Raw genomic sequence first — 72089 nt, 5'->3', positions numbered from 1 at the left:
AGGCAGGAGGATGGACTCGATGACCTTTTGGGGTCCCTTCCAGTTCTATGAGATAGGTATATCTCCATATATTATTATACCTCCCCATCTCATAGAATAAGAGATTCCCAACTACATTAAGTCCTGTAAAGTACAGACACTAGTTGGTCCCTGAGAGAAGATTGTTAAAGGAGGGAAGACTAATTATGCACCCTCCATCCTCAGTCCTTGGTGGTGTATATATTCTTCTGTTCAGTAGTATCTCCTGTTTTTGTCTCCAAATGCAGATTTCATCCCATGATGACTGAGGCATGGGCTCCTGCGGACAGGTCTCTGTCCTTTGGAAACTTCTGCACTAAGGTTCTATCTAGCCAGAGCGTAATTGCAACTTGAACACCCAATACAAACTTTCCCTCCGCTTGCACTGGATTTTTGTATGGAAGCATAGAACTCTAAACTAAGCATAAAACACCACCCACAAAACCAGACTGTATGCAGCTAATACCTAGTCATCCCCTCTCACCTGTATTTCTGTGTTATTATCTGAACTATTGTGCATTGGACAATTGGTATGTCTGAACTGATGTCAGGTGTCCCACAACAGGGTAAAGAAATACAGTTTGAGGTTCAAGCTGTTCAAATTACACGAGAGCTGAGCCAAAAGTAACATTAATGGTATATGAAATGTTCAAAGAGAGTCTGGAACAATGGCTCGTGTTTGTCCACTTGTGCTTTATTTTTTCGGCCATTATTGTGGGTCGCCCAGTAGCTGAGCAAAACAGTACAAGGTACCGAAAGATGCAAATCCATACAATGGGGACACTGCCACGTTATCTGTGGGGTGACAATGGAATAAAGTCTAATACTATTGCTACTGCTTCTGCCTTTGGCACAATATTGAAGTCTTCCTCCCAGTTTCATTATATACATGACTGTCATTGGACTGTGGTGTCAAGTATCAGGGGGTAGCCATGTTAGTCTGTATCTACAAAAACAACAAGGAGTCTGGTGGCACCTTAAAGACTAACAGATTTATTTGGGCATAAGCTTTCGTGGGTAAAAACCTCACTTCTTCGGATTCCATGGACGATGGAATCACCTTTGCAGAGGAATGGTGGAAGCCCAGGTGCCTAGTCTAGTTTTATACATATCAAGCAAAGTACTAGAAAATAGAGCATTTGTGCATAATAAGGGATGGCCTAGAGAACCTCCTTGGCCTTCTCCATATCTGCCTTCTAGGCGTATAGTAACAGTTTCCATTGTATCACATCAAATACTGCATAGCCATAGGCCCCAATTTTATCAATAGGATACTAGAGGTATTTGTTAGTGTCTGACATTCTAATTGTACAGGCCATAATTGTTCATATTCATACCAAATTTATATTGATACTAGTAATGCAACGTCTTAATGGTAATTGTTTGTTATTTTATATTGTACCAGCTTGTATTGGTCCCAGACCCGAGCTACATTGTAACTGCTTTCAAATAATTGCTCCTGAACCTGAGTTACCGACACAAAGACGAGCAAGTTCTGTGAATAAAATGCCACTGGCGTTAGAAAATCTGGACCGACTTTTCTTGCATCGCTTCTACAAAAAAGCTTAGATACAAAAAAAAAGGAGCAAAACACACACATTACCATGCACCTAATGTGTGTGCACATTTCCTCTAATTATTGGCACACTGGATAACTGTACACAAATGGCTAGTGATGGTAATGTGCATACACAATCACACATTTTCATTTGCAATACTGCTAGCTGTGCACAGCTAACCCGCTTGAAATTCTAGTCCCATAATTATCCAACATTTAGGAACCATGTTGCTAGGCCCCTTAGAAATACCCAAGATAGATAAAGAAGTCCTCTCTGCAAAGATATGGCTCAGATGCAGTAACTACCATATATACTCATTCACTAGCCCGTTCGTTTATAAGCTGATCTCCCCCCCCCCCCCCAAGATAGGTAAAATTGCAAAAACAGTATGACCCTTTCATAAACCGACCCTATATTTCAGGGGTTGGCAAACTTCGGCTCCTGGCCCATCAGGGTAAGCCACTGGTGGGTCAGGACGTTTTGTTTACCTGGTGCATCCACAGGCATGGAGCCCCTCAGCTCCCAGTGGCCGCGGTTTGCCATTCCCAGCCAAACCCAACCCCCGAGCCCTCTCCCGTCGACTCCTGTACTCCAGCACTGCAAGAAGCACAGGCAGAGTCGACGGGGGAATGGCAGCAGTCAACTCACCACAGTGAAGTCACCGCAGTAAGTCGAGCTAAATACGACAACTTCAGCTGCGTTATTCATGTAGCTGAAGTTGCGTAACTTAGATCGATTCCCCCACCCCCACCTCCACCCAGTGTAGACCAGGCCAAAGTGTCGTTAGGGCACGATCCCCAGGCAGCAGAAAAGGGAGAGAGCAGAGGGACAAATATAAAATGTGAATTTGATGTTTAAAGTAAATGTACTTAAGGGAATGGACATACTGGCCAGAAGTTGTTGAACTCTGAATGTTTTGATTTGTAAAGGCCAAAGAGCTATTCTGTATTTTCCCCATTCCTTAAAGTGGAAACATTTCCAAAATCTACAGAACCTACATGAATTCAAATATGGAATGCTGCTGTATGTATGTATTGTACGTTAAACCTCTTGCTATCAGAGACAATAAAGGCACAATGGAGTGGGGGGTGGGAGTATGTGATAGGCAGGTGAAGAGGTAAAAGGTGTTTTCTTTGCACATTTAAAAAATTCTGAATTATGCCCATTAGAACGTTCGTATGCTGGGGCAAGCAACAAACTGTGCATTTGTGCAGATAAAGGCCCTGATTGTTTTTTTTTAAACAAATGACAACCTCGACCCCACTTTTTGCACTTGCAGTTTTAGAAGTGCAAATAATTTAAGGCACAATCTTTTTTTTTTTTTTTAGATCCACCATTTGAGGATGTAATTAATGTCACTTAGATGGCTAGCAACCTGATTTTGGATACAATCAGTTAGCTAGATCTCTGACATTTTTGTCCATGGATAATTGCAGTACAGGGGTCAGCTTTTAAAAATCTAGCCCCACATGGCTTATTGCCGATGCGAAGAAAAACCTGCACCCAGAAGTTATGCATTTGAGAGTGCAAATGGGTAACTCCTTGGTGAAAAGATCTGTTTACCCAGTCGTGCATATGTGGCAGGTTTAACTCAGGCTCCTTTGGTAAAAATAACATTTGGAATTTGCTTATGTTTATCCTGGGTGAAAAACATAACAGGACCCAATTCAGCAAACTTACAACCCACTCGGACATTGTGGATTCAAAATTTAGCCGTGGAATGGAACTTTGAAGGGTTTGTGTTCTGCTTACAGAGAGACAAGTCATCACTGGCATTGAACATGGGAAGAAACTCCTCAGTCACTTGGAATTGCTTGTTAGGCAGCTAAAAGTAACTCACACTGGAGTTTTTGTGCCCCCGTATGACAGTATGTGTGAGACTATTCAGATTGGCCAGGGCCAGGCTGCATCAGTCACTGTCATTACCTGCATAAAAGCCTAATATTACAGGTATTGTGATAGTAAAAAACGCCCATCAGTGTGGTGCCTGCAGTCCTCACCCTCAGTAGCATTTCTCCTGCCTAAACTGAAAAACCCACCACCACTGGCAGGTGCAGTTGGTTGAATTTTCTAAGTTTTCTGGGTTCGGGGTCAGTCCAAAAGCATCAGTCCCACTAGGGCTTCCCCTCACCAGCGGGATGTGTTAGCTAAGGAAGCATATGCTGGTCACATCAGTAAAGCAATTGTGCCCAGATCCACAAAGGTGCTTAGGCGGGATCAGTGGAAGTTTATGCACCTAAATACCTTTGGTGGAGTTGACAGCATTCACCAGGGACAGTCGCACTTGAGTCCTGGCTTTCTCTAGAGTCCAGTGGTCAGTGTGAGCGGCTCAGAACTACTGGCCAAGCCATGATCTATTTGTAAGCAGCTTGAGAGAGGTAGGGGTGTGGGGGAGGAAATTCCTTCCACAGGAGGAAACATTGGGACTTTCTAAAGCAAGAGATAGGAATGAGGAAGGAACAAGGTCCTACAGCTTTCAGCCCCTCAGGCTGAGTGGTTTCCTATTGGGCATGCCATGTTCACAGTTATAATGGAGGAGCGTGACAGACTGGGAAGCTATAGGTGATGCCAGCGCCAGCTGGTTAAGACCATGGCACGACTCAAACAGCTGATAGAAGCAGTAACTAACTATAGAAAGAGGACTCATACATAGATGTAATTACTGCTCCTGGGGATGTCCATCAGCAACAGAATTTCAGCCATCCGTAGATGATGGCTGCTGAACAAATCACAAACTTAACCTTCCACATGACAGCGGTGGCAGGGAGTGGGGAAGGGAAGGGAGCTCAATTAGTGGTTATTTCTCCAGCATGCTGTATTCAGATAAACCATTCTTCAAAAATACTTTTCTATACTGTGGGCCTGTAGCAGGGCCGGCTCCAGCATTTCTACCGCCCCAAGCAAAAAAAAAAAAAAAGCCGTGATTGGCAGCAGCAGGTTCTTCGCTCCTAGAGGGAGTGAGGGACCTGCTGCCCCTCTCCCTTGGCCGCCCCAAGTACCTGCTTGTTAAGCTGGTGCCTGGAGCCGGCCCTGGCCAGTAGCACAAGTCAGATGCCCCCCAGGGAGAACAGGGAGATTTTTTTTTGGCTCTGTTTGTACAGTGTCTAGCACAGCAGGATGCTGGTCCAGGACTGGGGCTCCAGAGTGCTACAATAATACACAAATAATAATGGCAACACATCGATTTCTGTTAATTAGAAGCCAGATTCTAATGCACTTACAAGTGAACAGTCCCTTATACCACAAGCAGTCGCAGTGAAGTCAGTGGGGCTATTGGAGGAGGAAGGCATTACACTCCGCGTATAGGAGGGTGGGAAATTGTTTTTCCGTCCCATGACAACTTTTGAGATTTTGGAATTTTTTTGCTCTGAAGTGGGACAAAATTGGGACCTTCAAAGTTTTTCAAGAAATCCTCCCCTAGCCTAAACAGTAGCCTAGTGATGTGGGAAACCCAACTTCAAGTCCCTACTCTGCCTGAATTGCAGCAGTAAGGTGGTATACTTTGTAAGAAGAACAGGGTAGGAAATAGTTCTTGTATTGTATTGGCTATTCTGTGGTCAGGGGGTGTCTCTCTGGTTTGGACTAGAAATTCCATCCTGGACTAGAGAAATCTTCCTAATGCGGATTTCATCAAACCAGATTCTTTCCTGCAAAATGTTTATTTTCCAATGGAAAAAAAAACACATTTACTCAAGAAATTCCTGACCAGCTCTAAGTGTGAGTATTCCAAGTCAGTTCTAATTTGTAAACGTTATTAACTGGCCAATTACTAGGTTTCTCTAGCTGTGGACACACAGCATTTCTTTATGACTGACCTGTCTTATTACACACTGAATCTCTACGTGTCCTGATTTCCTACACAATAAAACAACTTTATTTGGTATATTTTCCATGGAAGGGGGATCACACAGTTATACAACTAATAACTGCAGGTCAGGAGAGAGAATAAGAGGGATGGGCAAGGGAGACAAAGGTATTCCAGTGAGATTAGAAACTTTGATGAGATAGCTAAAACTGTTCCAGATAGTAGGAGCTGCAGAGGAGAAGGCTCTCAAACCAACAGTGGCAAAATGATGGAGAGAGAGAGAGAGAGGCGTTCAGAGGAGCAGAGGGGAGCAGTGATGTAGACAAGGGAAAGCGTTAAAAACAGAAACCCATCCACGATTTTGCTTAGTTACTTTTAGATGTTAATGAAAATAGATGCTACTCACTCATGAATATTAACTATTCCTTCTCTCTTTGGTGAGCAGAACCAATCATTTCCCCTGCTGGACTTTCCTTTAGTATGCCTTGTACTTTTCTGGCCTAGTTTGTCATTTTTAAAGTAAGCAGCTGTTAAAAATAATCCCATGTTTTACAAGTGCAAAGCTGAAAACTTCCCTAGCGAGCTTTTCCAGTAGGGACCTCATCCTGAAAAGCTTTAATCAGAACTAATCCTTTCTCAGGCAAGCAGCTCCACTGAACGAGATCAAACAGTGAATTTGACAGGCGATTTTATTGTATAGCTCACTCAAAGCCTAGGTTTCACAGCAGAGTGTGACTATAGCCTGATCTCATTTGGAGAATGCTGAAAGGTGTCCTGTGGGGACAATCTCTTGTCCTTGTGTATGGGAAAGTTTTAATTACCACTTCATTCAAATGGAAGAAGAAGGAAAAAAAAAAAAGACTTGCTAGCTTGCTGGGTCCTCATGGTCTTCCCATGCACAGAGCCATTTTTTGCTAAACCCCATCTTTCTAGCTGCATGATAGATGCTAAGCAAATGCAGTTTCCCTGTGGTCAGCATTTTGAGATCACATCTTTACATTCGCTCTCCTCCAAGCTAACGGGGCATTTGGGTTGTGATGTTTCATTTGTGATTTTAGGCATAGTTTGATTCTGCATGGGCAGTTAGACGCTGGCTAGAACCGAGATGCTTTTAAAAAAATATTTAGTTGGCTTAATTTTTTTTCATTGCTTCTCCCCCCAGTTGTTGGAAAGACTAACTCTGCTGTTCTCACTAATTCCACCTCCAAACCAGCCCTGTTCGCTACTCCATGCTGTTGTTAGTGCCACATGCTACCTTTAATAAATGATTTTCCCCCATGGCATCTCAGTGAGAGTAAATTAGACTGCATAAAAAAGGGATTTCAAGGAGCTAGAGGCAAACAGCACTTTGGCAATTCCCACAACCCCACTTAACTGGGCAAAAATAGCCCACTTTTACTCCACACCCATAGGTCACAACAAAAAAATCCTGGCATGTGTGAGGATTTGCAGTCTGTTTAGGAAAGAAAAGAGGAAAATTTAAATTGGAGCAGAGGAAATGAAATGAAAGGACCACAAAGCACTCACCAGCTAGAAGGAAGATATTGCAAGCAGCCATTAATTATAAAATGGCTATCTTAAGGTCTGTGTTGGCTAGCTCTGCCCAATTTAAAGGCCCAGAAGCAGAAAGGCATGCTGGGGAAGGGGAGGGAAGAGAAGAGGAGGGGAGGGGGAGTTCCTATAAGAGGGCAGCACTGAAATGGGGGTGGAGTCAAAAGGAGCTAGGTAATTAGAGAGGAAGGTCTGTTAACTGGGTCTTTGCTCAGAGTGGTCCCTTATCATTATATTACATCGTCTATGTACTTCCTACCAGAGGCATGTCTGTCTATGTAGTACTCTCTTAGGGTAGTTCCAAGGTGTTTTATCTAATACCCTTTAGAGAAAGAGTATGGAAAAGGAATTGATGAAAGCTACATTAATTGGGACACTGGACAATGTGTGCGTGTGGCTGGGGGAGGGGGTGATGTGGCAAATAATTGCCAGATGGTATGCAAATTAAAGTAGTAATTCAGGAGGTCACAAGCAGACTAGATTTCCAGGACCTGATTCATTCTTACCTTTTTTGTAAATTAGGAGTAAGTCCACTGGAGTCGATGGAGCTGCACTAGTTTAAAAGTGAGTGAGAGGCAAAACCCTAGATATCTGTTTGACTGATCACAAACTCCTTAACACAGGTAGTGACCTGCTCTCTCTTATGAAGCTATAGCACAAAACATTGAGACCTATTTTGGAGACAGAGGAGGTAGCGTGTGTGACATATCAGTGTTTCTTCTGAGTACAATAGGTTTAGCCACACCCTACACACTGGCCATTTTGCCTTGAGAAAGATTCAAAGTAGTGTGTAGTGCTACCACTAAGTTACCATCCTGGATTCCTATATATTTTTTTTTTCTTAAATTAATTTGCCCAGCCAACATGAATCAGTTCCAAGCAGGGCCATTAAAAATATTAATAGGATGGCTGGATTCATCTCCTGAGTTTTTCATATGCTAAAAATCTCTCTTTATATTTCATCTCATCCATTACTAGGCAGAGGGGTTAGAATAACTCATTATTCTATAGTTATATTCTGGCTGATGTCCCAGTTTTATTCCGGTCAAACTCTTTAGGAAAGTTCTGAATGTCTCACATTACTGCTCTGGATAAAGCAAGAAAACCGTAACAACCTATGCAGTGTGATGAGGTGCACAGGAAATCCCGTGGTTGGAGTTAAATCCTACTAGCTACCTCTTTGGTTTTACCAGGACACGTCAGCACAAGTCAATGATTTTTTGAATTTAAGGATTTTTGGGGAAGGATGTACAGACTCAGGATTTTCCCCTTTCCCTGCACTAAAGACTTTGATACAACGTATCCTACATTTTCAATAAATTGCCTGAAGCAGATAGTGCCAATTACAAAGCCGAGAGGTAGGATGGAGAAAGGCTTTTGTGTGAAATGCATTCCTCATGGGCACTCTGCAGGGCTTGATAGAATCATGTTATTCTGAGTCCCAGCAAAGATGTGACCACAATCCTAAGGAATTTACGCCCTATGTAAAGAAATGGAGTTCCCACTACTTGAAGAGTCTTATGATACCAGCAAAATGGGGGAGAGACAGTGACCTGCATTACAAAACCCCTGGGGTGTCTGCAAAGGCACCTGAATTTCTCCCAAATGTATAAGCAATATGTTTGTAACAAGTTAAAGCTGTTTCATTTTCCACGTTTTGTTTTTTTGTTTTTTTGTTTTTTTTGCCACCTTCTTGAGCCCGAAGTGCTGATTCCTAAGGGGTACTCAGATGTCCTAGTGGCACTGGCTGATGTGTTGATGTGAGTCAAAATGTTTGTTTTATTCTGCACTGCAGGACATTTCTGTGTCTGAGGTTAATTGCAGTTTTGTGTTCCTGCCAGTCACTCCCAATTCAATTTGCTGTAATAGCGGCATGATCCCCGTGAGACACCAGGATTTCAGCTGTGTGCACTAGGCAAAGTCACACTATCAGCCACTTTCGAAGTGCACTTAACCAAATGATAGTCTAGGAGAGCTGAGAGAGTTTGGGAATTCCCACCTGGTGAGCAAAGGGACCCCAAAGCTCAGAGGCATTAGTTCCTGAATCTTTGCAGTGATCCTCTTGTCTGTAACTGGACTATAGTTCCCTTAGGGAGGCTTCATGGTCTGGTATGGTACCCTGGCCTCCTAGGCTGAATGGACAGGATTGAAGTTCATGCATGCCAGCAAAGCCCCATGATCCTCCCTGTTGAAATTCAAAAGGTGCCCCCTTTATCCTTTTTTAAATCCCTCCTTTAAAGCTACCTCCAGTGTGATCCCTACAACTCACTCCAGCCTGGCTTCGGTTGAGAAAGTGCCTTCTATTTTTCTGCTGCGCTCCTTTTGTTACCTGCCAACCCCATTTGTCTGGTTTGTCCTCCTGTTGCATCCCGTCTGACACCTAGTCTGTATGCTGTCTGGGGCGGGGGCCGTCATCTTTGTTGTCAAGGAGAATGGGGCCTTGATCGGAATCCCCAGTCACTACGGCAACACAAATACCACATCATTCCTACCAGTAGGCCTGCAGGCCACTACTCCTAGGAGAAATGTGAAAGCCCCTTGGAACGGCTGTGAATTTTGGAGTAGTTAATATTCCTTGGAGGAAATACTCATATAGGAATGACGATGGAAGCTGATAAAACTGCTCCCAGACCATGCTACTTCTGCTGCCTAGAATAAGCCTGAAGTCTGGCACTCCATGGACAAAGCCAGACTTGTGATTGACTGCCAGGCGTTTCCTTCCTATGCCCTCTGGGAAGCTAGAGGAATATAGTTTTCTGGGGAGAGAGGGAAATGTACACAGATGTACTAAGAACAACCAGTGCTGTTCTTAAACATTTTCATTATGCTACGTTGCCTTGAGTGGAGGTGCACCCATTTGAATGGTCTCGTGGGTAGCTTTTCTATGCAGAGTCTGCCTGAAGCAAACTGTCTGATGGCTAATTAGATATGGGGAAATTATTAGCAGAGATAGCGACTTCTTGCATCTGTTTTCCGGAGGGGGTTATGGAAGCAGAGTGGGTGGGTGCACTGGTCTATTACAAGTTCATGATGTGAAACATATGACTTTAAAATCACCACAGATCGTAGGATTAAAATTCATTGAATTCAGAGAGGAAAGAGATCTAAGGATTTAAATTTTCAACCACCTTCAGTGTGATCTCTGATTTTGTGCATCCAGTTTTGAACATGCAACTGATAGTGCCCCTAAAAAAAGTGTGTCTGGCCCCAGATTGCTCAGTAAAATTTGTGTGCAACAATCAGGGAGCTGCATTACACTGAAGCTGTAGCCTGTGAATTGTGCAAAACTGGGTTGCAAAACAGATGATGGAGGGGATGAAAAATATGGCTTCTTGGCCAATCTAACCCTTTGTGGGGGAAGCCCTAAGATAAAATGTTAATGGACCAGCCTAAAAATAATAGAGAATTATATCCCCTCTCTAGGACGATCCAAAAAACTGATAGAAAGGATCCCATTCTCCTTCAAATGCTGCTTGTTTTTAGAGTAGTTACTATGGAACACGATGAAAATTCTGCATGGTCCTCCTGGTTTAATCTCTATTGAATTCCATAAGCATTTTCTTGATAGAATCCATCCACCCACCAGTGGTCCCCTACCGTGTGTTTTCTGAAGCTTTGCCAGTGGTGACGCTTGCCGATGGGCTTGATAGTGGAAGTCTGCAGACAGAAACGCTCTGTGCTGATACTGGCTCTCTGGAAGCTCTCTGGCTGCCAGGCTGATATGTAACTCGTAATCTCGCCAGGTCCCTGAAGACTCCTGTATTTTTAGATTGGCTCCTTCGCTCGCACGCTACGGTAACTGTTTACATGCCTGTGTGCAGTGAAGTTCCTTGGTGAAGGCAGAGGGCGTAATCTGACCTGGGTCATGCTATGCTGTAACCACCTGGCTCCATGCGATCTAGGACAGAATGGTGACTAAGGGCACTGGGTAGAGATGTGGTGATGCACCCACTCCCGAGGGGGAAATTAATTCCTGGCCCATGTCCTCTACCCTCTGCCGGTGATGCAAAGCAGCAGTAACACCAGCTTAACTGGCCAGTGGAGGATGCTGTCAAGGTGACTTGGATGCAGCTGGGGAGAGGGATTCTGCAGAAAAGCAGGGTGTCCAGGGCTACCTCAACTCCAGCAATGCCCAGCTGCTGAAGCGGTTCCTGGATGAGGGGGTGTGCGTGTGTGTAATGTTGGGTTACAGCCATTTTGTGGTCACCCCATGGCCTATCCTCACCCTCTCTCCAAAACAGCCCAGGATTGGGCACACATTCCTGAGTGCTCTGCCATTAGTCTGGAGCTGGCCCGTGTTCAAGGCCTCCTCTCCCCGATGTACCATCCAGATTCACTAAGGACCATCAGCAGAAACCTCCCACCAACAAGGTCTCTAGCTGAATGTCAGCACTGCAACCATCATTTCATAGACTGCCCTACCTTTTAATATAAGGAGCAACCGTGAGGGAAAACACATTCCAAATGATAGTTCTTTGGGCTCATTGAATTACTATTTTGTAATTGTATTAGTTAAGCATGGTGCAGCTTCATACAAAGGGTCTATTGAATTGGAAGTATTTAAGGGCTTAGGTTCTAATACTGCCAATGAGGCTTAACCATGGGGCATCTTTTTCCCACCACCTTACATAGTGTGAGAAACCCAAGGGAAAGGAGAGCGAGACCTTCTCTCTTTTGACATGGACAGCATGAGTCCTGTGCACTACTTAAGTCCCACTCAAAAACTATTAAGTCTGTGGGATTTGGGTTTGTGGACTTGGTGTTTCCAAGCCCACACTTGAGTATCCACACTGCATTGTAAACCTGGGTTTACAATTGCTGGGCCTGGGTCTCCCAGCCGTGCTAATGTATCCACGCTGCACTGCGCAGACCTTCTGTGGCTTGACCTGTGTCCACACTGCAAAATGACAGAACTTGGACCCGAGTCACAGCAGCACTCTGGCTCTGAACCACACCCCTCGCAGCATCTTAGAACCCGGGTCCTGAGTTCTTGCTGACCCAAGTCAGACTGATTTATGTGCGATGGAAGCGGAACTTGGGCTCAGACCTGAGTCTGAGCCTGAGCTTAGTATGCAGTGTAAACATACCCTACACTAAGTATCGGACATGCATTGTGGCTCTTCCCCTTAGTGAATTTCACCCTCTTGGTAGCATGAACTAGGGAATTGCAGAAGCAAGGTCTGATTCTCGGTCAGTTAATTTGTACCGCCCAATCCTGGATAATTTTTCAGCTCACGGGTCTGAGAACACACTGAATGACTTGCATCTGAGTTGTGAGTGTGATTTGCTGGTGGAAAAAACATGAAAGGCTCTCTCTGCATTCAGCCTCTGTATCTTTCTTTGAGTACAGTTTTCTCTGAGGTACAAACGGCAAAAAAATAAAGTCCATCCTTTTATTGAATTGAAAGTATTTAAGGGCTTAGGTTCTAATGCTGTCAATGAGGCTTATCCATGGGGCACCTTTTTTCCCACCACCTTATATAGTGTGAGAAACCCAAGGGAAAGGAGAGTGAGACCTTCTCACAGCAAAATGTGCTCCTCATCCCATTACTCAATCCCTCATTGAGTAATGGTCTCAAGTTGCAGTGGGGGAGGTTTAGGTTGGATATTGTGAAAAAGTTTTTCACTAGGAGGGTGGTGAAGCACTGGAATGGGTTACCTAGGGAGGTGGTGGAATCGCCTTCCTTAGAGGTTTTTAAGGTCAGGCTTGACAAAGCCCCGGCTGGGATGATTTAGTTTGGGATTGGTCCTGCTTTGAGCAGGGGGTTGGACTAGATGACCTCCTGAGGTCCCTTCCAACCCTGATATTCTATGATTCTATGATCCCCTGTAGTAATGAATATTCTGAAAACTTCCTAGCAATGAACTGGAAAACATAGAGGTGACCAGTTTTATCTGGGATGTGAATATATTTGCACCTTTCCAATTCCATCTCTCTCTGTCCGGTCACAGATTTTACTAAGGGATAGAAAGAAAGCAAAGAGAACTTGGAAATATCTTATTTCAGGCCTTTTAGGAAGCTTCATCATTTGCTTTTTATGAAGGAATATTGGCTAAGAGTCCTAGGGAATATTGGGAACCCTGTGGAGAAGTCACTATTGGAATGTAGCCTCTAGATGCACCCTCCACTTCATCCTTCCATCCCCCTCTTTCATACAGAAAGTATTGGGGTACATTGAAAGCAAGGGGATTAGACATCTGTCTTGGACCAGGTGAGGTTCAGGCAGATACAGTGCAGCACCAATCTCTGCCAATGGATACCCAGCCTGAATTATAACATCCCCATCTCGCCACTGATGAAGTGGGGCTCCCAACAGTAGTGATCTGATCATGTGGACAAATGGGGACTTGTGTTAGACCACAACATTCATTTCAAATGTGACATAAGCCCCAGGTCTCCAGTGGTGAAAAGGTAACCACTGTGGCAACTCATCCACTTCATTAACTGGCTTCACTGTCAAATTACTGATCCATCCAGTCTTCACTGATCCTCCTACGCATTCAAAATGTAGAAACGATCAGGTCAAAATGAGGCCATTGGCTCTGTTTACACCAATGAAAGTCAACATGACTCCTCGATAATGTTGCCTTTGAAGATTGACGTGGGCCTTCTGACAGTTTGATCATAGCACTGACCAGTATCTGTGCCTGATACTTCTGTAAATAGACCCATCTTCAGAAGATGCTTCTGCTGAAATTGACATTCAAAAATGGTGGGTTTTGAGCTTTATCAAATGTTGATGTTTGTGCCAGATGCAATAAAATGCATGCTCCCTCCCTACCTCTATTGCGGCTATTCAAATAAATGCTGTATTTAAGTGCTGATAACCCACTAGGACTTGAAACTGCTGATATTGCCAGCATGCACTATAAAGGTATATTTTTTAAACTACCTTCAACTTGAAACTTTGCAGGCATCCTGGTGACACCCATAACCATCCAAGACACCATCATGTCAGATTTTCTCAAGTCTTGAAGGTTGTTAAAGTGAAGTGCATGTAGAAAGATAACCTTAATACACAGAGGAAACAGTCACCCTCCTGTATAACACAGGCCTTCAATAACATTGACTCCGGCCAGATGGACATTTACTTCTGCACAGAGGCCAAACTTGTCAGAGGTGACTAATGTTTATGGGTATCCAATGTCTCAATTGGGGCATCCAGAATGGCTTTTGAGAATTTAGTCCATAATGCCTTCTTTAGCTGGCTAAATGCCAATCCAAATGTGGGATCTAGGTATCCTATTCAAGTGTCTGCATTTAACAACTGGCCACTATGTATTGACTGCATCCCCTTCTCTCATTTAATACTAAAAGCATTACTGTACATGCGCCAAGCATTTCACGCTTTGCTGACAGAGACAGAGTCCGGCTTATAGGCCTTAGGCAGCAGCTGAAGTCTGTGGTCGAGCAGATTTCCATTCAGAAAAGCAAATCAAGCCAAAGGCGAATGTGGATGGATCAAAACATGCTTTGAGCCAAATCGTGAGGTCCTTGCTTAGGTTTTTTGCAGTCCTTGCTCAAGCCAAAATCTTACTCCTGCAGTTTTGCATGAGTGAAGACTTCAACGCTTGGCCCGTACACTTTGAGAAGGATGCTGCTGGGACTTTGGTCGGGGTAAACCGTCTCCAGAGACTCGGAAGGGGCTGGGTTGATGCAGAACCTTTGTGGTCTGGCCATCTGTGACTCCAGCTGGACCCCCCCAGATGCACAGACAGTCTCTTGCCCAGGAATCCAAATTTGAAACTTTATTTATTAAACGGCTCTTACAGGGACACACAGTCCTGGACCGTTCCATCCTGACGGCATGACCCTACTACATGGGACACACTGAAACCCCTCAAGACTAATGGGCCTAACTTGCCAGGGGCAGGTCTGTAAATAATGCTTCAGTTAGTACTGCTTTAGGGACCATGCCTGCATTCTTACATTGTAGCGTATGTCAACGAATGCCATCATGCTATGTATAAATTTTAATAATAATTTCCCCCTTAAAATAGATATAGAAGATGAGGATGGCTTGGCAAATAATGTAAACTTGGAAGGTGTCCCCAGTGCGCTCTGAACAATTCATGCGCAGATACATAGTAAATTATTCATAGAGACTGTCTCCAGCTTTATCGTCTTGTCTCCTTCCAGGTGGACTAAAATCCATAGAATGGGATGCACTTTGTTCTTTCCACAGCTATTCTTAGATCATCCCTGCCAGCCAAGGGGGAAGGAAGAGACCAACGGTGCCCAGTAAGCAGACTATGATGAACATCCAAAGGAAGATTCTGTCGATCACCATTGCAACGTACTTCCAGTCTTCCTTCACCTGGGAACACAGAGAGGCAAGGGATGTTACTACGGCTCTTATGGTGAAAGGACAATGTCTCTCTTTTACCTAGCCTGAGAGAGCATCTGTTTTCCATTCAAGCACCTTGTACAATGGCAGGAATTAATTCTATTAAATATGACCAAGGGATGGATTTTCAGACAGTTCTGATATGCCTAATTTGCACATGTAATTACAACAATTGTGCACACACTGCATATGCAAATAGCTCATTAGGCTTATTTGCACATGCAATAACCCATTTTCCATGGGCCACAACTGTAGGCTCAAATTAGGCAGAGGTTCAAATGTGGGGGGGGTATTTCTCCCCCCTGCTTAAACATCTTCACTGAGGAGTTAACACACCCTAACCCACTCCAGGAAGCCTTTGCTGAGTCACAAGTGAAAATGAGCCAGCAGGTAAGAGAAATACCTATACCTATCTATCTCATAGAGCTGGAAGGGACCCCGAGAGGTCATTGAGTCCAGCCCCCTGCCTTCACTAGCAGGACCAAGTACTGATTTTCCCCAGATCCCTAAGTGGCCCCCTCAAGGATTGAACTCACAACCCTGGGTTTAGCAGGCCAATGCTCAAACCACTGAGCTATCCCTCCCCCTCTGATCATGCCTGTTTCCTTTCGCCCCACTCTCATGTTGCTGTGGAAGGGTTTACCCAACATCTTCTCTCTGGGGAGGCCGAATAGATTTCTGTACGGCAGAGGAGGAGTTAATGTTCCTAACTGAACATTTCTTGGAATAAAGACCCACATGCACATCACAACCTTGTCTACTATACTGCAGCCACGATTCCCCCCCCCCCCCCGAAAAAAAGAGGTCTGAACAGACTGTAAAGTCTTGATTTATATGGATGTGCCCATAACATTTCCTATAATGTTCTGCTTGCTGTGTGATAGTCTCACCACATCGCAGGACTCAGGGCTGAAATTTGGCCATTTAGCTTGTTGTTTGCTGTCAGTTGTAGCGCTGGTGACAGGTTCAACCGTGAATAAGACATTAACACTGCGCTGCTTCTCATCCATCGATCTCAATGCACTTTGCAAAGTGCATTAAGTGTAGATATGCCCCTTTCATGGATACAGAAACTGAGGCCTATTGAGATTAAGTGATCTGCTGAAGGGAATGCAGCAGTGTCCTAAGTCCCAGCCCTCACCCCCTCCACTGTTCCAAATCTTTGAAGAGTTAAAATCATACTGCAGCATTATTTAAAAAGGGGAACAGAGTATATTTTTGATACTAAAATACTCTCTGGGAGCCCTTTCCATAAGCCCCCATCAGAATTAATATATTTTCAAAAAGGAAAACATTTAACATTGGTTTTTGAGTTGAAATGCTGAGTTGAGTTGAGTGCTTTGGAAAATTCCTCCCTTGGATTACCAGTGCTTTATCCAGCTAGTCAGAGCCTCATGTCAGGCAAGAGGTGTAACACAGTGGTTCTCAAACTAGGGCCGCCGCTTGTTCAGGGAAAGCCCCGGCCGGGCCGGTTTGTTTACCTGCTGCATCCACAGGTTCAGCTGATCAGAACTCCCAGTGACCGCGGTTCGCTGCTCCAGGCCAATGGGGGCTGCGGGAAGCAGCAGCCAATACGTTCCTCAGTCCGCGCCGTTTCCTGCAGCTCCCATTGGCCTGGAGTGGTGAACCGTGGCCACTGGGAGCTGCGATCGGCCGAACCTTCGGACGTGGCAGGTAAACAAACCGGCCCGGTTCACCAGGGGCTTTCCCTGAACACACGGCAGCCCGAGTTTGCGAACCAATGGTATAACAGATACCTTCATGATCCTATAAAGGGGACAGGAGATCTTACTTTGATTAACTTCTGTATTTACTACTTCATGGAACTAAACTATGGGGAAAATAGCTGTGGTTTTAACCCAAGGTAAATCAGTAACAATCCTATGTACATGACACTGTTTTAAAATAAATGCTTTTGCAAGTTGCTGTCAGCAATTCTTAGTACAATTGAAACAAAAAGTGATTGGTAGGAGACCTTAAACGAGGTTGCTCAAAGTTAAGGGATTCCTAAATTTGCTGGAAATGCTCTTAAGCAAGTTTAAGGTAAAGGAAGCTATTCAAGTGTCAATGAATCTGTCATTTCAGCTGAGCAAGGATCACGGTTTCACAGATTTAGTGGCATCATGAATATCATTCTAGTTACCATCCAACACAATGTTATGATCTGACATACAGTCAAACAAAACAGCTCCCATGAATGCAATGGAGTCACTATGTTAAAACATCTCTCTCACCTTTTCTTTCTACATTAGCCATGGTTTCATAACCGAGTTTTAGCTTGTCATAAGCCACAAAGTTTGCAGAGAAATCATGACATGTCATAGACTGAATGAAAGTTTAAGTTCGGTGTGGAATACATTGCGATGTTTGTAGAGCTGGTAGAATTATTCATTTTAAATAAGTTACCTGCATTTAGCTCTTGTTTTGGCTCACAAATCCTTTGCAAACTAATCGCGAATCTTCAGGTGTGTTTATAATTAATAAATGTTCACTGAATGGCTTCTGCAAACAAATTTCAGCCTATGGCACACTCGTAAGCTATTCACATCTTTGATTATTTGCTATTCCTATTACTTGCTTTTGTTGCCCAAATCATCCAGTATTACTTCTGCTATCTGAATGGACAACCAGCTTTTTACATAGGAGAATAACAAATGATGAGAAGCGAATACGAAATAACACACGTTTCTTACATTGTTCTTTGTACTAAGATTCATTAAACTTCAGGGATTCATAAACGTTCACACAAATGGTCACTGGAATATTTCCAAACAATGGTTAATTTCATCCCATTGTTAACACCAGATAGAACTCATCACATTTATTCACAAAGATGTTCATAAATCACTTTGTGTCCTCTTTGCCCAGTTCCAATATTTTGTGACATCAGATGGTACAACTCTGCAATGAGATCATGGCATGTAATTCTCCAACTTGAGTCATTTGAGAGGAGCTCTTTTGTTTCCTTGTGATGGATGATCTCCCTCAAACAACTTTGAGTGCCCCCCTTTAAAATTAGCCAAAATACAGGTCAAAATCTGAGTGCTAGTGATGCACAGTTGAGTGCATGTTACTGATGATCCAGCCACTACAACAAAACACACAAAAATAACTTGTATCACCACTGCCTACACTTTCCTAGATCTCAGATCCCTTAAAAGGAGTAAAATACTGTGCATGGAATCTAACATATATTTCAGTGACTATATATATATTCATTCCCCAGGAGTCCAATTAAATTGATATCAAGCAGTCTGTGAATAAATTCCATTGGGCAATTAAAATCCTTGCTCGTACTCACTACTGAAATCAGTTCCAAGGGGAGAAAACAGAATATTTACATTTCATGAGGCGGTGCGATCTGAACCCAATCCAGACATTATATAGGCCGGTTTTAACCCCAGCCCAGACTAATGGGCGTCTGACTCAGTGGCGTAGCTAGGAGTGGAAATTTGGGTGGGCTCCAACTTTCGGGTGGACGGGCAATGACAGACTGTGTGTGTTCAGCTACCCCTGTGACACCACACCGTCTTCCCCACCCTGGTGTCCCCAGCCACAGGGCTTCACCTGCCGAGCTGGGCATGGGCATGAGCGGCTCCGAAAATGGCAAGACAGAGCTGCTGGAGTGTAGCTTTCTGAAGGACTGGCGCATAGCTCCGTCCTGGATTTCAGGTGCCCAAGTGATGCTCCAGGCTGCTGGAGCAGCACTAAACCCCTCTCAGATTTGGGTGGGCCTGGAGGTTAGGTGGATGGGTCATGGCCCACCCAGGCCCACCCGTTGCTACGCTCCTAACCTGACTAGAGGCAGATTACAGAATGTAACCTCAAGAAGCAATGATTACTGAGAGGAGACGGGGCCTCTAAAGCTATATAACTCTCCTACTGTGCATCCACCAGACAAGTACCTCATACACTATGCTGACAAATGAACATGATTGACTAGTGTGCTCTACGCACTGCGGTGGGAGGTCTGTTTAAAATGACATGCCAGTGATATGTAAGGGAGAAGGATGCAGCAGTAAAGGGGCGAAGCACCCCAACTGAATTTGGTACAAATTATTGATCAGAGGAATGGTTGCAACTAATTATACCCTTCCTACTCGTCAATGGGTGAGTGGGTGTCAAGATAGCAGTAGCTATCCCCCCACCCCACCCTCGCCCTCATCCCTGCCATTAAACCGGCCCATTTGGAGCTCAATCCTGCCAGGTATTGAATGCTCTGGCTCTGATTCAGCAAAACCTCTTAAGTATGGGAGCTGTCCTATTCCCTTCAATGGCAGTAGTCATATGATTTAAGCTAAACATGTGCTTAAATGCTTTGTTGGACTGGGACCAAACTGCTCAGCACGTTGCACAATTGAGCTCTTACTGGCAGTATGATGGCTGTTTAATGCTCAGAATCACTTTCAAATACAAAATGGAGTGAATAAGTCTTGATCCTGCAACTATTGGAAGCCAGGGCAAAATTCCCACTGAGTTTGGGATCAGGATGACAATTCAGAGAGGATAATTTAGACTATGAATTTCATTTCCTTCCCACCATTCATCAGTTGTCCACGAGCAACTCATGAGATTCTCTGATTTATTCATCATTTGATGAGAGCCAATGTTGGACTGTGAATTGGATTGTGACTCTCAGTTTGATATTTAACATTTGTCCGATGTGGAAGAGCTAGATACGTTCTGGGGGATTGTTTCAGTTTCACAATTTGGTGTGTTAGGTATGTAACCAACAAAGCACAGATTTTGAACTTCACCATCCAATGCACAATTGGAAAATTACTTTTAGCAAATATTCCAGCATCCAAGGTAAAAATGAGCTTAATGTATTTGTGCTAGTAAAATGTTAGGTGCTTGAATTGTTCCAGGAAAGGAAACATGAGGGGGTTGTAAGCAGTCTAATTGAAATTTGCTTCTAAATTTGATTGTATTTTCACTGAATACTCAGCTCTTCTCGAAAATGGATTTGCATCAAATGTTGGTTAATTGGCATTCAGCACCACAGACAGCACATGAGAGAAAGGATGAGAGGACATGAAAAAAGAATAGGAAGAAAGGGAAATTAGATGTTTTTAACCGTGCTATAGTCTTTCCCTCTGATTGACATTCCCCTTCAGATTGCCCTCTATACAGCAATTCCCATGCAGTGCAATCTATAGAGACATCACCAGCAACTTGCTTACAGATGTCAATACCTGGCACAGAACCACTGATCTGGATTTTACCTAGGTTTAAGAGGCTCACCCAAGGTTGTTTGAGGGAAAGGATAAGGGGATATAAAGTAGCCAGATCTCCCCATCTAAGACTCCCTCCAGGTAAGAGGGAGTTCGCAGGTGAACCTACCTAGCCAGTTCCTATGCCAGCTCCATTCAGCCCCTGGCATATGGGATTGGTGTGGGGAGGAGGGATGGCTGGAATGTTGATGTGCTACAGGGATCTCTAGCTGGCAGATGGGCCATTGACTGTGGCATAAGTTAGAGCAGTCCCAAGAGTGTCTGCTATACACTGTTAGAAATAAAGCTGGGGGGAAATTCTGCAACCCTCTTCCGCACCAAATAATCATTCCAATTTTATTTTTAAATCACTTCATATCACACCTCCCTTGAATTTGCTTTCCACCGTTAACCTAGAAATGAGTTGCCTGGCAATGGTGCCAAAATAGTGACTTTTAAGCAAATATTGCACAACATACGCAGGAAGCAAATATCCAATGCAGAAGTGGGAGTATTTGTGCAGGAACGCTGATTCTAAGAGTCAGGATCACCCAGTTAGGATGGGAGAACACAAACAATGCCACGGGACGTACAAGTCACTCAGAACAGCTCAAATTTAGTGTATTGAATCCTTATCATGGAGAGCTGTGAAAAACCTGTAGGGCAAGAACTACTGGAGACTTTAATGGGCAAAGGATTCTACATGTGAATACATTTTGAGAAAAAGAAGGGTTTCTGCAGACAATGTAGCCCTGATTCAGCTAGGCACCCGATTATAAGCATGTGAGTGTTCCTATTGACTTCAGTGGGAATACTCGTGTGTAAAGTTAGTCATGATGAGTTTAATTACCTTGGTGGATCATGGCCTTCATGAACAGAAGCTGGTGCAAAACGTGTTGAATACAGTTTTGGTTACAAATTATTCACTCATTTCCAACTGAAAATTCACCTCCCTACCCTTTATGTTCTTTAAAGCAATCGTATACATGTATTTGGGTTGGGGGGTTCTGAATATTTAAATGGACTGGACCATTAACTATTCCATGTTGCACAAACCAACCTATCATTTCCAAAGAAGAGGAACAGTATTAGAATCTTCAGCCAATGGACAGATCTGGTGGTTTGAACATGAAGGTTCTTTGTCTGACCGTTTTTGTTTTACTATAATGCAGAGGATGATTTTCCTGTCACAATATAATGCTACCTTCCAAGACACTTCAAACATTTGTTCCTGAAACAAGTATCCTAAATAGTAGGCAAAGAGCAAGTAAATGCAGGCTACCAGCAGCGCACCATTTTGGGATACTAATTACTGGTAAAACCTTCATTTGTTCAGAGGAAATTGTGTATTTCTCAAGATAAATGGATATCACTGTGATAACATGAGTGTCTGTGTTTCCAGACCATGCTGTTAATGCATAGGTGGTAATGAAAAGGCAAGCTGGTTATTCTAGCTCAGGTTTGACATACAGCTTGTCTTGCTCGTCACAGTCTGTAAGAAATCTGACGGCATTTCTATTATATACTGGAGGTATTCAATTTTCAGTCATTTCCCTAAGTGTGACTATGTGCCTGGATTTGCATGCAGACACGTTTTGTAACAGATTGCTGCTTCCTGCTTTCCCATTCTTCTTTGGATTCCAACACTTAATTAAATGAACTATTTACTTTTAATTTAGAAATATGCCCCTGGTGGTGATGATACTAAACAAATAACAGTCAGGAGCTTCAAGAGAAACTCTTTCTCCATTGCAATGCCTGTGTAGGTCTCTACAAATACTCAAGCATAGGTGCACCGTCTCTGAAGTTGTAGATAGGCTTGGGGCAGCTGGTGCAATGTTTTGGAAATGGTCATTTCATGACAAATTTCAATGCTTTTGATTTTTCATCCCAAGTCAGGATGAAAGTAAACGTTGAAATATTGGCAGCTCCGATAGAATCCTCATTTTCCCGTCAGCTCTATTCCTAAGAATTAATCTTCAGTTCACATTTGTAATATCTCTTTCTGCTATTTCCTTTCTGGATTCAGAACAAGAGCAAACCACAACATCTATTGGGGAAGTGCAGAAAGTCAGTGGTGATAGCCCAGCTGCTCCACACTGCAAAAAACACTGGGGTACAGGTTTTCTCCACTAGTCCTTTCTCTTCTATTTTCTGAGGGAATTGCAAGAGTCGCTATGGGGCTAAACTCCGGTGAAACACGCTTATTTATGTAGCAGGGAATAGAGAAAAAAATAAAGCAACTTAACATAGTAGATTTGGCACCTATTCCCAGGGAAAGCTCAAGAATCAGTGATCCCTAGGGTCGTAGTTTTCCAATTTGTTTGAGTTCTCACGCTGGATATTTTCTAACCACTAACCCATTAGACTGGTGTGGTGGAATGTTCAGTTACAGAAGACAAAGCTGTTCTTTTCTCTTGTACATTGACAGTCATGATGAGGGCAGCTCTCCCCTGAAGATATCGGACCATTTCACAAGGGGAAAGTGTCACATGGCATCAGAGGAGAAGGCACGCACTAGTGCTTTTCATCACACACTGTCTATAATGCAAATGAAAAGGATGGATTACAAAGAATCCAATATAATCATTTATTCAATACTATATTTATATGGACAAGCTTATAAAGAGATTAACATGAAATGGAAGGTACCATTGTTTTGGTAAAGAGTGGGGAAATGATGTCTCTTTTATTAAATCATGGGAAATATATGGGGTAAATTCTATTGATGTCAGTAGAAATACTTCTGATTCACATTGGAATACATAAAAGCAGGATTTGATTCATATCGTTTTAACTCATTGTGACACAACTGTGGTCCAGAAGAGAAGAGGGATGGTCCAGAGGCTTATCTGTAAAGTAAAATGTGGTCAAGTTCCCAACAAATGAGCAGCAGAAACTGGCTTTGGGTTCTCCTTTTTGCTTTTTAGCTGATGCTTGCAGTGGTACAAGCTTTCCCTTCCCAGATCATAGCTTTAGGGATGGGTTATTATGTTCTGCAACAGTTGGGGCCTGTTCCTGTGACGTGCTGAGCACCTTCATCTCCCACTGAAGTCAATGGGATTTACATCTGAACACACGGCCATAGCGGTTCAGAACAATGGTCCATCTAACCCAGTAGTTTGCCTTCTGACAGTGGCCAGTGCCAGATGTTTCAGAGGGCATGAACAGAACAGGTCAATTTCAAGTGATCCATCCCCTGTTGTCCCGTCCCAGTTTCTGGCAGTCTGAGGTTTAGGGACACCAGAGCATGGGGTTGCGTCCCTGACCATCTTGGCTAATAGTCATTGATGGACCTATCCTCCGTGAACTTATCTAATTCTCTTCTCAATCCAGTTATACTTTTGACCCTTACAACATCCTCTGGCAATGAATTCCATAAGCGACTGTGTTTTGTATGAAGAAGTACTATCTTATGTATGTTCTTAAACTGCCGCCTATTTATTTAATCAGGTGACCTCCTAGATCAGGGTTTCTCAAACAGGGGTCACCGCTTGGGTAGGGAAAGCCCCTGGCGGGCCAGGCCGGTGTGTTTACTTGCCCCATCCACAGGTCTGGCCGATCGCGGCTCCCACTGGCCGCGGATCGCTGCTCCGGGCCAATGGGAGCTGCTGGAAGCTGCGCGGGCCGAGGGACTTACTAGCCACCGCTTCCAGCAGCTCCCACTGGCCCAGAGCAGCGATCCGCGGTCAGTGGGAGCCGCGATTGGCCAGACCTGCGGACAGGGCAGGTAAACAAACCAGCCCGGCCCACCTGGGGCTTTCCCTACACAAGCGGCGACCCCTGTTTGAGAAACCCTGTCCTAGAACTTGTGTTATGTGAGGGGGTAAATAACACTTTCACTTTCTCCACTAGTCATGATTTTATAACTCTCCTATCAAACCTCCACTTACGGTGCTCATCCTCTCATGGGAGGTGTTTAACAACTTGCAGGACCATAGGTCAGGTGTGTAGAGCTCAGCTGAGTTCTGTCCGGTATGATTTGCTTTCACTAAGTATTCTGGTTCTTTGCTGTAAGATTATAAAATGGTGTCCAGATCTCTTATTTATAGGCAAGTGAAGCTACAATTCTGAGCTGCAGTATGCTAAGCTTAGAAACAATGGTTATTTTAACAAGACCCAGTGCCAGAGGAATAGCACAGTGCATTCCTAAACAAAGCCAAACTGTTGAAAGCTACGTAGTGGCTGCCAAGGTTAAAAGAGGAATGACAGATGTGGTTCTCAACACTAAGCTACAAGCATCTCCTGTACGGGTAGATCATGAAATAGGCAGCAGCAACAGGGAAGCACTGCTAACCTGAGCCCCAACCCTGCAAGACACTGCAGGCCCTCAATGCTCATTGACTGGATCCTAGCCAAGGGTATAACTCAAGCTGATTGAGATGTTTCAAAATTTGAAAAGTTTTCCATAAAAATGTGGACATTACAAAGGAGTGGAAGGGATTGTTTGACCTGCTTTTCAGCCAGTCCTAGTTACATGACTTGTTTTGTTTGACAATCACAATGGGTGACAGGCAGCCACTTGTACTTACTGAGAAATCCGCATCCTCGGCTCTCAAGTGGTCTGCGATGTAATGGACCCCCTCCACTGCCAGCTTCAAGGCAGGGGACATCAGCAAAACGTGTGGCTCTTTGGTGCTGAGAGTTTTGGTTCCTTGCTCCGAAGAGCTGGTTGCCGCATTCTTTTTACACTTGCATTTACACTGGGAGGCTTTGCTTTGGGGCTGCTTCTCGTTTAGACGGTACCGCTGAGCTGCCGGAGAGCCACTGGTCTGGCCGTTGGTCTGGGAGGACTCCTCTTGCAGGTAGCAGTACTGGATGCTCCTGGATCTGCAGCGGATGTTCCCATCCTCTACTTTATTTGGGCTGTACATCTGCTGGACACTTAATGATCTGCTCTTGGAGATGGACGTGGGCTGGGTGTCACTCAGCGGATGGCAGGGGGGCTGCAGGGAGGAGCAGCTAGCCTGTGCTGGCTCTTGGTGTAGCACAGAGTACTGGAGAGAAGGTGACTTGCCGACAGTCTGGGGTTTGACTTGCTCCTCAAGATGGGCACAGAAGGAAGAGGTGGGTGATGGTTCTTTGCTCTGAGGGCTGTTTGAAGAGGAGGTAGTAAACTTAGGCTCCACTTCGGTCTCGGACCAAAGCTGTGGAGAGGAGGCTATTTTGTGCATGGACTCAATCAGCTTCTTGCAATTGTCCTTCACCACCGAGGGCCGTTGCATGAAGAGGAGGCGTGGGACAACGTCGAGAAAGATCCGCTTCACCCAGTCGGGCATGGTGTGGGTCCGGGGGGAGCGGTGGTGCACGTTGAGCACAAAGACAGTGATGATGATGGACAAGGTGACAAATATCATGGTGAAAAGCAGATACTCTCCAATCAAGGGGATGACCAAGGAGGTGGAAGGGATGATCTCCGTAATGAGCAGCAGGAACACGGTCAGTGACAGCAGCACTGAGATACAAAGGGTGATCTTCTCACCACACTCCGAAGGCAGGTAGAAGACTAAGACAGTCAGGAAGGAGATAAGGAGGCAGGGGATGATCAGATTAATTGTGTAGAACAAGGGCAGCCTCCTGATAATAAAGAAGTAGGTGATATCAGGGTAGATCTCTGCACAGCACTCATATTTCTTGATATTGTAATTGCCCACGGCATCGATGATGACCCATTCTCCACTCTCCCAGTAGTCCAATTGGTCCACATGGCTGTGCATGCTCACTAAGTCTATCTTGGCTTTGTCATACGTCCAGGAGCCAAACTTCATGGTGCAGTTTTGCTGGTCAAATGGGAAGAAGGTGACATCAATACTACAGGAGCTTTTGTAGATAGCAGGGGGCATCCACTTGATTCTTCCATCATAAAAAAGGTGGGCTTTGGTCAGGTGAGTGACTGCAAAGTCCCCATCTGCACTAAGGGGAAAATAAGATAAAAAGGAAATTAGAATCCATTGCTTTAAAATTAGTTCATACCTTGCAAAATATGGCTCACGCTTTCAAAATTTCTGGGATGCTGTTAAATCCCCAACTCCTGCCAAATGTGCAAAGGGATATTAGTGAGTTCCAAGGCACTTTTTTTTTGCATTGGCACATACGAGAGCTATATTGGTGCATGAAAATTGGGGATGTGTAGTATAGCAAGTGGATTATGAAACCTATTTGCATACACAAACATTTGATTTGCAGGTTCTAGCTTAGGTAGGCAAACATCAGGCTTCACCTTATACAAATCAAGCACTTAAATTCAGAACTTATCAGGGCTTATGCTTTACAGCTCCTCCAAGAAAGAATCCTTCAAGCAGCCAAGTGCCCGCTAGCACAGCTGTGGCATTGCTTCAAACCAGACACAGGGAACTGTACCCACTTTTTAGTCAGTAACAACACCTCCTGCTGTACCTAGATTTTCCTTGATGCTCTTCCATCTAACTCCTGACCAGGCTTGATCTTGTAGGTTGCTTGTACATCCTACAGTGCTGGTAGCATCATGCCATCAGGTGGCATGGCTGCACACTGCGCAGAATGGGATTAATTGTGGCAGTTGCTATATGGAAACCTAGGGAGAATATCCTATTAATAATAATAGAAACCAAACTCTTGATTCCCCAGTCACTGAGTTCTACACACAGGCTGCAGCTTCCTTCGCTCAGCTAACGCTGACACCTGTAGGCTTCACCTTCAGGCAGCTGCAATAAAGAACCGTTGTTCAGTACGCTATTGTTATGTGGCAATAGTTGGGTTTTTGCAGGACTCCAGTTCCCTTACACAGCAAGCTTAAAAGCAACCAGTGAGTGTCTCCAGGTGACAATGGGAAATCCATAATTACTATGGAATGAAGTTAACATAGGTAAGTTGCTATAACATATAAATGCTTATCATGTCAAGGTAACTGGGGAAATGTCCCCATTTAGACTTTGCATAATTTGCAATAATTGTTGTATTTCTGGTTTAGTGTGTTTTGGTCAGTCTTGAGTTTTCTTTCGAGCACAGTTGACCCTACAAAATAACGACTGGAAACAGGCCAGAGCTGAGCAATTCAGAACAGGCTTCCACCATGTCTGTGATTGTTTGAACCTGAGAAGTTGGTCTGGGACCATCTCTACTAACAACACAACAAAGTTTGTGATGAACTAATCCAGTGGTTCCCAAATTTGTTCCGCCGCTTGTGCAGGGAAAGCCCCTGGCGGGCCGGGCCGGTTTGTCTATCTGCCGCGTCCGCAGGTTCGACCGATCGCGGCTCCCAGTGGCCGCGGTTCTCTGCTCCAGGCCAATGGGAGCTGCTGGAAGCGGCGGCCAGTATGTCCCTCAACCCGCACCGCTTCCCGCAGCCCCCATTGGCCTGGAGCAGCGAACCACGGCCACTGGGAGCCACGATCGGCCGAACCTGCGGACGCGGCAGGTACACAAACTGGCCTGGCCCACCAGGGGCTTTCCCTGCACAAGCAGCGGAACAAGTTTGGGAACCACTGAACTAATCAATGATATTTTAATTGTAGAATCATAGACACATAGGGCTGGACATGACCATAAGAGGTCATCTAGTCCAGCCCCCTGAACTGAGGCAGGATTAAGTATATCTAAACCATCCCTGACAGGTGTTTGTCTAACCTGTTCTTAAAAATCTCCAATGAGGGGGATTCCAAAGCCTCCATTGGAGCCTATTCTAGTACTTCACTATTCTTGGTTTTAACAAGTTTTTCCTAATATCCAACAAAAATCTCCCTTGTTGCAAAGTAAGCCAATTACTTCTTGTCCTACCCTCAGTGGATATGGAGAACAATTGAACACTGTCCTCTTCACATGTCTAAAGACTTAACAGGTTCCCTCTGAGCCTTCTCTTCTGTTGATGAAACAGACACAATTCTTTTTATCTTTCCTCATAGGTCATGTTTTCTAAACCTCTTATCATATTTGTTGCTCTCCTCTGGACACGCTCTCTAATGTAACTATTTCTATCACATCTTAAGCCCACAGTATATGTTCTATGCCCATCTCAGACACAGATTTATCGTGGGGGAAGACACCTAACATCTGGGTGTGTCTACACTTCACTAAACCACCTATGACCGGCCCATGTCAGTGGACTCGGCCTTGGGCTGCTGGGCTATAAAATTGCAGTGTAGATGTTCAGACTGGAGCCCAGGTTCTGGGACCCTCTTCCCTTACAGGGTCCCACAGCCTGAGCCCTGTGAGCCCGAGTGAACTGCCATGGCCCAGCCGCAGGTCTCTATTGCAGTGTAGACATACCCAAAGGGACTCTGTTCTCCCTCTGTAAAAATAGGGCAAATCTTTCTTTTCCTCCCACCTTTGTTCTGTCTTGCCTATTTACACTGTCAGATCTTTAGGCAGTGACTGTCTCTTACTATAAGTTTGTACAGGGCCTAGCACAAGGGGGCCTGTAACATAATAAGGATAATATTTTATTTGGGAAGGTCATTTTCCAAAGAAGCAAGAAAACTACTCAATAAATAGAGTCAAATGCTAATGCTGCTAACTTCTGTAATCAAGCCCTTGGAATGATGCACACATGTCATCCCGCACAACGTCCCCAGGTTCAGCATGGTGCATGTGACAATGGTTTTTAAAAAAAGTTACCTTTTCACCAACATTTTCTTTCCTGCTGCAGCAGAATGTAGTGTGCTGCAGACGGGCACTGCAGCATGGGTTGTCGCTGCTCATCTCAATTCTGTGACTCCTGCTGAGTTTAGTTTGAGAGCCCTGTTTCCCTGGGTGGGGGGGATGGGCTTACAAAGAGGTGGGTCAAACCATTTCTTAAATTGTCCAAGCATTTCAGATTCACCATCTCTGTCTCACTAATAATTTCAGCTGCACTCCCAGCACTCAGAAATGAGCTCCAAAGAGTCGTCCCTGGGCCACTTCTCTCTCTTTCTACTAAAGATAAACAAAAGAGATCTAATCCCTGCACACTAGCCTATTGTCCCACTGCTGTCACATCTCATCTGAGCACTGAAGCAATAGAGCAGGACTGAGGGATCCCTATCCTAGATCAGCTCCAGCTGTGGACATGTTGGCTGGAGAAAAACCGGTTTCTCTCTATACCAGGTGTAATAATGTATTTCCAGTTTTTAGCAGAAGATTTCTCCTCTCGGTTTTTTGTTTGTTTTATTAGCTCTGTTGCTTGCCACTGGTTTGCATCACATGAAGTTTCTTCCTTGGTATCCAGCCACAAGAAGATATACCAATGACTAAGCCTGATCGCTGTCAGAGTGTCACTGTTTCCCTCATTGGTTTCACTGCCGCCTTTTTTTTACTACTATCTAATCTAGAACAGTAAATAGCAAGGTCACATTTTCAAACAGTTGGGCTTCTGAATTTCCACCTGCTATTTTTAGAGGGCATTAAAAAAAAATCGGCCAGTCTTGTTTAAAAGTGATTCAAAATACTATTTACAATGTTTTCTGTGTGCATTAAACATTTGTTTTCCTAAGGGTATGTCTACACTACAAAATTATATCAGCCTAAGTTATGTCGGCGTACAGCCACCGCAGTAATTAAATCGCTTTTGCGGGTCTGCTGTGCACTCCTTCTGTGTGTCCTCACCAGGAGCGCTTGCACTGATTTCACTGGCAGTGTGGGCGGCTTCTGAAAGTCAGCAACAGTCAATGGAAGCAACACCGTTTCTAGACTGACACTGTGTCGACCTAAGCACTACGCCTGTATCGGAGGTGGAGTTATTAAGCCGGCGTAGTGAGCAAGTTACATCCGTGGGAGCGACGTTTTAGTGCAGACGCTTACAGAGTTAGTGCGACGTAAGCTGCCTCGCATCGACCTCACTCTGCAGTGTAGACCAGGCCTAAGAAAGTGTAGAGTACTAGCTTTGATCTACTATTCACACCTACATATCAGGGTACAAATACAAGAGACCTGAGGTTTAACTGTCATGCTGTCTGAAAAGACAGAACTCTGGACTGTGCTGAAACAGAGTTAAGCTGAGGTGCAGAAAGAAGGGGAATGTTAGGTTTATACATAATATTGCCTCAGCAATCCCTCTGTTATACACACACACACACACACACACACACACACACAGGAACTAGGGGAAATATTCCTTTAAAGTGTTTGGTGTATAATTGCAATTTTCAAGTGCAATCATAATGGGATTCGAGTGCACAATCACGCTCTTAGGATGCACACTCATCGTAACTGTACATACAAGTTAGTTGCACAAATCTGTACACGTTTTTCCCCTGTGAAATTCTGGCCCCCTTAGAACCTTCTATTTGTTCAAGCTTATGCAGGGTTTTTGAGCCTGTAAATAAGGACACCTGCAAAATAACAAGGTCAATTTTAGAGAGCGATTTTGCCAATTTGGCCCTGCACATTTAATTGAATGCTGCTAAACATAATCCTACGCAGTGTCCCTCTCCTCCCCCTCCAGTCAAATAGAATGAGTAAGGAGAGCTTTTGGATGTCAGAGTAATGCCTGGCATTAAGTGCCTGCTATGCTAATTGGTGCTATTAATGAGCACGTTCCTTTCTGATGTGTCCACAAACCGGAGAGAGTGGCAACCTAAATGTTTAATTCATGTTTGTCGAGTCATGGATTTAATAAAGAAATCGATTGTCGTTGTTTCTGCTAATGTTGCCCGCAGACAAACAGCAACGAGGGTCTGACAGTATTCAGGTGGGTCACCAAACACAAGTTCTTGAATGCTCCACTGTGCACCCCTTTCCCTTCCACCTCTCACCCAACATGTCTAGTATAACCCAGGCCATCCTCTCCTCAACCCAGTCCCTAGTGGCCCTACCTCTAACGCAAATCGCCCCTCTCCTCCTCATCTTTCATCTCCCGCACTCATGTCAGAGCCCCCCATTAACTCAAAAAAAGTCATGGCTGCTTCACTGAAGATGCCTCTTGCCTCATGAAGGAGTTACATTCAGCAGACTCAAAGCAGTTAATTACAGCAGCAGCAGAGTCACCAAAGGTACTTATTTACCTTATTTTTATCTACCCAGAGGTTCAGTCTGAGGATGGCTGGCCTGAAAGGATCTCCTTGCACTTTAACTTATCAAGCAGCACAACATGACTGTGAGGAGGGGAAGCATTGTTCCTATATTACCAACAGAATTAGAGGCCCAGAAAGGTTTCTGCTACTCTGACACCGAGTAACATCTTAGTCCACAGGTGACCCTCCTGACATTAGCGGAACTGGTCATGAAGTAGAGCCAACTCATGGTGGCAGAATCTTGCCTTGGTCACCGAGGAAGTCTATGGCACAGCTGGGATAGAACTCTGACCTCCTAAATCCCAGCCCTGGGCCATGTCATCGCTTTCCCCCAAATAGGGTTAGTCAAAAATGTTCTGTCAAAACTGGCTTTGGATGGAAAAACGGGGGGTTGACTCAACAAAGTTTTTTGCAACAGGTGTCTGAGTTCCACAAAATATTTTGACTTTCATCGAAAATTAGGTCTGTCGATTAATCGCAGTTAACTCAAGCGATTAACCCACCCAAAATTAATCACGATTTAAAAAATTAATCCAGATTAATCGCAGTTTTAATCACACTGTTAAACAATAGAATACTAATTGACATTTATTAAATATTTTGGATGTTTTTCTACATTTTCATATATATTCTATTCTGTGTTGTAACTGAAATCAAACTGTACTTTTCAATTCACCTCATACAAGTACTGTAGTGCAATCTCTTTGTGGTGAAAGTGCAATTTACAAATGTAGATTTTTTTTGTTGTTACGTAACTGCACTCAAAAACAAAACAATGTAAAACTTCATAGCCTACAAGTCCACTCAGTCCTGTTTCTTGTTCAGCCAATTGCTAAGACAAACAAGGTTGTTTATATTTATGGGACATAATGCTGCCCGCTTCTTACTTACAATGTCACCAGAAAGCGAGAACAGGCATTTGCATGGCACTTTTGTAGCTGGCATAACAAGGTATTTATGTGCCAGACATGCTAAACATTCATATGCCCCTTCATGCTTCAGCCACCATTCCCGCGACGACATGCTTCCATGCTGACGATGCTCGTTAAAAAAAATAATGCGTTAATTAAATTTGTGACTGAACTCCTTGGGGGAGAATTGTATGTCCCCTGCTCTGTTTTACCTGCCTTCTGCCATATATTTCATGTTATAGCAGTCTCTGGTGATGTCCCAGCACATGTTGTTCATTTTAAGAACACTTTCACTGCAGATTTGACAAAATGCAAAGAAGGTACAAATGTGAGATTTAAGAATCTGAATCGAGGTGTGGAGTATGCTTTTAGAAGTCTTAAAAGAGCAACACTCCGATGCGGAAACTACAGAACCTGAATCACCAAAAAAGAAAACCAACCTTCTGCTGGTGGCAGCTGACTCAGATAATGAAAATGAACATGTGTCTGTCCGCACTGCTTTGGATTGTTATCAAGCAGAACCTGTCATCAACATGGAATGGTCATTGAAGCATGAAGGGACGTATGAATCTTTAGTGCATCTAGCATGTAAATAATTTGGGACGTCTGCTACAACAGTGCCATAAGAATGCCTGTTCTCACTTTCAGGTGACATTGCAAAGAAGAAGTGGGCAACATTATCTCCTGTAAATGTAAACAAACTTGTTTGTCTGAACAATTGCCTGAACAGGAAGCAGGACTGAGTGGACTTGCAGGGTCTAAAATTTCACATTTTTATTTTTGAATGCAGTTTTTTGTACATAATTCTACATTTGTAAGTTCAACTTTCATGATAAAGAGATTGCACTACAGTACTTGTATTAAGTGAATTAAAAAAATACTATTTCTTTTATTTTTTACAGTGCAAATACTTGTAATTAAAAATAAATATAAAGTGAGCACTCTACACTTTGTATTCTGTATTGTAATTGAAATCAATATATTTGAAAATGTAAAAAACATCCAAAAATATTTAAATAAATGGCATTCTATTATTGTTTAACAGTGCGATTAATCGTGTGGTTAATTTTTTTCATTGCTTGATAGCCCTATTGAAAATATAAATACCTGACCACTGAATTTTTTGGCCATAACCCTAAAATGTTCAGTATTTGGCCCAAAACTAAGTTTTTTGGGCTTTGTTTGAAAATGTTCAGGGTTTGCTGTTTTTTTGTTTGGTTATTTTGTTTGTTTGTATGTTTTTGACAAAAAAAAAATGTCCATGTCATTCTACCTTCAGTTCAATACCTCCCAAAAGATTAATGAAATCAGGCAAAGCCACTATTGCATTTTAGTCTAGTCTGATTGAAAAATACAATGCTGATATTCAATGACAGGAACGCTGCTCTTTGCCTGGGCATTTTCCTTCCAGTTTCCTGACTAGAACAAATCTTTCTGCCTGATTTTACCTTCCTGTAAAACCAGACTGAGCAATGAAACATTCACCGTGTGTGACTCTTCAAGACACACTACTGTTGTTGTTGTCCTTTAAACTTTGATAAGAAACTGGAATCTCATTCAACATTTAATGAGATCTCTGAGGCATGAGTAAATCATTCATTAATAGAACAGTACGTTTATAATTGGACTCACATCACAGGCGACTGATTATGCTAATAACGGTCCCTTCCATGTACAACATCGTTCAAATGGCTAGGTGCACTATTGAAGTATCAGGTATTAGATCATACCAGATCCAGGTTACCAGGCTAGATGGCCTGACCTGGAAAGGCAAACCTTATGCTCCATTAGGGTCCAAAGCCTCGGGCAGCTCACAGGTGAGTTTGTGCAATGAGGAATGTTACGCCTTACTGCATTTTAGGGAGGATTGGGTGTAAATTTAGACCCTGAAACATTGGAGAGAAGAGCATGCAAATCCTTTCACCCTAATGAAGATTATGGGTCCCAGGGGAAGGAGGGAGGCATCCTGAATATATCTGCCGCTTGCACACTGGGGTGCTGTTCAAGAGGGAGCCCAAGAGCAGCGCCACATTTAAGAGCCCGTAGCGATGGAGCGGAGTAGGCGGCTAGAGCCCTAACACCAAGACAGCTGCCTCTACCAGGAGGTTCTCCAGCCTACCTCCCTTGCCTCTGAGGGGGAGGAGCAGCATAGCCCACAGATATGCCTGTGATGGAGAAGACACGGTCCTCTGGAGTCCTTGCTGCTGGCAAAGGGGAGGAGAGAGCAGCTTGACTCCTCTGGACACCTCACTGCTACCAAAGAAGATATAGCAGGTCCCAAGACTCTAACATGCTTCTCCTAACTGACACTAGGGTGACCAGATGTCCCAATTTTAAAGGGAAAGTCCCGATTTTTGGGTATTTTTCTTATATAAGCTCCTATTGCCCCTCACCCCCGTCCTGATTTTTCATTTTCTATCTGGTCACCCTAACTGACCCAAGCCTCCAAACCTTCCGGGATTCACCCATCACTAGGTTTATATGAATTTACAAGCCAGAAGCTGGGGAGGAAAGACAGAGAGGGGAAGAGACAAGAGGACATTGCTTTATCTCTCTGTTCCTCTGATCCCTGCCTTAATTTCTTCATAGCAGAGTAAAAGCATCAAATTCTCTCACTGGATATTAAGCTGAGCATTATGTTGGTGAATGCAGAGGGGAGGACACTGAACAGAAAAAAATTGGCCAGATACTCTGCCACGGGAAATCAACTTCAATGGATCAGTGCTGACTTACCCCAGGTGAAGTTCCAGGCCACAGTCTTTATTAAACATACATCTGAGAATAATATTTGCTCATCGACACTCCCCTCCTAGGGGTTATGTAAAGCCAGGGAGTTTCATTCAGACAGTTTAGGGGCAGTTTACCAATCTACATATTATAGACTAATTATTTTCAGACCTTTTTGTTACTAGAGTTCAATTCCATCTTGAGCAGTGACTTCGGAGAAGTAGTTTGCAATGTTGTGGCCGCCATGTTGGTCCCAGGATATTGGAGAAACAAGGTGGGTGAGAGATCTTTTTTTTCTTGGACCAATTTCTGTTGATGAGAGACAAGTTTTTGAACTTGGACAGGGCTCTGGAAGTTTGATAGTCCCCCACCTTGTCTCTGTAAGAGTAGCACTGTTTGGTTCTATAGATATCGTCTCTCAATGATTTCCACACTCTTTCTGTTTTTTTCGACACAGAGAAAGAAAGATCTTTTTTAACGGCCTACCTTTCAAACTGAGCCTTGGAGCCAAAAGTCAGGCAGGGTCTGTTCTGGCTCACTCATTATCACCAGGAACAAAAGGGCTGCAAGGCCTAATTCTGCTCTCAGTGGGATTTCATGGGTGCAAGGAAGAGCGGACTTTGTTCCTGCAGTTGGAATTTAGTTAACAATTCAGCTGAAGAGTCGCTAACTGGAACTGAATCCAGCTCCTTTTCCCTACAGCTGTCTTGGCTGTGGGAGGCTAATTGGGGTCTGAAGCTATTGCATTGGCTTCAGTGGATTTTAGATTAGACTCATAGTCAGTCAAGTTAGCAGGTCTGACTCTGACTACACGTTTGGGGACAAACGTGTTCAGTAAGAAGGTGCCATTTTTATATAGTCATTTCGCAGATTAGAACCATATTATTGTCTCATTCAATGAAGACAATTAAGCTGCAATATAATAGTTTTATAGCTGGACAGGTGATAATCATCCAGAAATACTGGCTAGTATCAAAACAACAGCATTTTCAAGACAAATAATGTAGTCAAGATCTCTTAATTGCTCAGGCCAGAAAGGACTAAATATCTGCCAGTAATAACTCCCCGAAGTCTTATTTTCTTCTATCAAATACTATATCAATATTGGCAGAAGAGAATTGTGGCTTGTTACAGCAGTTGTCCTCTGTAAACACCTTCTCATTGTTCTATACTCCTTCAAGATTTAATTTCTAGATTTAACTTCACTTCAGTCTCATCTAAACTTTTCACTTCATCTTTATCATACGGAGAGTTGAATTGAAATTCAAGAACTGTGTTGTTCTGCTGATAAATATCAACCGTGCTTCATTTAAAAGCTCTGCCGATGAAGATCCTTTTGCCAGCTTCTGTTTTCCTTATAGTTCAGATATACATCAGCTCATCAGATTAAATGTTTTCAGAATGCATATAAATGAGGCACAAATTTATTTTAATTTGACTATACTATTTTAATTTAAACAGCGCTATAGAAATCTGAAAATTACTTCCTTACATATATAGATATACTTAGATATTCCCGGACTTAAAGCATTTTTCTTCCACAAGCACAAACCTAAACCAAACTAGGGTTTTCAAGTTCTCTTCCCCGCCCCCTAGCTAAACATTAAAGAGATTCAACAGTAACATTCCAATTAAAATACTCTCCAATGGCAAATTAGAGAAAGCTTTGTTCAGCAACTATTTTGTACAAAGGAAATAATAGCTACAAACAAATGATAGGTGGAAGAAGAGGTTTCCACTTAATTCTGAGTAGTTACAGACTATCTATATGTGTACTAGCTTATAAATGCAATAGCTTGGCTCCCTAGATGGGAAATCTTAGGTTTTGCCTGATAGGTTTGGACCTTCAAAAAATCTTACGACAGTTTCTTTGTAAGAGCCATGGTTTGCCAAATTGACCTGGAGCAAAATTGGCCCTTTCCCCGCTGTTTTGTGTGGTTTATTGTGCAGTGGTTGACTGCCATCATCCACCCCAGAAGTGGCTGGGCTTTAGTAATGTAGTAAGCATGTGGGGCTAGATCCTGTAAGGCTCTTTGCAATGCTGAACTTGCTCATTTCCCTTTGGCTTTAGTGGGCATTGAAGATGCTCTTCCCTTTGCAGGATTGTCTCAGCACCTTGCAGGTTGAGGCATTTAGGTTGCAAAGCATTCAGACAAGCACTGCAAAAATGTGTGTTTTGAGCACATGGGATTGATAGGTGCCTTGGGTGTAAATTTAGCAAAAATTCATTAAAGGTGCTTCCTTTATAGACCACTCCTAACATTTTCTACACTTCCAGAAAGAGTTTTTGGAATACAAACTGAAGAATGACAAGTTCTGTTCTCTTTCGAAGAGTTATTAAACACACACACACCTCAAAACCAGGAAGTCCAACCAAGCAGCAGCGATAGCTATATATTATATAGCAATACAGATAAAAAACCATTCAGCTATATGTGTCATATATTATAATTTATTATACATAGAATCACAAAATCATAGGACTGGAAGGGACCTCAAGAGGTCATCTAGTCCAGTCCCCTGCACTCATGGCAGGACTAAGTATTATCTAGACCAGTAGTTCTCAAAGCCGGTCCGCCACTTGTGTAGGGAAAGCCCCTGGCGGGCCGGGCCGATTTGTTTACCTGCCGCGTCCGCAGGTTCGACTGATCACAGCTCCCACTGGCCCGGTTCGCCACTCCAGGCCAACAGGGGCTGTGGGAAGCAGCGCGGGCCGAGGGATGTGCTGGCCACCCTTCCCACAGCCCCCATTGGCCTGGAGCAGCGAACCGCAGCCACTGGGAGCTGCGATCGGCCGAACCTGCGGACGCGGCAGGTAAACAAACCGGCCCGGTCCACCAGGGGTTTTCCCTGAACAAGTGGCAGACCAGCTTTGAGAACCATTGATCTAGACTGTCCCTGACAGGTGTTTGTCAAATCTGCTCTTAAAAATCTCCAGTAAGGGAGATTCCATAACTTCCTTAAGCAATTTATTCCAGTGCTTCACCACCCTGACAGTTAGGAAGTTTTTCCTAATGTCCAAGCTAAACCTCCCTTGCTGCAATTTAAGCCCATTGCTTCTTGTCCTATCCTCAGAGGTTAAGGAGAATAATTTTTCTCCCTCCTCCTTGTAACAACCTTTTATGTACTTGAAAACTGTTATCCTGTCTTCTCTTTTCCAGACTAAACAAACCCCAAATTTTCAATCTTGCCTCATAGGTCATGTTTTCTAGACCTTTAATCATTTTTGTTGCTCTTCTCTGGACTTTCTCCAATTTCTCCACATCTTTCCTGAAATGTGGCACCCAGAACTGGACACAATACTCCAGTTGAGGCCTAATCAGCATGGAGTAGAGCGGAAGAATTACTTCTCGTGTCTTGCTTACAACACTCCTGCTAATACATCCCAGAATTATGTTTGCTTTTTTTGCAAATGTGTTAAACTGTTGACTCATATTCAGCTTGTGATCCACTCTGACCCCCAGATCCCTTTCCGCAATACTCCTTCCTAGGCAGTCATTTCCCATTTTATATGTATGCTACTGATTGTTCCTTCCTAAGTGGAGTACTTTGCATTTGTCCTTATTGAATTTCATCCTATTTACTTCAGACCATTTCTCCCATTTGTCCAGATCATTTTGAATTTTAATCCTATCCTCCAAAGCACTTGCGACCCCTCCCAGCTTGATATCACCCACAAACTTTATAAGTGTACTCTCTATGCCATTATCTAAATCACTGATGATACATACATATGTATGTATTTGCATGTCTAATTTGTGTGAAGATTTAGTCTTTTTTATTCTTTGTTCTACCTGTTATCTCAATTTCAGCAATTTGAGGACCAATAAATAATGAACTGGTTGCATCTTCTACCTGCTTCTTTAAGAGACTGGTAGACATAGACTATGTCATTCAGAGATATTCTTCAACTGCCCATGATATGGGGAAAAATACCATATTGCCCCAGTAGTCAGTGTTTCCAATAATTTTAGGGAAGATAATTTCTGTTCCAAATGTCCTTCAGGTCAGTCAGGACCTCTGTCTTATTGAATGAGCCTCATCAGTTAAATAAAAACAGAAACACCAAAGTTTTCAAAAGAAACTATCAACTTTCTCTTGATTTATATTAAGCCATCTACCAGATCATCTTATACCTATGTACAGAAGTCCTTTGTGCCTATATTACAACTGGGTGAATTCTTCAAAACATTTCCTGATAATATTCATTGTAATAAATACACCTCTATCCCGATATTACGCTGTCCTCAGAAGCCAAAAAAATCTGATCGTGTTATAGGTGAAACCGTGTTATATTGAACTTGCTTTGATCTGCTGGAGTGCGCAGCCCCGCCCCCCTGGAGCGCTGGGCTTTACCGCATTATATCCGAATTCAGGTTCTATCGGGTTGCGTTATATCGGGGTAGAGGTGTATTTGAACTCATTTCACATGCGATCATGTCCCTTGTGTTCATTTTCTCTGACTATTTTACCGAGTGCTTTTAACTGACAGTGAATTTTTATAGGAACAAATAACTTTAGGTGAATATTAGTATTCAGAGAGTGAATTTTGAACTCCTAAGTGCAAACATTCATACCAGAAACTTCCTTTCCAAGTGTTAAGCTCATCTAATTAGAGAATAGAAATGCCATCACATGTGTCCAATTAAAACTATCTAGAAAAGTTTGAATATTCAAATATTCTCAATGCAGATCCAAGGGCACAGTCCTCCATTGATCTGACAGATCTATGTAAGGCTAGTGTTCAGAATTCTCCACTCACCGTCGCTGATGATAGCATGTTGCATGCCTCAGACAGGTCAAATAGCTACACATGGCGGCAAAGCAGTGGAAAATCGGAACCCACGCATTATTCCCTGAAACTGTTTGAGAAATATTTTGAATAGCTAATAAATTTAGGGAAACTGCAAAATGTTCATGGACAATAAACATGTCAAATAAATGTATTCACTACAAATGATTTCCTCTTCTTTATTGAGCCTTGGGTAAGCTACCTTCACAACCATTAAAACCTCAATTATGGAACATCCAGCCTGCTTGTGAAGGAAAATAAAGGAAAAGAGGTTTTGTCTTTTCACTATGAAATCATATTCCTCTGTTTTACATATGCTTTGTCAGACCCAGTAGAGACAATTTACGGAGTCTTAGAGCTTATCTTATCAAGCCTGCAAAATCCAACAGCATATTAATTTCCCCCTAGGATATTAGTTTGGTTTTAGATTCCTTATGAATGTTGACAACCACATATACTCTGTAGGCCAAACTGGCCAAATTTACTGATTTAATTTGGGGCCCCAGAGTGCATCAATGGAAGCTTTTGACAATAATGAGCTCAGATAAGAGAATCACTGACAACAAGGGGTATGGCTTCCTTGAAGATGAAAATCTCAAATCAATTGCAATCGCATTGTTTTTATCTATTCCCATAAGTTAAAAACAAGACAGGCTTCTGTGTGGATTCATAGCCAGAAGCTTTTCCCCCCCCAAGCATCTCATCCCAAAGAAGAATATCAGAACTCTTTTTGTAAGCACAGTGGGGCCTTCCAAAATGATTCGCATTAAAATGGTGAAACACTGAAATAAGACCATTGGGCCTTTTCCGCTAAAAGTTCCACTAAACCCCCTTTATACCTCTCTGGCAGTATAAAAGGACCTTATAGTAGCCATGAAGTATTGACACCTACTTTAAGGTCCCTTTACACTGTCAGAAAGATATAAAGCATGGGAAGAAATCCCTATAATCATCCTCCAGGCCAGCTCATGGTCTTGCAAATCCCTTCTTGAAACTTCTCAGCCAAGGTGCCTTAAAAAACCTACATGGTCAGGCAGCTGATGTGCAGTGATCACTGCCATTACAATGCACTGGCATCTCTTTGTATCCCACCTGTTCGTTTGTTGTATCCTCCTGTAGTCTCTTGCCTTGTCGATTGTGAACGCTTTGGGGCAGAGTCTGTCTATTTGCTCTGTGTCTGTACAGTGCCTACCACAATGGGGTCCATGACTGGTGTGACTGCAAATCCAATGATTAATTCGTATTAATCATAAATTGGTCTTTAGTGTAAAGGAGAAGCAGGTTCATTATTTCTTATTCCATTGCTAACATTTTCAGGCTCTAATCCCATTCCATTAGTAGGTGGATTTGCTGCTTTTTCAGGGGCTACCTGAAAAAGATTTGAATGTGGATATTGTATTTTTCTGTGTCTGGTTGGTGTAGAAACAGGGACTCCCATGTGCATGTGAAGGTTGCAGGAAATGATGCGCACCTTTCCTTGGCTGCAGTCTAAGCCACTGATCATATATTAGTGTTTAGCTTGTGCCTGCTTTTAGGATAAGAAGGGCTGAGTGTCCATGAATTAATAATTACATAGGGCTAATATTCAGAGGTCCTGAGCGCGCACACACACCCCCGATGATTTCAGCCAGAGCTGTGAGCTCAGCACTGGTGAGGATCAGGCCCCTGGAGAATGGAAAAGATCGTTTCAATAGTCTCTAAAGCGGCACACCCTCTAGATATATATTTACCTCAACCTTTTCTTAGAGAACGTACCAAACTGGAACCATGCAATTATTAATTAAAAATGAAGACCGTTCCATTGTCAAAACGCAGTCGCAAAGTGTTGCCTGTTTAAAAAGCCATTTCTGTTCGCCGTTCCAAGGGCACTCAACGCACATTCTGCCAGGGTGGCCAAGCAAGGCTACGTGTCCTCCAACAACCAGAGCTTGGATATTGCAAGTACAATAGGTGAAGACGCTCAGAGACCTTGCTAAGCCTTTAAGACCTCAGCCAATGACAAATGACTTCATTACAATGAAAGCAGCCAAGACACAAATGGAAGAACCCAGGGAGAAGCAGTCCAGTTTAAACCAGCTTGGGAAGAACAGAAGATTCTGTGCTTCAAATAAAGCATTTTTTGCAGCTTGTAACACAGCGGCTTCTTCTGCGCTTTCATTAGCACTAACATGTACAGGTTGTCTAAGAAGTTAGATGTGTGATTACATGCCTAATCTGTGTATCCACTCAATGCTATTATCCCCTAGGGACTGCTCCACCAGCGAAGAACTGGACAGAGCACTGCATAGGTCACCCTGTCTCATTCCACCCCTGATGTGCCCCTGCCTCAAATATATAGGGAGCATGCTGAGGATGTGAGGAGCTAAGGCCAGGTGCTCCAGCTGGTATAATTTACCACAGCCTTTATGCCCTATGTTATGCTAAGTCACATGGCATTGTTTCTAATCCCTGATTGGGCAACTGAAACTTTTAGAAGAGGAGAATGATTAATAGTGAACATCCAACCCTAGATGACACACCTTCCTGTGGGACTATTTTGGAGAAATAAAAATTCATGTTAAAACTTGTGATGCTTTTAGGAATCATGAGGATTGACATCAGTACCAGGCAGCCATCTGAATCGGCACCTACAATGCATAAAGGATCTCACAATTCACGGCCGAACAAACTCAATGTTTCTATTCACAAAAATATTTGTAAATTATTTTGGTAGAGTTGACCAACATTCCCTTGCAATCGGGAATGTGCGAAAGTCAAACTCTGATGTTCCCATCACCCATGTAACATACTTTTGAACTGTGCTGATATCTCTTCTCTCAACTAAAATGCCCTCTCTACTCCTCCTTTGGAGTCTAGCTGTGGAAAACCTGACACTGAGCTTGCATAGGGCTCACTGAGAACTGAATTTGGCTACGACTGTCCAAAGGTCTCAAGTAAAGAAAACAACCACCTTCTTCTGCCGTATGTGTCCATATGACACCCAGATTTCACACACGCAGATCCAGCTGCAAGAGTTTATTTACAAACAACACTAGAGGTTCCTTGGACCAATCCCAGAACCTGCATAATGATACCGAAACAGTACCCAGCCCAAGAAGCTGGAGGTAAGTTTGCAAATAATTTCTCAGAAACACTCCTCCCTTCCTCCTATCACTTTCTACAGAGAACCGCTCGGGTATAAGTTAGAGGACATCGCACTGTTGCCCAGGAAGGAGAGGTTCTCAAGTGAAACCAAGACCATAACCCATTAGCAGTTGGAACCGACAGCGCTAGGGTCCTTTTTTAGCCAATTTTGGACTGAAGGTACGTATGACATTCTCCCCGAATATTATCCGAGTATATTTAAAGGATGTGCCTTTAAAACAAAAACAAAACCCTTCCCAAACAAAACATTCCACTGCATGCACAGTTCTTCCCCTAGGGAGAGGAAGGGAGAGAAAGAGAGGGAGAACAAACCAAATGTGACAGATGTCAATGATGTTGCGTAGCGTATGACTTGAAGGTGCTCAGATATTACAGCAATTATGGTAGCATAAGCACCTGGATAGACTAGAATAGTATCAAATAGACTAGGGAGAGAAAAATACAACCATCTCCCCAGTGCAGAGAGCGGAGCAGATTTTTAAAGGAACACGGTTGCCTTCCTGGAGCTCAGACTCACTTGTTGTAGAGAACAATATCCGGCCTCCAAATGAGTTCTGAAGGGATGCGGATGGATGTAACGTTCTCATATTCCAGAGGATCCCAGCGCAACTTGTAGTCATACCACTCCTGGGAAAAACAGATCCATTACCAGGGACTGAGAGGAGTTAGAATTGAAATATACATGAAAAACAAATACAAGAAAACACCTTTTGGGCTCACCCACCTGCTTCACCCACATGTTCGTGGTCATCATTTGATTCTTCTCATCCTGAAACAGAAAAGCCACAAGCTCAGAAAGCAGAGGCATGTTTACTGGAGTCCGTTTTTGTAATCAGAAATAATCTCAGCAATAAACATATTTTTCAGCTAAAAAAGGCAGATGTTGCTGGAGTTTAGCATGGGGCAGAACGCACCTGTCTGATACCACCAAACAGCTGAGGCTAAGACGAGGCAGTCTTGGCAGATGACCAACTTGGATTTGTTTAACAGATTTTCCTAGAAATGTGTGTACTAAGGAGACTTTTGTTTTGAAGGACATTATAAGGCATAGCCAAGATGAGCTCAGCACAGCACCATTGGGGGGGGGGAGAAAGAAGAATCCACAGCCCCCACCACAATGGGGGTAGGATTGTTACATTAGTCCATCACTCTTCCCCCAGTTGCCTGCTGAGCACAGCTTCACGGGGACTTCCAGGGAAGCTGTCCTATTGAGAACCAACCACATGCCCCTTGCAACTTCTCCCTTGGCAGGGCAGTACCAACCTGGCTGCAGACATGGGCTGTGGGGGAGGGGGTGTGGATATGTCCCCTGCACGATTTACCTTCGAACTTGTCCACAGACAGTTCCCCAGCACTTCCTTTCCTGCATTGTTCTGACTGCTTGGAAGTGATGCTTTGTGCCGGATGTGCGCTTGCCCTTCTTGAGTTTAAGGCCAGTATCGATGGCTCTCTGCCTTTAGCTCTAACATGCATCTCTCCTCTCCCAAGTGTGTTCTACAGAGAACACACTATAGTACTGTGCTAGGAAGGAAGCTCCGGTGGTTAAGATTAGAACCAAGACCCCCCTGTGCTCCTAGCCCTTGCCTCATTCCTCCAGAGCACAGACTTTTTCACACAGACCTATCACAGAACCTAAAGAAATTCCTATAGCAAATTGGTAGCTTTCAGATAGACTTGTAGTGAGAACTGGGGGGTTGGTTTACCTGTATTCAGACCTTGACACGTTGCCCTGAAAGTGTAGAGTCTAAAGCTCTTCTACTAGCTACTTGTTCACTTCTAAACTATATGCTTTTCCTGAGTTAGGAGATCTCTCTCAGCTGCAATGATTGCTCACACAAGCATTGGCATTTCATTTAAAATGTTCTTCTTCGGAAAACAATTCATATTTTCCTAAGCCCGGCTTGTCTCTTTCTCTCATTTATAAAAAATGAATTTAGCACTGATAAGAAGTGACAGCTAAATTGGCAGCTGTTGGAGACTGAAACCCTCTTTTTCTCCACAAGAGATGCAATGCCAGTGAAATCTTCCCCTCAGTGTCCTGCCAGATCTAACCTGCAGGGACCATCTAAAGAGATGGTGGCTCAGTCTCCAGGCTTGTTCAGTCCTTGGCTTTTCTTGTAGAACTGCCAATAAAGGGCCAGCTGGTGCTACCGGTGAGAATATTGCAAATGGGACATCTGTCCATGGGGATCTTTCATATAGGTCACTGAAAAGCCATCAGGAGGTGACAACTTTTGATTGTTACCAACTTGGGCTGGATTTGAACTGGTCAAGAAGAAATTAAAGGCTTTATATCCTCTAATCTCTTGAGTAATTCACTCCTCCCAAGACCTGTTTCTGAGTGCAACACAGCTTCATTCTTTTTTAAAAAAATCTGTCTTGCATTTTTTATACCTAGAGTGAATTAAGGCTCAAATTCTCAGGAAAACAAATGTACATTTTGTGCATCTACTTTGGACATGTAAGTACTAGGTTGGTCGTTGCTTAGATACCAGTATAATCAGGACCATCGGTAAAAATTTCAAAAGTGTCTGAGGGACTCAGGAGCAGAGCTGGCCAAAACTTTTCAACCAAAACATTTTTTGGCAGAACAAGTAGATTCAGTGATGCCAAAATGTTTCACAAATTCATGTCCATTTCGCTGAATTGTTCATGCTGAAAAAATCAGCCCCAATTTCAGAAAAAATGTCTACATTTCATTTTGACATTTTTTAATGAAATGTTTTGATTTTTCAATTTAAAACAGATTTTCATTTAGATAATTTTCTTTAGTTTTATTTTTTTTAAAGGTAAAATATGTTTAAAAATCCTCTAAACTACAATGAAACATTTCATTTGACCCAAAACATTTTTTTTCAAATTTTCAATTTGCCAAAAATTTATAAACATTTCATTTTGGGTTTGACCTGAAATTATTATTTTAATTTTTCAGAACTGCCAATGAACTGAAAAATCCATTATTCACCCAGCTCTACTTAAGAGCCTAACTCCCACTGAAAGGGACTTACTAAGTCACTGGGGTTGAGATTTTCAAAAATGCCTCAGAAATGTCAACGGGAGTTAGGCACTTAACTGTCATTTCTGCCTTTGAGAATCGCCACCTTAGGCACTTTGGGAAATATTTCCTCGTATAAACATGACAGATACTCGGTTGCAGTAAACGCATAAGCACGTAGCTGGTTAGATGTATATTCGATCATTTCTGTGTGCATTTAGCACATTTGCACACACAAATGCAGTAAGCATGTGTACATGGCCAGCTGCATGTGCAATTAGTCCTTTGTCTGCACATTGACCATGTCTTAGTGTGCAATCAAGCAGCGTTCATGTGCATTTTGTATGTGCAGTTATGAAAACTTGGGCACCTGCAGTATTTACATTTCTACAAAATATGTTAACTTAAATACTACAAATTCGCTTTAGTGACCAAAACATGTGAGTCACTCTGCAAACATACAACCTGATGATAGCTCCGTTGATCTATACAGCTCTTTGCGTGTTTTGGGGTGATAGGCTCTTTCCTGTGCTAAACGTGAATGGAGTGTTAAGTTACAAAATATAACTATGAATAAATAAATGAAATCCAATGCAAGGCATGCAAATTGCTCAGCTGTCACTAATATAATTTAATTGAACTGTTTAATGTTTGCTAGTTTGCTTGCATGCTAATTACAGCTTCTGTGTAAATAACCAAAGAAAAGTGCTTTGGACTCTGTTCAGTTCTCACAGTTTAAGGTGCTGCAGCAAAACTAATGGATTTTTGTTTGTTTGTTTGGTCTCCTCATTGGCCTGGCTTCAAAACAGCTCAGATGTCAGTGCTTTTTTGAGCGAAAGAAGCTCACCATTAACAGAGGAACGGAGGGGTTGTGGTAGCAACACAGTTGAGGGTAGAATTTAACTGCAGAGTCTCTTTTCCCAAGGTGAATGTGCTGCACTCCATGCTACCCAGCAGAGAGGGGCGTAGGAGGTAACTGGGTTCTATCTAGTCTGTTCTGAAACCTATGTCTCAGTCTCATAGTCACTTAGTCCAGTACCAAACTTTCCTCAGCTCAACAGGGTGAAGTAAGGATACAGCAGGACAGTGGATTTGATATTGAGTTTTCTGGCTTTTGTCAGTCCAAGTCGGGATTTGAATATTGATCCTGATTTGCTTTTTTTTTTGACTTTCTGCCATTGAGATGTGTCTAGAGGAGAAACAAACTCCATTGAAAAGGGAAGGCTGTGCTTTTAATACCATGTCTGACAATCATGCTAAGTTTTCTTAAGGAATGCTGCTGTGGTAAGAAGGGGGATCGTTAGACAGACACTCAGCTGGACTGGGAACATGATACAGGAATTGTATCAGGGAAAGGGTTATACAGGAACAGAGAGAACCTTACTGAAGGAGACAGGGAATAATTAACTAAACCTCAGCTGTTTTACAACCCTGCCTGTCGACTGCAGTTTTAAACACAAGAATATGACTTTTACAGGGTATATTCTTCCTAGGTAAGACAAGAAAAGCACTTCAAAGCACAAGTATTGATCTCACCGTTCATGATTGGGTAGTTGCATAATAGAAAGCATCACTTATGCCACCACAATCGTTGATGTACCATCTTTAATCTCATCAATTATTCAAACGAAATGCATACAACCTAAATACCATCAATGACAGATTTGGGCTCCTCAGCCGTTTTGTTCTGCGTGTGTACAGCACCTTGCACAATGGGGTCCCGGTCCATGACTAGGGCTCCTAGCTGCTATCACAATAATAAAATAATAATCAATGCTAAGCTCTGTTTTTTGAAGTTGTTTGAGCAAAGGCTTATATATAAAAAGATACACAACCCCTCATGCACATATGCCATTCATTTCTCAAATACCTGTATTAAATTGTATACTGCACAGATATCTTTGCCACATATAACATGGCTATAAATGTGATAAATTGTGGAACCATGTGCATCACTAATCTACACTCCTCTGACCTGTACTCTGACCACTAATCTAGTCTACCTGCGACTACCTCTAACATCCCAAACATGAATGGACTCTTCTTTGAAACCACCCCCACAGAACCATTTTCTAATTTCCACCCAAAAGTAGAATTTACCCCTCTCAATTACAATGGCATGAGGCCCAATATGGACAATATTCAACCAGGGAGACGTTTAAGGCCTGAGATCTCATGACTTATGAAGGCTAGAAATTGGACCTTCTTACTACTGGAAAAGGGACCTTCTTTTCTTCCCAATAGAACTCAGCAATCTGAGTAGAAGAACCATAGGGGTCATGATAACATTATGGGTGGATAAACTATTACAGGTGTTTTAAGAGGTTTGTAAACTGTATTAGCTGGAATATTTATCTGAGTCACATATGGCTGAACCTAGGATGCAGCAGCCTCGCTTCTCAGAGGGAGGAATATGAAAGTTACCACCAATATTTCTTTCTCTCTAATCCATTTCAAAAATAGCGATTCTGTTACATAGGCGGCATATAGAGCGTACATGATGGTGTAGTATGGTATAAAGAGTTAATAAGCACTCATCTGGAATGACCTGTAAAATTCATGTCTAGCTTTACTGTTTGCGTACAAGCACAAACTCATGCCAATCATTCTTGTGTACTATACTACACCATCCTGTATGATCTTTCTTCTCTCTCTGTTACATACAGAAGAACATAGTGTACATATAGGTTTCTATTTAAGAAATAATTCAGACAGCTTCCAAAAATTGAATATTCAAAACAGAGATGCATGTGCACAGACACACACACTGGCATGCAAAATTAGTTATTTGAGTTCCATGTGCAAATTGGTACTTGTGCATATAATCATGCTAGAACAATAAAATGCAGATTTGTGTGGGTGTGGAATCATGTACCTGTTTTCTTCTTTGAAAATTGAGCTCCAAGTGCCATAAAATCATGTCCTTTAAATACCATGCCAATGCATACGCCTGACTCATAATAAAAATCAATCCATTTTGTATGTCATCTATATTTTGTATACATGTAGATTCCCTTTGAGCAAACATGCAAGAACATTTTCTCTCAGCCACTATGCCTCAAAGCAGCCAAAGGACGTTCCATGTGAAGAAAGAACTTTGGGATCCTTGGATAAGATAAATAATAAATGTGTAAACTATGTATTATGAATACTAATTACAGATCAAATTCTAAACACCTTACTTGTTTCTTACTCAGCCAAAATTCATTCCCTCAAAACTCCCCTTGAGCTTAATAGATCTATCTATGGATTTTATACCATGGACTTTCCCTTGGTTTCAGAAAGGGCATCACATTTTTTACTATAATTAATAAATAAATAATACAAGACCACCAGACTGCACACCTTGATGAGCAGTTATTCACATGAGTTCTCCCATTAGTTTCAATAGAACTTGTTCTTATGGATAACTGTTCTTTGGTGTCAGTAAGATATTCATATTCTGATCGTGAAATAAGTCAGCAAAAACCGCACACGCTGGCTTGCATCTGGAATCACTCCTCACCCATGACCCCTAAAATCTCCACTGCTTATAGGTACACTCAGTTTCACTTACCACGTCAATGAGCTGCGCGATGGACAATCCGAAATGGACGAGGACCACGTCCGAAATGTTGGCTACAGGTCGGGACCACTTGTTATAGCCAGAGAAGAGTTTCTTCAGGAGTCTCTCCTCTGCGTGGGCTCGGGTTTCCACATGGCTGCACACTGCAGGGAAAGTGCGAGACATGAAAGTGTGAAACGTTTGTAAGTTAGGAAGACCCGAGCAGAGACATTTGGTGTGGTGGAGAGGAGGGGAGTGCTTCATCTTCCTCTCTCCCTGAATAGGCCCCAGCCCTTCTGTCCTTTGCAGACAGACTATGATGCAAGTCCTACTTATATATGTACAGCACCTAGATACCGTGGTGATGGGCACATTAGAAATGCAGACAGGTAGAGGAGGAAAGAGTATAGGTGGGCATGACATGGCAGTGACAGGACACCCCAATGGGACTGGCCTGCACCTTTCAGCATCTACAATGCCATAGTTAGTTCACAATGTGGCATGGAACAGCATCTAGGAACTGTCTTGGGGGAGGTGGAGATTGTTAAAAAGCATTGGAAATACACTGCGTGGACTGTTCTCCTGTTAAATTGATTCGGCCCCTTTGTGGATGCCAAGCAGCCCCAGTCTTGGGAGAATATTAGCAAGGTCAGGCTTTGAAGCATGGAGTGGGGCATATGAAAGGGCCACTTGCTCTGGACAGGGCAAGAAGAGGTTTTTGGGGGAAGGGGGGAAAATGGGACCAGGACATCAGTTCAGGGGTGTGTGGGTGCATGTGTGTGTGCCAGAGAGAGAGAGAGTCTGTGATTATGGAGATGAAACCCATCAAAAAACGACCACTATCAGACCAAATTTCAACCCCCTGAGCAAAGCAAGAATGTCCTGGTCCAGTAACGCAGGGGTCACTCCTGGCTGCAGCATCTGTGCGTCTGTAGTAGAGACAAAGGCGAACGGGGTCTGGTGCGGGAATTAGCGGAAGGGAAGAGCGCACAGTCCCCCTCACTGCTGACTTTAAAAGTTGGAGGCTGCAGAGACTGGCTCCCCGTTCACTCGGGAGTCACTGTCGGTGATTAAAAATTAAAGCCAAGCATCGCGGAGGCAGACGCCAGGAAAGGTCTCTGGTCTGTGCTGAATGTGCACAAAGGCGAGGGAGGATCTGGGGAGAATGCGGGACTCAGCCCCGGGGCTCTGCCGCCCCTCTCCAGCTCTCATGCACCGTGGTCCTTAGTTATTGTTTTGTCTGCCCTGGGTTACATAAAAAGGAGGCTGAGCGCCTCCCGCACCTCCCCGTCCGCCTGAGCTGCAGCTGGGAGACACATTAACACACCGGGGGGAACCAGCCAACAGCGAGGGAGAGCAGGACTCGAGCGTTTAAATCCCCAGTGGGGGTTTAACCCTTTCCCACCCAAGAAGCAGAAAATCAACACAAAGCAAGACAGTATCATGCGGGGGGGGGATCCTCGAGGGATCTGATGGAAAGGAGCAGGTGGTTCTTTTAAGGGGGGGCGGGGGGATTCCTTGCTGCAATGGGACAATCTCCAGCTGGGGCGGGGGGAGGAAATTGACCAAGGTGGCAGGGAAACCTGCTCTGACACTTACCAGGGAAGACGTTAGCGCAAAGGAAGAGGAGAAGGTTTTCTTTAGAAACTAGAAATCCCATCGCGGAGCCGAGCTCAGTTTCTAGACCGCAAAGTCCCTCTTCGCAGCAACTTTTCTTCTCTGAGTCTCTGGATCTTCCAGCTTCATTCCCTCAATCTCCTCTCTCTCACACACACACACCAGTTTCTTGGAGAGGGCGTTAGGTTTATTTGCCTCCTTCTGCTCACCGCGATTTCCAGCTCTTCCTCCTGGGAGTCCTTCTCTTTCCTAGGACACAAATCCACGCAGATACTTTAAGGGGTTCACAGGTGCAGCTGCAAGCTCTCTTTTTAACTACACAGCCGCCTTTGGTTTTCTCCTCCCCGCTTTCCCCAGAGGACAGGGGCTGGTTTGCTTGCTTAGTTTGTTTGCGGTCTGTTTTTCATAGCAGAGCTACCGCAGTTTTCCCCCCTTTGGTTTTTCTTTGCTCAGATTGGTCGCTGCTGATGGTCCATGCAAGCCAGTGAAAGCCCTTGGCAGAACAGAGGGAGATAGTACAGTATGTTTGCATATTTAATCCACTTGGACCTGCCCACCTCCTGTCTAAAGAAGGGGGAGGAGAGAATCCCTGTACTTCAGCAAACAGGCTGCAGGAAAGGAAGATTTTTAGAATGGGGGTAATTCTCAAAGGCCAGGGCTCCAGCCTGGAAGGGAATTTGGTTCAGCTGCAGTCTTTATGGTGCCTGAATCCCAATACATATCTGAATGGAGCAGGCCCAGATCTCCAGTTAATTATTATTTATTACCCCATAAAATCAACTTTTCATCTGTGGTTCTTTACACTATATTTATTTTGAAAGCAATAGGGAAAGGCCTGGACTTTAATTCCTTGCATATTATTTATATTCTTATCATTATTGTGCAAGAGACCCATAGTGCTAGATGCTGTACAAACATTTAGTTTTTTTTTTTTTTTTTTTTTTTTTTTTTTTTCCTAATCAAGACTGGGATTAAGGGGCTAGAATACAACTTTATGCTGCAAACTGTCCTGCTGAAGTCGATGGTGCGACTTATGGAGTAATGGATTATTTGCTGTGAGTAAAGGAGTTGCAATCTGGCCCTACACCAACTCACTCCTTCTAATGATTTCAGTGTCGTACATCAGAATACAGAACTGAGCCCTTTCTGTTTCACTTTAAAGCTTGCCCCTGCTATCATGTTATGATTACTTCCACAAGGCTAGGAAATGGATTGTGTTTGCCGATGTAGCTAATTACTTCCACCCTGTAAAGTTAATCAAAGTCTGTTCTAATAATAAATCCATAGTTTTTATATATATATATATATATATAGTTTCCTTTCTCCCAAAGCATATCAGGTGCCTTTTAATGAAATACATAACAAAAATAATACCTAGGTCTTTTATAGCATTGGATTATGTCACTGACAACAGGTAGGTTTAAAGCAACCCAAGACATTAAATCTATTCTAAAAGCATGAGTAAAATCAATGTGCAGTGCCAATCTTCTCTTCTCTTCTCTTTCTCTTTCATACTACACCCATCAGCAGGGCTTCCCAGAAGATTCAGGGGGCCCGGGGCAAAGCAATTTCAGGGGCCCCTTCCATAAAAAAAAAAGTTGCAGTACTATAGAATACTATATTCTCGTGGGGGCCCCTGTGGGGCCCGGGGCCTGGGGAAAATTGCCCCACCTGCCCCCCGCCCCCTCCCCGGCGGCCCTGCCCATCAGTGTGGCATCCAAACAGTATGTGCTTCTTCAGAAGGGGGCTAATTCCATGGGCCTCCTCTGGCAATAATATATGCAAAGAAAGAAGTGAGAGAAAATTACAGAACAGAATGTTCCAGCACTACATCGTACATTATTACTGCGCCAGGATCAGGTTAATATTCAAAGAACCTGGCCAAAGATTCTGGCTTGCTACTCATGATACCTCCTGAATGTCCAGTGCTTCGAAGCACTAAGCACCAGGCTTCCCCATTGGCAGCAGTGGATCAGGATCAGGCCCTGATAGGGCCAAGAACTCTCTGTGACATGCGCCCTTAGCCAGCTGGTGCCCTTCTTAGTAGAAATACAGTCATTAGTCTATGAAGCAGCTGTAATTTCCCACTGCCTCCTTCTGGACTAAGTTGCCTGCATAAGAAAAAGTCAACAAGTGTCTATAATAGTGACACCTGCAGGTACTCATGATTCTGATTACTCCACTGTTTCCTTGTAAATTCCTCCAGACAATCAGACACAGTCATTTATCCCTTTGGAGAAATTCAAAACTCCTTTATTTTACCTGGAAATCACATCATATTTTCCTCTAGTGTCTATGGGAAAGGGTTGGTAGATCTCAACCCCATACCTAGGTAAAAGTTTATTTTCTATCTATCACCTAGATACCTATCTGGCCCCTATCCCCATATTATCTGAGCAGCTTAGAAACATTACTGAATTTATCCCCACAACACATTTGTGAGACAAGGAAATATTATTTCCATTTTATAGATGGGGAGTAGAGGCACAAAGAAATGTCAAAAGAACAGGAGTACTTGTGGCATCTTAGAGACTAACAAATGTGTTAGTCTCTAAGGTGCCACAAGTACTCCTGTTCTTTTTGTGGATACAGACTAACACGGCTGCTACTTTGAAAGAAATGTCAGTGATTTGTCCAGGGTCATGTAGAAGTCTGTGGCAGAGGCAGTCACTGACCTCAGGTCGCCTGACTCCCAGCTCTGTGCACTAACCAGGACACCAGCCTTCCTTGTAGTATGTGAGTCTTTTGATTCTGAAGAGATCTGTGAAGGTTTCTGCAATTTCCTTGCACATGTGGCTTTCAATTGAAATTCTTGTGGTGTCTGGCTGTGCGAGGTGCATACACGCAGGTAAACAGGGAAGCCATTGATTTCAATAGGTTTAGAGTTTCAACCAACAGATACCAAATACGACAGGTCTCTTCAAATTCCCATTTGAGGAAAAAAATGGGACACTAGGCCAAGATTTTTAAAAGAGGTCAGATTTTTAGAAGTTGGGTACTTACCTCTATCAGAAAATCACGCTGTTTAAGTTGTTGGCATTATTAATATGAATATTTATTATGTATTTATTTGTATTACTGTAGTGCAGGAGAGCCCTAGTCATTGACCAGGTCCCCATTGCGCTAGCTGCTATACAAGAGCAGAACAAAAAGATGGTCCCTGCCCCAAGGAGCTTACAATCTAAGTATAAGATGAGACAACAGATGAAGACAGACAGCGGGTACAAGGAAGCAATGAGACTATATTGGTGAGAGGCAGTAGTTGGACACAGAACTCGAGGCATCCAAAATCACCAGTCACTTTTGAAAATCTTGTCCATAAGTGATACAGTCTCCTTGGCTACAGGAGTTTGAAGCTGATTCAAACTACTGTAGAAATACTCCATCCATCTCCAACACATGTCACAGTCCACGCTGCTTAGCTATGGAGCAGGCTAGCGAGTATGGCCTTTGGGTTAACCCTATAAATAATTTTGATTAAAAATGGATTTCCTTCTTGCAGAGATCAATCACACCTCATCGTTCCCTATAAGTGAAGGGTTTATTCCCCTTCCCTCCCATCCTGTTTTTATATGATGCGGGGCAGGGAGTACATTTTACAAATATTTCTGCACCTTAAAGTGACCTTGTTCAATCTCACCGCCACTTCCTTTCTGCATCGTTGGGCCATAACAAAATTTCTATACGCTCCTATATGTATTTGGAAGACAAAGTTTTCTGCTGGAACATGTATAAGAAACTCAGCATGCTTGGGACAAACTATGCACCTTTAAAATAATGGTTTTAAATTAATTTCAATTGAAAAATGGTAAAGATCCCGCCTAAAGCCTGATTCTAGTCTAATCCAAGGATGAGAGACTGAGACTGACATTAATATCTTTCTTTGTTTGAAAAGAATTTAGACCATCATACAGATCATCTGGGCATTACAAATGTATGGACAGCTGGACTGACACCGAAGCTATTTGGGGTTAAGAGCCTTGCCAAATGTAATTGAAACAGCATTTCCCCCCTAGATTTTAATAGTCTCAGACTTGAGCTGTGAGCTGGATGGCACAAGTGATATACAAGTAGCCAAACCATAATGTCTTCTGTTGATTTACTGGAATGTATTGAATAACAAGGATGTATTTAATCTTTAGGACTCAATAATTTAAAAAACGGAATGTATCTACTCTGAACATGCCTGTTCTTTGCCTGGGCAGATCCTATTATAAGAACATGGGATTTGCCATACTTCATTAGACCACTGATCTGGTCGAAATTAGTCTTGTACCCTGCCCCACTCAATAGTGGCCAAACATTAGCACTTAGCAAATTGTACAATGCTACATGGGGAGAAAAACATATTTCCTGCTCCTTGCGGCTGATCATTTCACACTCTGAAGCATGAGATTGGATTTACTCTCATCGCTTGGCCTTCAAAAAAGTATCTATGATGGGACGGGGGAGAAATCTTAGCAAGTACAAGCATCCTGGCTACCCAAATTTCTCAGGGAGATTGAAGAACATTGACATTTGGCCTTGTGACATTAACACTGAAGCTCAGGCATGTGGGTAATTACCTACTGCCGCTGGATTCCTGGCTGTGAGTGATTGCTCATTCATCTTCAACTTCTCCCTCCCTCTCTCTCCTTCTTTTTCCATGTCCAGGGTCTCATCTTGCCCTGTTTCCCCTATACAATGTTTCTGAAATGTGCCCCTTCTTCAGCAGCCAGCTGCCACAATACTAACTGTTACCCTAGTTATCTCCTGCCTCTTCTACTGAAAACTCACCCTTCCTGCCCTCCTGTTCTTCACTCCACCCAAAATGCAACTGCCAATGTAATTTTCTTCTCCCATCAGTACGACCAGGATCCCCTTTCCTGAACTATTTATCTTCTAAATCAATATTACACATTTGAACAGAGCTGGTTGGAAAAGGTCAATTACTTTTCAAGGGAAATTTTGGGGGAAAAAAAAGGTATTTTTCTTGAAATTCCCCATAAAAATATAATATCAGGTTGTCATCAAATAACAGAAATGAAAAGTAAAAAATGTCCAGTTTCTCTAAAATGCTTTCTGATTTTAAAAACTGTTGTCTGTAAAAAATGTTCCATTTTCAGAAACTAGAAACCCTCAGAAATTTACTGAAACTGAAACTGGAAAATGAAAATTTCATCTCAATTTTTTTTTTCTACAGCAAATGAAAAAATGTCCCCCTAAATTTCAGGGGTTTTTTTTCTGGCTTTTCATTGAAACATAGAAAACATCAATCAAAATAGAAAATGTTTATGGAAATTTTCATTTGGGTCAAAAATGTCATTATTATTTTTTTTTAAAAAGTTTTGATGTCAATTTTTGACCTGGTCTCCATTCATGTCTTCAGCCCGCACTGACATCTATACAGTCTGTATGTATCTATATGGAGAACAAATATTTACTCTTCAACCAAGCAGAGAAAGGAATAACATGATGCAATGGCTGGCAGTTGAAATTCTAGATGGAAATAAGGTATCAATTTTAATGGTGAGAGTAATTAACCATTGGAACAACTTGGTGGAATCTCCATCACTGACAATTTTTAAATGAAGATTGGATATTTTTTCTAAAAGCTCTGCTCTTGGAATTATTTTGGGGCAGTTCTATGGCCTGTGTTATATGGGAGGTCAGACTAGAGGATAATAATTGACCTGGCCTTGGGATCTATGGACCTTTTCCCTCCATCTCCACTAAACACCCTCTCACTGAGAGAGTCCCTGTGTCTCCCTTGCTCTCTCCTGCCTTTATGCCACGCTCCATGCCCTTCATACCTGGAGCAATGTTAGCATAGGCAAGGCTCCGCCACGCATCTCCTTCAGAAAGCCCCATTCAGCCCACCCTGTTCTATGACAAAGATGAAGTCTAGTTATGAAGACCACTTGTCACTCCATTTCTGCATTGTGTTGCCCTGCAATCATTGTTGTTCTCCTTTAGCACAGCTTTCCTCTTGGGAAGCACCATGTGAGCACTCTACAAAGAACACCTACGAGAACAATGAGCACCGTAGCGGTTACTTAGGGAGAGATCCTACAGGCCTGGAGGGGCAGAAGACACCAAACGAAAAGGAAGAGCTGCAGTTCTGTTTCATAGAGTGGGGAATTCACTCAGGCCAAGCTGCTAGCTGCTCCCCATTTCTCTCAGAGGCATGTCCCCGTGCCCCAGAGCCACCAGCGCTTAGAACCCAGAATACTCCTGTTCAGGTTCCTTCTTCTAAACCCTTCTCAAAACCTCCTTCTTAAAGGCAGTTTCTTAACCGGGGGGAGGGATAGCTCAGTAGTTTGCGCATTGGCCCACTAACCCAGTGTTGTAAGGTCAATCCTTGAGGGGGCCATTTAGGGATCTGGGGCAAAAACATTGGTCCTGCTAGTGAAGGCAGGGGACTGGACTAGACTGGATGACTTTTCAAGGTCCCTTCCAGTTCTATGAGATAGGTATAACTATGGGGTGGATTTTCAAAGTCATCAAGGATAGAGGCTTCCCACTGAAAGTCTAGGAGAGTCAGGTGCTTATCCCTACCCCAGTAATCTCATGTAGCAACAAAACACATGCACACAGGCTCCCGATGTAACCCTCAAGACATATGTACGCTCCCCTCAAGGGACTGCACAATCTGATTGTCTTGCGCTCCCTGCTTTGCTGTCATTTCCCACTCTCATCTCAGCCTGCATTGTGAGCTCTCCAGGGCAAGGCCTCCATCTGTATCTGTTTAGTAAAGCATTGTGCATATCTTTCATGTTACATAAGTAATAATATTCCCTCCATGCAAAGTCTGTTTACTTGGGCTTCACACAAGGGAAGTTTGGAAAACATTCTCCTGGAGTTCAAAGCCTTGTTCCGTAAAGAGCCGGTTTTCTTTCTTTTCCTCCGTTCATTCTTTCCTGACAAAGAAGATTTATCTTCCGCAGCAGTCGATTGCTTTGTCACCAGCAAAGGATTCTGACTTCAGGTGAGGACTAAGCAGCAGGAAACAAAGCCAACACTTAAGGGAAGGAGATCCTTGTTCAATGCAAATGTGCTGAGACATAAGCGATGAGGGGAGTGGACTGCAGCGGGCTGTGGGTACAGTGCAGAATGGGTGCCGCTCCTCATCTGGTGTCAATCAGAAGAGTATTGTTGCCCTCACTACAGCGCCATTGATTTACACCAGTGGAGTTTCTGGCCCAGTATTTCTCTCAGTGTGGCCACAAGGCATGAGGGGATCTTGAAGAATATTCCCAAGGGAATCAAACATCGTCCCAGGCAGAAGAGACTTTTGTATAGAAATAAAAATAGCGGTGCTGAAATGACTCGGCGTTATTTCTATTACTCCAGAACAACTGGGTATTTGTCCCCAGTGGACAGTGGAGCCCAGAGCCTATTAGTCTTACTCAATTTTCACTCAGCCCTTACCCAGAAGAACTGCCATTGACTTCAGAGAGGGCTTCCTGACCTGGAACTGAGAACAATCAAAGAGCCAGGTCACCTTAGCCTGTGGAAATACCCAGGGGAGGAGATCTGGGAGGAGCAGAAGACCTCTGGGAGGATTCCCTTGTGGAACAACCCCCCACATCATTCTGGAAGGGGTGGGGGAGTAGGGCTGCCCCCACACCCACCAATGAGTTGGGGGTCAGCCCCAAACCCTGTGAATCCCAGGAGGTAGGAACCCTAGGGCTCCCTGAGAGTACAGTGCCAATGGAGTCACGCTATCAGTGCCTCCCCTGACCGTGCCTGTCCGTAGATGGGGGTGTTTTCCTGCAGCAAAGGTCATGGAGCACGTTCATGTGCAGGGGTGGGTGGGGAAGAAAGGGAATATGTGGGTCCTTCCAGCTCCACCCCCAGCCTACCCTGACCTGACTCAGCCTGAGACCCATGACTACCCATGTAGCACAACCCTGAAAAGAGTTGGTCCACAGGTTCCCAGGAAAGGGGCAGATGTACCTAACCCCCAGTGGGAACTGGCCTCGTGTGGGAGGGGTGAGGAGATTATGGCTGTGTCCTAAGCAAATACCGGTAGTAATAACTGGGGGAGGATGATATGGGCTTGAGCAAGGATCTCCTTATCCTGTAGCCTTATATCAGTAATCTGTTGTAGTATAACTGGCTTAGAACATTGGTTTTCAACCTTTGGTCCACAGACCTCTGGGGGTTCACAGACTGCGTCTAAGATTTCCAAGGGGTCTGCACCTCCATTCAAACTTGCTAGGGGTCTGCAAATGAAAAAAGCTTGAAAACCACTGGCTTAGAAAACTCACATGACAAGTGATTAAGCCAATCAGAATCCATAATATTCACAAGTGTTGTCTTTTTTAAGGAATGGTGATTTTTTTTTCTGGGTGGCTGGAATTGCGTCCATTTCATTTTTATACCTTATTATATACCGAAACATTTTCATCACAATGATCAGTGTCTAAGGACAAAGACAGCAACGCAGCTGTAAAACCACAGATTTCAGTGTCCGCTTTGAGAAACCAAGTTTTCATTGGTGAATAATAGCCAGTTATCCAGCAATATGACTGCCTGGCACCAATTCCATCTGATATCATTTATAGGATGCCACTGTACATGCACTAAAGCTTTTTATATATGTCATCATCATATTCTCATCATGCCCATAGAGCTCCAGCGTATTATTTCCCTTTAATAATTGCTGTAATTATGCCCATCTCATTCTTGGCTTCCAGAAGAAGCTGCCAGTACCCTTCGAGATCACAAAGAGTGTGAACTGAATTTCTTCCAAAGCTGCGTTCGTTCCAGCATCATGCCAGCTCTGAAAGATGCCGAGAGAATTTCCAGCTGATGCAGCAGCAACAGAGTCAAGATAAAAATCATTTACACTCCAGATAAAGGTCTGGTTTTCACTGTCCTTTCCTGCTTGTTAAAGTACGATTGAAATATTTTGTACCTTGCCCTCTTTTTAGGGACAAACATCAGGGAGGATGTTTGCAGCTAAGTGACTGGGGTAGTGGGACAGCACTCAGCCGTCAAGCAAGAGATTGACACATGTTGCAGAAAGAAAGGGAATGGCTAATAGTTAAGGATTGACACGGGTCTTAAAATGTAGAGGGGTTAATCTCTGTGCTCGTGTTTGTGTGAGTGCTTGTGACAAGCCTGTAACCAGACCAAATTATTTGCCCCTCTCTTTATTGCTTATCAGTACAGTTTGCATCCCAATGAACGTGTTATTAACAGTGCTTGTGAAACTGACAGCCTCTTAGTGAAGGTTCTCAGCCATGCAAGATGGTGTCCTCGACGGCTTCTTCCAGGCAGCTCTGCCAATCCGCCACAATCCTGACCTACAGCAGCCCCCGCAGTTCCAGTCCTGGGAGCATGTGAACGATTATGAAATATGTGACAGATGTGTGGAGAGAATAAATATACAGGCCACTCTAGGGTAAGATCATTGACTCTCCCGTCTGTCCATGAGCTGATTAAGATTCGAATCTAAGTGTGGGGGCCCTAGTGCATTCGCCTATTGTGCTGCCTTACAGCACCTTGCAGGATTAGGCCCTGTAATAAAGTTCTGAGATTGGCACATTGTATTTACAGCTCTCCAGGGGTCAAGTGCCACCGGGAAGGGGGAGGAGACGGAATGCCTCCCTGCACTGCAGCCATTTTACGCAACATGGCACAAACCATCTTTAAGGCTATGAGAAGCTTAATATAACAAATGAGACAAACCTCAAAGTCTTATTTGTAAATGCCAGATATTATAAAAGGGGGGGAGGGGAAGAACAAGGGAGGCAGCTTTAGCTTCCCTTGAGATCTAAGCCGATGGATTTTAAATTAGAGAACAGAAGCATGGCTCTCTAGACAAGTTTGTTCTCCAAGGATATCTTTGGTTTCATTGCTTGGCTTTGTAGATCTAAATTAGGCTCGTGTCCTTCACAACCGAAGGGCAAATGCTGCCCAATTTATTCACTAATGAAATCTGGAGTTGATTGATTGACACAGTCCATCTTCTTCACTCCCTGGTAATCACTTAGCCACAGGCCCCGCCTCCCCTAAAAATACAACCTTGTCAGGGAGCCTGACCACAAATTGTAGTGTAGGCAGTTCTTTAACGATATTGCGTAAGTTAAAGCCCAAGTCTTAAGCACATTTATGAAACATTCTTCGTATTCCATTAGCCCAAAGGGCCCAACCGCCATTGTGCTGGGTGCTATTAGGGTGACAAGATAGCAAGGGTGAAAAATCAGGATGGGGATAAGGGATAATAGGGTCCCATAGAAGATAAAACCCCTAATATCGGATGTCTGGTCACGCTCGGTTCTATACTTTCTAGAGCGGGTCTGAACATTTTGTTATTGTTGAAATCTGCCAATTAGTTGAAATTGCAAGGTTCCACAGAGACACGTCAATTTCAACGACATTCCGCTGGAAACAAAGCAGGGAGAGTGTCCGAGCCTGCAGCACCTCAGCAGCTGGAGCTCCCAGGGTTCCCAGCTCCCACGGCCATTTTGCCGTCCATCACCATGGTTGTTTTCATTCCAAATCAGAACGAAACCAAATTTCCAAATCTTCCACGGAACGCATTGAGAGTTCGCTGCCCAGCTCTACTATTTACACATAGTGAGAGAGAGTCCCTGCTCTGGAGGAAGAGTGGCCTCCCCATGGGCACATAGCAGATCAATGGCTGAGCCAGGAGTAGAACCTAGGACCCCCTGACTCCCATTTCAAATGCCCTAACTACTAGACTTCACTGTCTCCCATAAACATGGTTAAGTTGTGATTTGTGCTACAATGTGGGCCTTTATAACCAGATTAGGGGACAATTATGATGCAAACCAGCTCTCTGATGTGGTTTTACTGCCTTATCAAACCCGGTCTAAAAGTGCCAAGAGCAGTTACAAGTGCTCCAGGTAATTTAGTGAGGGCTGCGCAAAGGTTTCTGGGGGCAAAAGGCAAAATTTGAACCCGTCCAAAAAATTACCACTGTGGGGAGGGCCAGGGCATGGGGGTTTGGAGAGTGAGCTCTTCACCCCACTCACCCATAGCAGTAACTCCTGTCCCAAGAGGCTGAGCTCAGCTCTCCACTCCACGTGTTGTGACCTGGCACTGAGGGTTGCAGCATCACTCCAGTTTAGCCCAGCCACCTCCTCACCATGATGGAGGGGTGGCCGGGCCAAACCTGAGTGGCCCTGTGCACCAAGTGACAATACCGCTCAGTTTGGGAGCCCTCTCAAATGGGGGCTGGGGGCAAACTACCCCTTTTGCTCCTTCACAGGCGGCCCTGAATTTAGTAGCATTATACTATAACAATAGAGGGGCAAACAGATGAAACCTCCTCACTTGGGCCTTTTCCTCTCTGGGCAGGCCTACACTACAAATGTACATTGGTACAGCTGCACGACTGTAGCACATCTGGTGAAGATGTTCTAAGCTGACGGGAGAGAGCTCTTCCATTGGCTTAATAACTCCACCTCCACAAGAGGCAGTAGCTATGTCCATGGGAGAAGCTCTCCTGCCAGCATAGTGCTTTCCACATGGGGGCTTAAGGTGGGGATACTTCACACCCCGGAGTGACACACTTATACCAAAGTAAGTATATAGTGTAGACCCCATGTTCCATGCAAACCTGAGCTGGGTGTGGCTGTTTGGCCAGGTAACACCAGCACTCCCACTTTCTCAGATGCTATGGCTCAAGGTTCCCTATTTCCTTTGCATCCCCTTTAAACGGGTTTATTTAATGGGGAGGGGGAGAATTGTTTCGTGCGTGGAGGATGGAGGTAGGAATTAGTAAAAATAGGTTTCATTTCCTACTCTCACAGAATGGGCTGGGGCCTGTTTTAGGATACGTCTACACTGTCCGTGGTAGCAAACCTCCCAGCCCGGCTTGACTCTCCTCCCTAAGCTTCAGAACTCGAGCTGCAATGTCAAAGCAGTGTCTACACAGCTCTTCTGAGAGGACTAGTGTGAGCCCTGCAGCCTGAGTCTGGTGACCAGAGCTGGGAGACTTGCTGCTGCGGGCTGTGTAGACGTACCCTAAACACCTCCATTTCACATCGACTTTAGAGGGATGCAGTCAGTGCACTCTGTGCAAACATCAACTAAAAAAATTAGAGGCCATGGCTCAAAATGTGCTTGGCTAAACAGCCAGGAACTTCTGATTGTCAAACCTTTCCTGCAGTAGGGTGGCAACCGGCTTGCAGTCTTTGACACTGGGCTTCTATATTACTTGTGCAACAAACAATGATACGTTTTAGCAGCCCATTCGCCCCTGAGAGTCAATTCCAAAATGTGGGATTCTGTCTCAGCAGATTCAGAGGCTTGGTCCAAATAAACACCTGAAAGTCTGATTTTCTCAAAGCTTTTCTGCAGCTCTCAGACACAAATGTGGGTCAGAAATGGCAGGAGAACAAGTTCTACAACCTGGTGATGGCTAACAAGTCTTGCTTCTACTGAGCAGGAAATACTGGAAGAGACTTTCTCACAGGATTTCAGAATGTTGGTCCCTGCTCCAGGCAGCAGTTTAGAAGGGCTCACATGCATGAAAAAGACGTGATCAACTTATCTGAACTGCCTCAAGCCAGAAACAAACTTAGGTGTTGAAGGAACACAAAATGGACACCGTGTAGAATCGAGCACGTGGGTTTATTACGCACAGTGCTGGCAGAGTGTCACCTTGCTTATTAGGCTCAGAGACACTGCCAATCAATTGATTACAGTAGATCAGTGTTTCTCAAACTGAGGTCGCCGCTTGTGTAGGGAAAGCCCCTGGCGGGCCGGGTCAGTTTGTTTACCTGCCCCATCTGCAGGTCTGGCCGATCGCGGCTCCCACTGGCCGCGGTTTGCCGCTGCCAGCCAATGGGAGCTGCTGGAAGCGGCGGCCAGTATGTCCATCGGCCCGCGCCACTTCCAGCAGCTCCCATTGGCCCGGAGCAGCGAACCACGGCCAGTGGAAGCCGTGATCGGCTGGACCTGTGGACGGGGCTGGTAAACAAACTGGCCTGGCCTGCCAGGGGCTTTCCCTACACAAGCGGCGACCCCAGTTTGAGAAACACTGCAGTAGATTATATGGATTTTCCATGGGCAGGAGAAAGTGACTGGGTAGGTAGTCCCAAACCCCTGGATAGGTCTAGCAGCAAGACAAGATAAGCACAGTAGCCAATAGTCAAGATTACATAAATCTACAGAGATTACATGGTTTTAGGTTAACAAGTAACATACAATATATTCAAACAATGTATAAAATGTATATTAGTATAAAATATCTATGTTGAATTCTGTTTTGGGGTCCATAGGAATGAAGTAGCCCTTCTGATTGTCCAACAGGTACATACCTAGGGGTTGAAACAAAAAGACAAATGAAAAGTACATGGCAATAAAGGTTGTTTTTCAGTTGCTCATTTGTGTTTCTAAGGCAGGCACTGATATCTGTGGGAAGCAGGAGGGAGGATATCATATCTCATACTGACATGCTTGAACCCTTTCCATAAACTCAAGGTTGATGTGTGGGGAGAACATCTCTTTCTACAGAAAGAATGGATACAGGCATAATAGGCCTCTTTCATTCCTTTGGTTCATTTGCAGCTTTAGATAAAGACACCAATTATGGCTCTCCACCTGGCTTTTTGCTTCTCTTAGCTAATATTGTTCACTGTTTACTGGGCCTCTAGCCTCTTGACCAAACTCTGGACTTTGGGTCTGTAAAAAGAGCTGACATAGTCTATCAGGTTGTTACATAAACAGCACATGGATTTTGGCCCTTCAGGCATGGGTTAAAGTTTTGAGTGAGGGTTTGGCTCAGTTCGTATTGTGAATTGATGTGCCCATTGCTAATAATGGAACTAAAAATAAATAGAAGCTACATTTTTCTATAGACTTGACAAGTTTATATATGGAAGGTAAAAATTCTTCTTACCATCTGAATCCTCAGAAATCTTGCCCACAATGGGGCAAAAGTTTTTCTGCAGACAACTGTGGCATTCATTTGCCAGTACCAAACAGTTACTGCCTTGGTTTTATAGCTAGTAGAGGCTATGATCTTTGCTTCGCAAGACCCAATGCAGAAATCTCAAGATCACCTTCTTATTTGATTCCAATGCACAATTGATCATTTCCCCTCACTCTCAATTTTCAAGCAGTGGAGAAGAAAATCTATTGACAGAAAAGAAGGCTGGCAGCTGGTTCCCCTTTGTGTATTTGTCTGTATCCATAACTTGTGTTATTGACACCTTTGGTCTTAAATCAGCTTCCTGTTGATTCATACATATGCTTCTGTTATTTCAGTGCCCCGTGGGAGGAACCATCTCCCATCTGTTCCTCCCACAGCCTTCTGAATCTCAAGGTCTTTGATTGATTAAGGGGGAGAACTTCAAAAATACAAATGATTAAGTACCTAATTCCCATTGGCTTCTGAAACTGCCCTCTCTGCTTTGAAAATCTCCCAAAAATCCCAACCTTCCTCATGTCTTCAGAGGAAAATGTCTCCACATTCTGAATACATAGGTCCAGACTCAGAACCAGATTCGGGTACGTATACTTGCATTGTTTTCAGGGAGGTTTCTCACAGATTAAGGTACTATTCAATGTGAGTCGGCATTCTAAATTGTACCACTCAGTTATCATTAGTTCAGAACCAAAGGCAAGTGTGTGTGTGTGTGCACACGCATGCACAAGCCACTATAAAGAGAGGGGAAATGGCTCAGGTAGTTCTGTGCCCCTGTAATTCTGCACTGTTGAAATGGTCCATAGGGGATGGACATTGCAACAGAGGTGCAAGTTAGAACAGCTCTATTTGGGCCTTGACACAGGCCGGGCCACCCAGTGCCCCTAGAGCTGGTGAAGAAATGAAGGTGGCACCTTACCAAACACTTCAGGCAAACTCACTGGTAAAGATAAACAATTACACAAATGTATTGACTACAAAAGATAGATTTTAAGTGATTATAAATGATAGGCAAAATGTCAGAGTTAGTTGCCAAAAGAAAAGAAAATATAAGCACGCAGTCTAAACTCTCAACCCTATTAGGCTGGGCAACATCTAGATTAAGCAGTTTTTCTCACCCCACTGGATATTTCTGTTCATAGTATACAGATTTCACCCTTGAAACCTGGGCCAATCTCCTCTGTTGGAGTCTTAAGTCTTCTCAGTGTCCTTGTTGCTTGCTGTGTCCTGTTTTATACCCTTAGTCCATTTATACACTAGTCCAGGCATGTCTGGGGGGTATTGCTGAGTCCCCAGGCAAGGTTGAACAATTCCCCTGGTGTGGCCTTATGCAGGTGAGTCATTGAATTGTAACTCCCCTGCTGGACAATAGCTGTTGATGGGTTGTTTGACACCCCACCTGGGCATTGGTTACTTTCCTTGCTGTTGTCTCTGGGGAGCTAATAGCTGGCTGATTCCCCAACTTTCAGCATGTTTTAGTAACAACCATGAACCCCTCCCATTGGCATAGGTAGTGTCTACATTGAAGCACTACAGCTGTAGAGTTTCAAGTGTAGACAAGCCCTTAGAACATAATGCCATTTGGATACTCTATTTTGTATATTGTCCCCAAAGGCTGGAGGCCAACAAATGCACTATACAGTACCCTGTACCTCCTCTATTTCTTTTTTTAAAACCACCATGAGCATCAGCAATTGAACTCCTCACATCCTGCAGAGTGCAGGTGTCATGCATCAGGAGAGAAAGGAAAAGCGACTCCCTGAGCTGTCGCCACAAAGAATTACAAGCAGATAAGTGAGCTGGACAAAAAGACCATTGTTAGCAGCAGGGCTTACGCTACCTTTAATTATTTTTCATGGAGGCCTAGCGGAAGCAGTTCAGCGCAGTTGTAGGGAGCTGATTAATTTATGCACTGCAGCAAACAGTACAGTTTGTTGAGCAAGATCAATAATCCCTGCTGTCTATTGGGAAACTGCTCACAATCGAGAATTTGCAAGTCAAAAATCTTCTTCGTCAAGGTTGTATTACTGGAGGAAAGAAAATAATGAATCAGCCAGCTAGAGAAGATGTAGCCAGATCCGTTCCCGCAATTCATATAGGCGGATGCAAGTTCCGTGGAGGGGTCGCAAGCTGAGGCAGTCATTCAATAAATAAATGATGGTATAATGAAAACACGGAAGCTATCATCATATAATAAAAAGTTGATTAACAGAGTTGCCTGAAAGCAGAGACATCGATTATAATTTTGTGCAGGATAAAAAGGCAACAATAAAAGTCACAACAGAGCTTAGCAACACGGCGGGCTGTGTTCCAGGCCCCATTCAGCAACACATTCAAGCACTGACTGTGAAGTCACGGAGATCTCAGCACATGATTTAAAGTGAAACAAGAGATTAAATGATTTGCCGAATAGAGCCATGATTGTGCAAAGACTAACGCACGTGCTTAACTTTATACACTGTGAGTAACGCTACTGACCTCAATGGAGCTACTCAAATGGTCACATCCCGATGCCATTGAAATCAATGGCAAAACTCCCATTGGTTCAATGGGCCCACAGTGTGTAAAGTAAAGCACATGAATAAAGCGACAGACACAGCGTCTGACAAAGTGGGTATTCACCCATGAAAGCTTATGCTCCAATACGTCTGTTTGTCTGTAAGGTGCCACAGGACTCTTTGTCGCTTTTTACAGATGCAGACTAACATGGCTACCCCTCTGATACTTGGCACATGAATAAGTCTTCACAGGATCTGGGCCTAGGGTTGGACCGCAGCATGTGCCTACGTGCATTGCTAAATCAGTATGTCAAACAGGCCCTGCAATATCTGAGCACACCTGTTTGTATACACAACCACATTTTTATACAGACCAACGGATATATGCACATGAGAGTCAGGTAATTGTTCATCTAACAATCCAATGTTCACGCACAGAACTTTTTGCATTGTCGAATAGGTGCAGGGGTGCAAAACTTAACCCACCACACATTTTGTAGATGCAGCAGTGGAGGTTAGCTGAACATTTGAAGCTAACTTGTGCTGCATGGCATAGATAGAATGCTTGGCTCATACTTCTATACCAGGGATTGGCAACCTTTGGCACGCGGCTCGCCGGGGTAAGCTAGGTAAGCCTAGTGTTCCTGTTCCATTCCCCACAAAATCTGCTTAATTGTGTGTCTATTTTTCCTATGATTGTGTAGCAAGGATCCTCCTTCCTGAGTGTTCAGAAAGCACCCGGCCCATGATGTGCTACCACAAATAGGCCTGGTCTACACGGGGAGGGGGGCGGGGGATCGATCTAAGATACGCAACTTCAGCTACGAGAAGAGCGTAACTGAAGTCGACGTATCTTAGATCGAATTAAAATTGCTTACTTTGCGTCCTCGCAGCGCTGGATCGACGGCCGCGGCTCCCCCGTCGACTTTGCTTCCACCTCTCACACTGCTGGAGTTCAGCAGTCAACGGGAGAGCGATCGGGGATCGATTTATCGCGTCTACACTACACGAGAGAAATCGATCCCCGATAGATCGATCGCTACCCGTAGTGTAGACATACCCATAAACAGTTACAACAATGTATGGCCACGTGAGGGTTAACTGAAGGCAGGAGGCAGCCAGAGCTGACACACAGCAGCACCTAGAAGCTCTTCAACCCATACAACTCTCCAGCACCACCCCTAAAAGATACTTTGTTTAACTTTCCAGCCTACCTCAAATCACACCCATCTGCAACGCAGCCAGTGGGGGTGGGGAATGCCTTTTACAATCTATTGCACCAGCCGGGTGTTCATAGATTCTAATGCCAGAAGGGACCCTTGTGGTCATCTAGTCTGACCTCCTGTATAGCACAGCCCATAGAACTGCCCCAAAATAATTCCTAGAGCAGAACTTTTAGAAAACAGCCAATCTCGATTTAAACATTGTCAGTGATGGAGAATCTACCGTGACTCTTTGTACATTGCTCCAATGGTTCATTACTCCCACCGTTACAAATGTACACCTTCCTTCTTTCCAGTCTGAATTTGTCCAGTTTCAACTTCCACCCATTGGATTGTGTTAGATCTTTCTGTGCTAGATTGAAGAACCTATTCTTAAATATGTGTTCCTTGTATAGATACTTAGCCTCTAATCAAGTCACCCCTTCACCTGCTCTTTGTTAAGCTACGTAGCCGCACTTAAACATCTCCTAAGGGAGCCATCCTATAGCAAAAGGCTGATTTTACTGGACACACACAGCCACTTGGTCTCATTTCAGAACTTCGGCCTAATTTGTTGTGAAGCAGCCACTTGTCTACATGTGGGAGAGACAGAACTGAGCTCTCCTGGTATTTTCCTCCTGCCACATTTGCCTCTGACATTTCATGCCAGGGCCATGGAGGCTCAAGGCCTCCAGTAGCACTGATGTTTTATCACCCTCAGATATTTTTTTCATGTGATTAAATATTTAGACATAAATGAAGTGTTAATTTAATGGTGGCACAGCAAACCAGTGGCCTGAAACAGTGTTATGACAAGAGAGGGGAGCGCACCTGTCAGAAAAATGCCTGCTACTTTAAAATGGATTGCCTGTATCCCTGCACAGAACCACTGGCTAAGACGTGAGGGACCCAGGTCTCAGTCTCTGGTCTGAATCTGTCATTTTTTTGTGAAAAATTTCAAAAGGTCTTTGTTTTTTTTGGTTTTTTTTAAATTAAATTTATTTATTTATTTATTTTAAAAGGTCTTTGTTTTTGTCCCAATGTGGAACAGGAAACATTTTGAAATCTCAAACAGTTTCACAGGATTCCCACCCAGCTCTAGGAATGGATTGCTTTTCACAAGCATATCCACCAGAGGGATCACTGAATTGAAAACATGCAACACTAGAAAAGAGCAATCATCACATTTTTATTCAGGGTCAACTCTGAGCCAAAATCAGACTGGAAAATATACAAACTGATTTATACGTTTATTATCTTTTTGCTGTCCAGATTTGTGTCTGGCATGTGGGTTTCCTAGCAGACAGAGAAAAACCAAGTCAACCTTTAAAAAAATGTTACTAATTATTTTTATTTGTAACTGCTGTGTTTCATTTAGATATGACGCTGTGATGTCTTTTTTTTTTCTTTAAATAGCTATGAATGCTGGCTGCACAAAGAAATAGATGCCATTTTGCTCTCAGCATTACTGTGGCTTCTTACAAATGAGACACGCACACACCCCATGCTCTCTCTAAGGCAGAGGGTTTTTATTTAATTCTTCTTGTGTTGTCCCTAATACAGAATCAAATAATTAAGAACATAAGAATGGCCACACTGAGTCAGACCAAAGGTCCATCCAGCCCAGTATCCTGTCTACCGACAGTGGCCAATGCCAGGTGCCCCAGAGGGAGTGAACCTAACAGGTAATGATCAAGTGATCTCTCTCCTGCCATCCATCTCCACCCTCTGACAAACAGAGGCTAGGGACACCATTCCTTACCCATCCTGGCTAATAGCCATTAATGGACTTAACCTCCATTAATTTATCTAGTTCTCTTTTAAATACTATTATAGTCCTAGCCTTCACAACCTCCTCAGGCAAGGAGTTCCAAAGGTTGACTGTGCACTGTGTGAAGAACTTCCTTTTATTTGTTTTAAACCTGCTGTCCATTAATTTCATTTGGTGGCTCTATGATAGACCCAGACCAGTTGGGAACAGCAGAGTAGCAGAAGGGAGATATACTGGCCACTGGATAAGTAGTTTTCTGTTCCCTGAGTGACCAGAGCAGGGCCTGCTCCAGGCTAATAGACCACCTGACTCCAATTAACCTGCTAAGAGTCAGGTGAGGCAGTTAAGCACCCGACTCTAATTAAGGCCCCTCTGATGCTATAAAAGGGCTCACTCCAGTCAAGCCAGGGGTAGCCGGGGAGCCAGAGGAGACGAAGTGTGTGAGGAACTGGGAGCAAGAGGTGTGCAAGAAGCTCAGAGTGAGTAGGTGTACTGCTGGAGGACTGAGAAGTACAAGCATTATCAGACATCAGGAGGAAGGTCCGGTGGTGAGGACAAAGAAGGTGTTGGGAGGAGGCCATGGGGAAGTAGCCCAGGGAGTTGTAGGTGTCGTGTAACTGTACCAGGAGGCACTCTAAACAGCTGCAGTCCACAGGGCCCTGGGCTGGAACCCGGAGTAGAGGGCGGGCCCGGGTTCCCCCCCATACCTCCCAACTCCTGATCAAACACAGGAGGAATTGACCTGGACTATAGCTTCTACTAGAGGGGAAGGTCTCTGGACTGTTTCCTGACCCACAGGGTGAATCTGTGAAGTGAGCAAATCCACCAATAAGCGCAGGACCCAGCAAGGTAGAGGAGAAACTTTGTCACAGCCCCTAATTCTTATATTATGGGAACAAGTAAATATCTTTTCCTTATTCGCTTTCTCCACACCACTCATGATTTTATATACCTCTTAGTCTCCTCTTTTCCAAGCTGGAAAGTCCTAGCCTCTTTAATCTCTCCTAATATGGAACCCATTCCAAACCCCTAATCATTTTAGTTGCCCTTCTCTAAACCTTTTCTAATGCAAATATATCTTTTTTGAGATGAGGAGACCACATCTGTACGCAGTATTCAAGATGTGGGCGTACAATGGATTTATATCTATCAGACTGAATGTATAGTATATGGAAAAGCATAACTTGTTTGGTCAAAGGTTTACAGTACTACCAACACTAAGCCTTTAAACACCATGGGTCACCCCCCCTCAAATCATGGGATTTTTAAAAAAATATTTATTTGAGGTTCTTTTTATTCATCTTCTGAGCCTTTAGGAAACATTTTCTTCATTGTTTCAAGCTTTTCTCTGCAACTATGAGACCTAGAAACTTACTTTAAAAAACAAATTAAACAGAACTTTTCACATACTCACTTGACTTGAGCAGCTGGGACTTTAAGAATAGCACCAAATATTGCACGACTCAGAACATAATCATAAGAGTTGGCAACACTGGGTTCATCTTTCACTCAAAGTGAGTGCAGGACCCCCTGCTAATGCTG

At 43.6% G+C, this 72089-nt stretch overlaps 2 protein-coding genes across 6 annotated transcripts in view; one reads left to right on the top strand and one right to left on the bottom strand.

Moving 5' to 3' along the window:
• COL20A1 (collagen type XX alpha 1 chain) overlaps positions 1-1530 on the top strand; it is a 100956-nt gene extending 99426 nt beyond the window's left edge. For all 4 annotated transcript variants that reach the window (XM_034787771.1, XM_034787772.1, XM_034787768.1 and 1 more), the window contains one exon: positions 267-1530. In XM_034787771.1, the coding sequence (XP_034643662.1) occupies positions 267-280 (14 nt within the window). In that variant the 3' untranslated portion in view covers positions 281-1530. The remainder of the gene's footprint in view (positions 1-266) is intronic.
• A 13137-nt stretch (positions 1531-14667) lies between these two features.
• Positions 14668-51698, bottom strand: CHRNA4 (cholinergic receptor nicotinic alpha 4 subunit). Of its 2 annotated transcripts, XM_034787815.1 has the most exons (6): positions 51171-51698; positions 49584-49735; positions 43757-43801; positions 43550-43659; positions 25027-26407; positions 14668-15251 (listed from the first exon to the last, which is right to left on the bottom strand). In XM_034787815.1, the coding sequence occupies exons 1-6, from the start codon at positions 51229-51231 to the stop codon at positions 15126-15128; spliced, it is 1875 nt and encodes a 624-aa protein (XP_034643706.1). In that variant the 5' UTR covers positions 51232-51698; the 3' UTR covers positions 14668-15125. The 2 variants fall into 2 exon arrangements, with proteins under 2 accessions (XP_034643706.1, XP_034643707.1); XM_034787816.1 differs by lacking the exons at positions 43550-43659; positions 43757-43801; positions 49584-49735; positions 51171-51698 and adding an exon at positions 29087-29222.
• Between the last annotated feature and the right edge of the window lie 20391 nt (positions 51699-72089).

This window comes from Trachemys scripta, chromosome 12 (genome assembly GCF_013100865.1).
Source record: "Trachemys scripta elegans isolate TJP31775 chromosome 12, CAS_Tse_1.0, whole genome shotgun sequence".
NCBI lineage: Eukaryota > Metazoa > Chordata > Testudines > Emydidae > Trachemys > Trachemys scripta.
This window is presented reverse-complemented; position numbering and strand designations above follow the sequence as displayed.

What these genes read in the sequence shown, in the direction of transcription:
- CHRNA4 (XM_034787815.1), bottom strand. Translation starts at nt 51,231, where the DNA reads ATGGGATTTCTAGTTTCTAAAGAAAACCTTCTCCTCTTCCTTTGCGCT. An exon ending in CGAACATGTGGGTGAAGCAG is followed by an intron (nt 43,660 to 43,756) that starts GTGGGTGAGCCC and finishes TGTTTTTCCCAG; the next exon opens with GAGTGGTATGACTACAAGTT. An exon ending in CCGAGGATGCGGATTTCTCA is followed by an intron (nt 15,252 to 25,026) that starts GTAAGTACAAGT and finishes CTGTGTTCCCAG; the next exon opens with GTGAAGGAAGACTGGAAGTA.